Genomic DNA, 72,089 nt, shown 5'->3' on the forward strand with positions numbered 1-72,089 from the left:
CACGCACCTTCCTTCTTTCCTTCTTCCATCCTTCCTTCCTTTCTTTTCTTTTCCCTTCCCTTCCTTTTCCTTCCCTTCATTTTCTTTTCTTCCTTCCTCTTCTTTCTTTCTTTCTTTCTTTCTAGCAAGTTCCATAGCCAGTGAAGTTCAATGTAGGGCTTGAACTCACAGCCCTGAGACCAAGACCTGAGCTGAGATCAAGAGTCAGATGCCACCTGGCACCCTTGATACACACATTTCTTTTCTTTTTTTTTTTTTTTAAAGATTTTATTTATTTATTTGACAGACAGATCACAAGTAGGCAGAGAGGCAGGCAGAGAGAGAGAGAAGGAAGCAGGCTGTCCGCAGAGCAGACAGCCCAATGCGGGGCTCGATCCCAGGACCCTGGGATCATGACCTGAGCCGAAGGCAGAGGCTTTAACCCACTGAGCCACCCAGGCGCCCCGATACACACATTTCTAAGGAAACTATTGTCTTGTCTAGAGCGGTCCACTGAGACACAAGGTTTGCACATCAAGAATCTGTTTAAACATCACTGAAATCCAGTGCATGCTATTTTAAGACAATCTGTGTTTCTCTTTTTAAACATTATTTGAACACAACTATATCCAGCTTGAGTTTGGGAGCCTTGTTGACTCTGTAAACACTACTCATTTGTCCTTTGGCTGGTTTCCTCTTGGGGACCCACTTGAGTGGGGTCTCCCATTCCATAACGGAAATTGAAAAGTAAACGTCTTTTGGTTATCAGTTTAGTATGAGAAGAAGTATGTTCTCATCCAAGCAGAATTATAATAATTTGAAAAGGATGCTCTAAATCATTCTCTTCTCAATTCTGTCTACTTTGCTCTGTTAAGTACCGAAGGAAGCCATCACCCTTCTCGGCAGCGAAGGCAAAAGTCCTCTCCACCAAGGGCTACGGCAAGATCCTACATCCCCCTGCTCCAGGGAGGAGAACGCGTCTTCCCGATGTGCTCTAACAAGGCACATTCCTGTGCGGAGAGCAAGACCTTCTGGTCCGCATGTGTATCGGAAGCCCGGGGTGACACGCTCCCCACATTCCTCCTCCTGTGCACTTCCCTCGTCACAACTGATGACTGCCCCATAGGAGACCGTGGCTTCTCACCCCGGCATGCCTAAAGCCTCACCAGGGTGGTGCCCGATTCCCAGGTAACCTGCCTGCTTGTGCAGAGCCGACGAGTGTAGCCATCGCAGGAAAGAGGACTTCCTATGTTGGCGGAGGTTTGCTCTGGAAAGTGGAGGTGGGGCAAACCCCAGACGTGAATGAGTGGGTGACAGGTCCACATGCCGGCATGGTGACGTAGATGTGGCCGTGTGTGACAAGGGCATGCCCAGGGTCTGGAGGGGACTGACTGCCTAATGCGGACATAAGCTGGAGACCCCAAAAAGAGAGGAGTGATTCTCCCCTGCTACCTGGCGTTGGCCTCCAGCCGCGTCAGGGGGAGTGACTGAGGTCTGGACTGTGGGACTATATGGGACCATGGTTATGGAGACAGGACATCGAGGAACCTGGAAGAGCAGACCTCACTAGTGGTGCCCGCGTGCCCTGAGAGGAGGTGTGATTGTACCAGGACCTGAGAACGTAGAAGGCATTACCCAGGTGTGGGGTTCGGTCTGGGGAGAATGAGTCCAGGCTGTGTGTTGGTGTGGCACATTCACCTAAGTGAAATCATCCTCTCCCAGCCACTGGAGTTTTGGATAAAGACAGTCTCTTGCACTTAGGAGTCAGGGGCACTAGCCCTGGCCATGGCCTCACCCCCGGCCACGAGATGAGAAAAGGAGTCTCAGCATCAAGTTTGCGAACCGCATAGTCATATTCTGGCACGCCTGCAAAAAGCAAAAACATTCAACCTGTTCTAATAGCTGGTAGGAGTCCCAATCCCTCCCCTCAGGAGTTCCAAGACACACCCTGCTTGGACGTGGCCGCAGGGATGCGGGGACACGGACGTGGCTGCAGGGATGCAGGGATGCGGGGGTGCCTGGGCCACCTGTCCTTGGGGCAGCAGGGAGGGCAGTGGGCTGATGAGGAGAGGGACGCAGGGCCAGCCGAGCATCAGAGGATGACACGGGTGAAGAGTTTTTGAACTGTGCATGCAGAAGGTGTCCTCAGGGTACAGGCAGTAACCTAGAGCGAGTCCTGCCACGTCAGGGACGAGGCACTGGACAAAAGCCCAAGAGGAGCCTGGGCTGGTCATACCAGGGGCTCAGAGACCCCAGCCATGGTGCTGGAGGACAAGAAGCTGGACCCCAGCCACGGTGCTGGAGGACAAAAATCACAATCGTAGTCATCATACCATTAATGTAATCACATTTAAAACATATTTTACTTCTCCCTTTCCATTCCCGACCAGAGAAGGACCCAGAAAGCCTGATCCAAGAGTGGAGGCAGCAGGAGCCGAGCGCAAGTCAGACGGAGGCAGGAAGGACAGAGCCGTGACCACTGGCCTCCAGGACTCAGTGCATGAGGATAGGGCTGGGATCAAGCTTCGGGGTGTCCTTCTCACTCAGCTTGCATGGGTTCTGAGGCTTGCTTTCAGAACAGGACATATGGTACAAATGAGAAGGTTTGCTATGAATGAGAAAATAAATCACAACCAGTTATAGTTTAAATGGAAAAACATGGATGAACGAAGGGAGGAAAGAAGGAAGGAACTGCTACTCTTTCATTTTCCTGCAATTTTAGGGGCATCGTATATGATCATCTTTCTGGTATATTTTCTACCCAAGCAAAAAACAAACAGACAAAAATCCCAGTACCCCAGATAGATAAATTAGTCTTTTCCTCCATCTGCTGCTTAAGTTTTATTTTTATTACTGAACACAAAAATGCATAAAACATGCAACTTCCTGTATGAAACCTCTTGTCACTTGCAGTTTTGAGTGGGTGTGTGCCCTACAAACACAAGTACACATTCTATTTCACGATATTTCCATCTGAAATAAAAAGAGATTATGGATATATTTCTAAACATCACTGATGTTCCTGATGGGGATAACATCCACTCTGATGAGGGAAATGCTTACGACCCTACACATCTGGGGCCTGGAAGACATTCCCATAGACCACCTCCTAAAACCACATGTTCTAGATCTTTCTTCTCTGTTACTGCAGGCTTGGTGCCAACACCGGAAGGACAAATTCTTATCAGGGGACCTCCGGCCTGACTCTCAGCATGTGCCTTTGGGTTGATTGTAAGGACGGCTACCAGCAACTTCGTTGTACAAGGAAGGGATTGAGAACCCATGAATATTTCAGGTTAAATTAAAGCTTAAATACATCATAAAGAAAACTAAGGTGTGACTGGCTCTCAACATCCTCGGACATGAAGGGAAGGTGGGTGAGTCCGAGTAGAATGGATCCCCGTTCCAGTTCCATTCTTACTTAGGCAAATTGTATTAAAACATACGCCCACACCAGTGTGTTACCAGAGTCCATCCTAGGGGTCCACCGGCCAGGGGCAGGAGGGTCTGATGCTGGACCTTTGGAACAGCTCACAGTCCTGGTAGTGATTGCCAGGGCAGCTTGCAAATAGTCTCGGTCTGGATCTGTTTTACTCTGAAGTACACAGACTAACACAGATAAAAAGACTTTACAGGAAGACGATGCTCAGTTCAGGCCATGGTGTTCGGCATGTTGTGCTCAGTCCCGCTCCAGCCTGGGACGGGTGCCTCACTGCACCACAACTGGGAGCCAGGACAGTGGGCCCTGTGTCCCATGCTGTGTCCAAGCGGAAAGGCAGCAGGCAGGCAGGTCGGCAGGAGGATGGCTCCCCGGGACATTGCAAACCCCGTGTGCTGACCCTGGGGGGCAGATGCCCCCATTTTCCCCGCAAGTGAGACCGTAAGCAGTGCTGAGGGGAGAGGCCTGTGACACCAGATGTGGTCAGCGCCTTCTTGACCACCTGCTCTCCTGAAGACTGGGATACCAGGCACTGGACTGTGGATGAAAAGTTATCTTGAGAAATGCTGATGCCTCTTTGGTACATCATTCTTAAAAGTAGAGGCACCAAGGGGCTCCTGGGTGGCTCTGGCTAGGAAGCGTCTGCCTTCAGCTCAGGTCATGATCCCGGAGTCCTGGGATCGAGCCCCACGCCAGGCTCCCTGCTCAGCGGGAAGCCACCTGCTTGTCTCTTTCCCTCTGCACTGTCCCCGCTCATTCTCTCTTTCTCTCAGTCTCTCAAATAAATAAATAAATAGATACGTAAATAAATAAATAAAATCTTTAAAAAGAAGTTTCTTAGGGGGAAAAAAAGTAAAGGCATGGAAAGAATCATAAGTTCAGGAAAAAGGGGACTTTTAACAACCCTGAGTCTGGAGTAGGCAGCCATGCTACGTGTCCAGGAGACAGAGGGAGGCGCAGGGGACACGTCACGCTGAACATCCCCAGATGTGGGAGAAACGCACGTAAGACGCGCACGGTATTTTGTTGACTTGGATCTCTACGGACACTTCGTGGGAGAAGTCAAGTCTGCCTTGTGCTCCAGGCTCGCAGCCTGGGCCAGGTGTTGTGGGGCCCGAGGCCCTTCTGCTGCCGTTTCGCTCACAGACACCCTCTGGTTCTGTTTTGTTAATGCCTAGAGAGAAGAGTGCCTGTATTTTACCTTTTGCATTGCGGGCTGAAAAATCCTGGCCCGAAAGATGCGGTTGGAAGATGAAATTTCTCCCCAATAAAACCAGGTGCATATATACAACCCCGAGTATTTCCTCAGAGAGGAATGTCGACGTGCTCGCCAATAGCAGACTGTAAACTCAGCGGCAGGAGGCACCAGCTGGGACCTGGTCACTAGCAAATGGGGAGAGCCCCACATGTGCGACAGGCACGGCTTAATTGAAATAATCTGTGGTCAGTGATTGCATTTCCCAAGTAAGTTAATAACCACCCTCCTAGAGAGATATATGGGATCTCCAGGTCTAGACAATAGACGTGGGGCAGTTATATTCATTTGGGATGAACTAATCCTTTTCTGACAAGGAAGCTAAAGAAATTATTTTGAACGGATTTATAGGTCTCACGGGGACGTGCAGTGTACTTCTAAATGTACTGAATCCCATTTCTTCCAGCCTACACACCACCCCACAGACACTGCCGCATTCTTGGGAAACCCTTCCTCACGGGGGCACTCGGGACAAAGAGGCAACTTTGGGGAAGTCTGTAACAATACAGGCTCTGTAGAGTAGACTGTATTGAGTCAGAGGGCAGATCCTCTTTATTAGTTCCCTGGAGTGACTTAATTTAACAGAGATTATTTGAAAAAGACACACCTACAGGAGCCATCCGGCTGACAATGGTCAGTTATCTCTGGAACAGTCACAATTGTAGTCATCATACCATTAATGTAATCACATTTAAAAAATATTTTCCTTATTTATTTGACAGAGAGAGGGAGAGATCACAAGTAGGCAGAGAGAGAGGGGGAAGCGGGCTCCCCGCTGAGCAGAGAGCCCGATGCGGGGCTCTATCCCAGGACCCTGAGATCATGACCTGAGCCGAAGGCAGATGCTTAGCCCACTGAGCCACCCAGGTGCCTCAATAACCACGTTTTTAAAGGGGGCAGAAAGCCAAGAATGGTCAAATGAGAGCAGTGACAGTAATCGGCGGTCAGAGGTGGACCTGAGGAGGAAGGCTCGCTGAAGCAGGGTGCTGAGCTGGCTCCACATTGAGCGAGAACAAGAAACGAAAGAAATAACATAATAAAGAAGAAGCACTGGACATGAAAACGAGAAAAGACTTCAGGAACCGCATCCGAGGCCCCACTGATTGGCCAGTCGGAATCCCTGGGGCTAAGGTCCATAAATCTGTTTTTTAAAAATCTCCCCGTGGGTTCCTTTGTGGCCAAATGGAAGGCCATGAATCATTCCGTCCCCTCCTATTACAGAGGTGAGGTAGCTCGGGGAAGAGAAGCGGCACTCTGATTTCATGCTTAATTAGAGATTAGGGAACGCTACTCTGCAGATTCTGTAAGTCGATTCCAAACATCCCAAAGAGTCCTTTTCTTATCTTTTACAGGGCACCGTTTTAGGTATTTGGAGTGGCCGCTGATCAGAGAGACTGTGTGAGCCCATCCAACCAGCCCTGGTCAGAGAGATGAGCCAGGCCTGATGTTTTATTACAATCAGGAAGAATGTGTACTTTCATTTCCCTCTGGACTTGGATATGGGCTTTTATTGTTCTCTTCAGATACTTCTCAACTCAGCAAGAAGGGCCTCCCTTACACAAGACAGACTTCATTTAGCCGCCCCCGCACTGTTTTCCTCACCAAAGGGAGCTCTGGGGAAGCGCCCTGCTTTTGCATAATGCAGTGCTGGACACCGAGACCCCACAGGCAATTGCCGGGACGCTCAGTGTGTTTGCTGTGCTTCAGCGGACACGTGTTGAATTTTGAAACTGTGAACTGAACTGTTACATAATCATCGTTCTTGTCCTAATGCATATTGGTTTCAGTTGCTAACCTTGTGAAGATGCTGTCCGTCGGGCTCTGTGGGTTTAAAAGGTGGAAGGCCATGGGAAACATTTGGAAGTCATCCCGTTCACTCAAGTTGATAGTAACTGGATAAGAAACATGCACGCATTACCCTGCACTCCCAGGGAAATAAGACAACACAAAGGAAGCGGGAGAAACTGGCTCCGTTTGTACAAATGATGGTTCTATTAAAGAGAAGCACGACTACGTCCTCTTATTTATCAGCACGTTTTTACCCAAGCACTGTTCTTGCCTTTTGTCCTCTATCACCCACAGCCAGCCCCAAACCTGCTTCCAACCTATCTCTGCCACTCGCTAGCTGAGAAATAGCTCCCCTCACTGGTTCTTGGGTCTCTTAATTTCAAATGAGAATAATAATACCTACCTCATCAAGTAGCCATAGGAATTAAACGAGTCAAATGGGAAACTCTCAATGAATATTACAATTTTCCCAAGCATGGGGTGTCTTGAACCACGGGAGGACGGCGCATGACGTGTCCTCTTTGCTGGAGTGTGGAAGCCAACGTCCAGATCGCCAGTGTTCTTTGAGGATTTAAATAACAGATAAAATGTTGAGCCCTGAGCCCCAGTACTTCCTCTCTGCCATCTCCCTTACCCTGTCCTTACTCAGTGTTGAAATACTGGAGAAGAGTCAATGGGTCATGACAGTCAGAGTGGAAAGAAGACTGTTGAAACTGTCAGGGAGAAGTTTCTTTTGCCATCATGACCAAAACTCCAAAGTCACTGTGAAGCCAAGTGGAGCACAGCCTTCCTTCAGTTCCGTGGTTCTTCCGCTGCTGCTAGAATCCCTTGGACAGGACAGGGCCCAGGGGACGGAGAGTTAGTCTGAGGATCACCTGCCAGTGTCATAGTCCATGCTCCGGTGTTTAGGTGGGGTCCTGTCCCTCTGAGTGCCTTCTGGTTGGAACCCTCTGGCCGGTTCCTCTGTGACCTGCCCTGACGGCCACCTGCTCTCCTTCCGTTTGGATTTTCTCCACTGAAGGACATGCCTGCTCACATTTCTAAATCACCCTCTCATATTGCTGGTGTGGACAAGCTGTCTGCATGAATTTCCTAAGCACTAGATTCTACTAAATAATAGGGCAAGAGACAGGGTCAAAAACAAAACAAGACAAGACACACTGGGGCAGTTAGGAAAGGCTTTTGTAGATGGATGTGAGAGCCCAGGTGTGTTTGGAATGCACATGGGGCAAGATTTAGTCTCCTCCCTCCTTCATTAACACATTGGGAAAGAAAAGCTCCTTTGCTGACCAGTCAAACCCTCGCTTAGTCGGTTGGCATTTGGTTCCCACGGATTTGCTGGGTGCCCACTGTCCCAGTCCTGCCTTTCTCGTGCTCTCCGCTCTCTTCTGCAGCTGAAGACGAAGAGGTGGATGACAACTTACTTAGGTATCCAGTAAGAGCTTTCGCAATCCCATGCTGCATGTTGGAGAATAATGTTGTATGGTCCATCAACAATCGCGCAACTCGGGCAGCTAAATGCACAACCAAATGTGAAAACGTACAGAGACCACAAATCTTAGTTAATGAAAATAGCCTTCTCGGGGAGTTTGAGAAATACCTGTATAATTCCAGTGTATGCTTCGCAGTGAAGATATAGGTCGCTTGTGTGGACTTTTTAAAACGTGCCATCATAGCTAATTTCTCTGCTAACACACACAGTGGCTACCTGCCCAACTCAATGCCAAGCCATATTCACAGGAAGCTTGTAGATCTCTTTTTCAGTATTAATCTTACAAATTGTGTATTTTAATGTGTATGTTTACAGAGAATAAAAACAACAACAAAAACATTAAAAATGTGTATTAAAGCTTGCTATGTTGAGGGAGTTCTTTAGGTGACACTTTATCAGCCTTTACCAGAATTTTTCCGAGTTTAAAAATCCTTTAAAGGATCTTGACATTTGAGTAGAGTATCAGCTTTGCAATGAAACAGAACTGTCATGTTCGGGTCAAAGTGACGTGAGCAAACTCTTTTCCTAGGAACATAGCTCCAAAACCCCTGGCCAACAGAATGTGGGATGTGCGGGGTTGAACTCAGCCACCCCTCTGAGCTGCAACAGGCAACACCCAGGGGCGTGCAGCTGCCCGCTGGGAGCCATTTGCATTTGGCATCCCAACAAACAATGACCCTGCTCAATGTGGCGGCCAGAACTTTGCTCCCTATTACTACAGCATGATGAACATGGGACTCAGCCCTGGATATCTCTCTGAATTTCATGCATGACGCCCATATTGCGAAAACACAAGGATGCTTTTCCCTGCTTATCTTGATGGACTTCTTTACAGAGTGCATTTATTGCCCTTTCTTACGGAGCTCATTTCTTTCTTCTGGGGTGGCTTCTTTCCCGGTGCTCCTTGGACATCACTGCTTCTTTTGCCTCCTTAAAGAGTTCCATTCCTCTGAGCTCTCTCTTTCTCTCTTTGGACAGTGGTGGTCCTGCTGGTTCCATCCCTGAGCTCCTGCAGGTTCTCTAAAGAGAGTTTCTACCTGGGGAAGCCCATGCCTTCTCAAGATTCCGTCTCTTGTGTACCCAGCTCTCTCTCTCTCTCCCTCCCTCTCTCCCTCTCTCTCTCTCTGTCTCACACACACACACACACACACACACACACACACACACACACACACATCTTCATGCAGCAGACCCTCCCCAGAACCTCAGACACATGCTTGTCAGACACAACTGTCTTCTGGGTGCTGCAGTTCAAAGAACTCATCTTTCTCTTGGGTTTTCCTCTCAAGAGCCCCTTTAGAGAACACGTGTTCACCTCTCTCTGCCTTTTCCCACAATCCTGATTGGTGAGTTCGGGTGGAAATGATAGACAACATGGGGCCATGGTGTTTCTGGGCTCTCCCTTAGGCCTAACGTGTCTGCAGGGTTTCTGGATTCTCCCAGAACACTGTGCCTCTGGACCATGCAGAGGGACACTGAGAGCCCGCTGGTTCCTCACAGAGTGCTTGCCAATACTAAATCTCACACTTACGTCTCTGGTTAACTAAGCCTCTGTTAATCCCTCAACCATGCCCTCAAGCTGACATGATTTTTTTTTTTTTAATTATAGGGCAAAGCAGCAGTTTTTTTCCCTGTGGAGAAGTTGAGTGAGTGGCCTCTCTTCTTCCTGGTAGCTTCCAGCTGATTGTTCTGAGCCCCTGCTCCATCCCTGGAGACAAGGTTTCTCATACTCACTCCATGTCCAGAAACTATCAAATCTGGTCAATAAATAAAAGCAACACCCAGGAAAAAAAATGGATTCCCATTGTCCAACAATAACTTAACTCCCAACAATAAAGACCAGGCAGGTCCACCTTCTCCCAAGTCTCTTCCCTCTCTCCATTCCTCACCTACATCAAAATCCCTTGGTCGTACTCAACACCGTCCCTCTCCTGTGCCCTCCACCACTGGTCTGTCTTAAACTTTGCCTCTTCTTGTCCTAGGTACCACTCTAAGCCTTCTCTCTTCTGACTTCCATCACCTGTCCTGTTTGGAGCCTACTTCTCAACTGCGATGGTCACTATATGTCTTGAATCCTACGCTCCTCCCACCCCAAATCCTCCCACGGCAGCCAAACACGGCTCCCCGGGTGCAGGTGGTACCACACCACCACTCCCACCAAATGCGTCTGTGGCTTCCTATTTCTGTTTCTTGGATGGTTTTAATGCACATCACAGAAGACAACTCAAAATAGCTTAAGTCAACACAGGGACCTGCTGGCTTGTTGGGCTGAACAGTCCGAGGGTTGAGCCTGGCTTCTCACTTGGCCTGGTGTGTGTAATCCTGCCTCAGTTTCTCCTTCCTGCTGGACAAAAGCTCAGGCCACTTGAAGGTCTTCAGACAACCTTCTCGAAGACCCAGCTGGTCCTTCCTCCTCCATCCCCAGCACCACACCATGGTGGTGAATATATGGCAAACATGAGCATGCACTTCTGTTTGTCCATATACCTCCGCTCAGGTTGCATCTTTTTGTGTAAAAAATAACTATTGTTTCCTTTTTCTTGCCAACCTACCTTATCCTCACAACTCGGGTCTTCTTCAGTTATCCTTCTTCACAGAAAACTGGACACACCATTGTCTCGTCACTCGCCTTTCTATACTCAACTTTTGGCAAGTCAGAGCTCTTCCCTGAAACCTTTGGCTAGGAAAGCCACCTGCAGGACTTTCTGCAGAGAAAGGACCCCATTTATGGACCGCATGCAGCCATAAGCATGGTGGAAGTCCCAAAGCCATCAGAGCAGGTGCTCCGGAAAATGGTATGTTCAGTGACATTCACAACTCAGAACTGAAATGCTGATGCACAGGTGTTCAGGTTAAAGGAAGGGAAAGGTAGAGTCAAGCTGACTTATGGTAGCCACTCCTCCTTAAATGGGAACAAGGATTTTGAAAAGTCTGTTAATTGGGGGGGGGTTCTGTAGAAATCAATAAATACTTAAAGACCATCCTGAGAGTGTTTTGAGGAATTAAAAATGCAGAGATGAAAAGTTCTCATTTAAAAAAAAAAAGTATGAATCAAGGAAACAAAACAGTGTGACCCAGATGTCATGGAGAAACACAATGTGGGCACAGAGGGGACTAAGATCTGGAATGGGAGTCCTCTGAAGATGCTGACTGTCCCATCCAGTCCATGGGACCACAAACGTCAGAGCCCAGTCCTTCTCTGGTATTTTCGTGTTGTCTGTGGTTGGGGGGACATGGGATAGATTTCATGCACTTCTCCCTGCAAAGCGTGGGCTCAGATACTTTAGGGAACTGTGGTCTGTTCATCTATCCCTAAGTTAGTGAGAATGATGAGAAGGAGAGTAAGGATAACCATGAGAACGAGAATAAACCAGTTCAGAAATTGACACCTAGAGACATCTGGGGGATTCTACGAGGAAGGCAGTGGTCCAGGGTCTGGAAGGCTGACCCCAGGTTTAACAGATGGCTGGTTTTACCAGTGTCTTTTTTTTCGGCTATCCCACACATCATGGGCCACTGAAATCTCTTTCCCTCTGATTGTTTTATGACCATTTGCTTAAGAATAGAAATCATCCTGGCAGAATTTCTGGCTTTGTTAGACTAATGAGAAAAAAGAAATTCTTTTAAAAACTTACTTCTTCTTCCTTGGGTGTGACCCCCCCACTGCCTAGCAGGCCCGGCACCAAATCCTCTTTAGTGTTTTTTCTTTTTCTTTTTTTTTCTTAAAGATTTTATTTATTTATTTGACAGAGAAAGCAGAAAGGCAGGCAGAGAGAGAGAGAGATAAGAGGAAGCAGGCTCCCCACTGAGCAGAGAACCTGATGTGGGGCTTGATCCCAGGAATCTGAGACCATGACCTAGCAGGCCCGGCACCAAATCCTCTTTAGTGTTTTTTCTTTTTTTTAAGATTTTATTTATTTATTTGACAGAGAGAGATCACAAGTAAGCAGAAAGGCAGGCAGAGAGAGAGAGATAAGAGGAAGCAGGCTCCCCACTGAGCAGAGAGCCTGATGTGGGGCTCGATCCCAGGACTCTGAGACCATGACCTGAGCCGAAGGCAAAGGCTTTAATCTACTGAGCCACCCAGGTGCCCCTAGTATTTTTTAAATGGGATTGAAAATAACCCGTTAGATCTCTCTTCTGTTGCTTACTCTTTGGTAAGAGCGCTAATAATCAGAAAATCAGCCTTGCAGTGCCTAATTTCCATGTGGTATTTGAGTAATTTTGATTTTTAGCTCCAGTGAAGATCATTTGTACGTTTGCTTGTGTATTTTCCTGGGCTCACCGTCTTTCCTCACGGTATGGAAGTGTCCCCAGGCATACCCCTGGCCACGTTCATGGAGTCTGGAGGGTTACCTCTGGGACATGACAGCGGGGGTGACTAAGGAGGTACCCAAGCGACCCGCTGAGGAAGGGACACGCAAACGGCTAATGTAAGCGCGAGCATCTCCGTGGACACTGGGGAGAGGAGGGAGCCAGAGAACTGAACCTTCCAAGGGATGAGGGAGTGGGAGTGTGCAGCTGTAGCAAATCTGTGCGGCCTTGACACATGGGCTTATTGAATTAAAGTTATTGGCACAGAAACACGGGCAAATGTCATGCGTTGAATATGAATCAGGGATTCATAACCTGACTCACTCGTGCATCAATTCCTGCCTTTCCTGAGGTGACAGTTATATTACCCCCGTGAACCCTGGCTCTTTCGTGATATTAGCAGGATGCCCTTCAGCTTGGACTCTAGAGATTCATCTCGTTTACTGCACGGAGCGCCTCGTGACGTTGTTTTTCTTTGCCTGTGTCTCCATTTGTTTTAAAATATTTTCCAGATTGCAGTGGGTCACCCCCCCCAGAGCGGCTTTGATTTCGCAGGGGTTTTTACACGTCACCTCTACAGCTCGGTCAAGAGCGAGCCGAGGTGCTCTAGGATTCAGGCGCACATGGCGGGGCCCCCGAGAAGCTGGCGAGCAGCCGGTGACTGATGCCGTTCGTCTAAGAGCTTGAAGTCAGACACTCGGCAGGTTTCTACCCTGGGCCACCTCCTGGCCACAGACAGAGCCAGGCCACCCCTTCTACCGGCGCCTGGCAGAACAGACAGACAGACGGTCCTCTTCCCTGACCCTCCAGGAGCCGCTTGAACGCGTCCCGCCTCCGCAGCGTTCTTCAGCCTGTGTGCAGGTGTCCCACACGGGGTCCGCGGGCCAGCGCAGCCGGGGTCAGGGCTTGAGAGCTCCGGAACATGACGGCCGCGTCCCAACCTGCTTCCTCGTGTGTTCGTTGTCACGCCCACACAGTTGTCCCTGAGACCACATGCCCTTCCAGCCACCCTCCAGCCCGGAGTCTGTCAGGCACGGCTTCCTCCTGCTTCTGTGCTCATCTCGACTGGTAGCTCTTCCCAAAGTTCGCTCCAGGAGAGACGACCATCTCCGTCTTCCTTTTGCATCGGGTGCCTGCCTGCGGTCTCGTGTTTCTCACTGGTGTTGTCCTCTCCCGTGGGTGGATGTGTCCCTGGGGGCCCAGGGGTCTCTGTCGGACTCGGTGAGCTGTTTCCATCACCTCCTCTCAACCCCACTGCCGAGGGAGGGACTCCTGCCGCAGGCGTACCAGGACGGCCAGAGGCCTGCACGCAGCACCGACAGCTGACACGAACGGCGGTGCGTCGGTCACATGGACTGACCTCCCAGGGGACTGGCTCGCGTCACCCAGGGCCACATGGAGCTTGCACTCAGGAGCAGAGCCGGTCACCAGGAGCTGTGGGAGGCGGGCTTTGTGGTGATGAGAGGGTGGGGTGCCCACCAGTTCCCAAAGGACGGTGCCATGCGCTGGTGTGGACGAGTCCACGGGCTGGCAGGGAGCGGGAAGCCCCGAGTCAAGGACAAGCAGGCACCGTGCCTGGTCTCGTGGTCAGGGGACCGTTGGCCGAGCCTTACCCACGAGCAGGGAGAGGAGGGGACTTGTGGTTGGGCCATTGGAGGCCTTCAGCTATCAGGGCGGCGCGGAATATGAGGTCAGTTTTAGGTCTCCCGCCAGACTAGACCACACGTCACTGCCCGCGGGGTAGTGAGGCTTGCGAGGCCACGGTCACCCACGCTGCCGGTGAACATCCTCCTTGGGAAACCTGTGAGGACCCACATTTTCTGTCATTCGTTTTGTCCTCCCTCGTTCCCCTCCCAGTCATAGCACGGAAGGTTAGGAAGACCTCATCTTTGGCACGGGGAGGGATCTAAGATTAGTGAGAACTCCCTCTGGCCTGTGACAGGCCAAGAATGCTACAGAGCGGGACGGACATCTGAGTGTCAGCAGCTGCTTCTATTTTCCCGTGTTCGCTTTCCGGGCTGCCCACTTGCGAGCAGTCACAGGAAGGAAATTTCTGTTAGTTTTAATGGTTTGTGGATGGGGGTGGGGGGCACCATCGGGGCAGGTGCGTCTGGACTCAGAAAGGAAAAGCCACCTGGCCTGACCACTTTCAGCTTGGCAACCTTGGATGAGTGGCATAGATCTTCTCGGTTTTTCTACCTGAAAAATGGGAATGCTAAGACCAGTACCTTCTTGCTGGGGAGAGCTGAGGGCCTAAGGTGAGCACGGGGATGAACCAGTCCCTGATGGTCCCGCTAAGCTGCACTCCCCACCCCCGATGCTGTCATCGTGGTGTGCTCAGTATTCTGAGCAGTGCGCTCCCAAAACTCATGTCATCGGGTAGCTCAGAAGGCGACCTTATTTGGAAATACTCTTTGCAGATAGAATTAATGGAGAGGTCGAAATGAAATCATAAGTCATCGGGGCCCCAGGTGCAAAGACACTGTCCTTGTAGGGAACAGATTCAGACACAGAGACGTGGGATAGAGAAGAAGCCCTGTGACCACCCTTCGGGATGGGAGCCATGCGCCCACCAGCGAGGAATGCCAAGGGCGGCAGGCAGCACCAGGGGCTGGGAGAGTCAAGGATGACTCCCCTGGAGCCGCTGGAGGGAGCGTGGGCCTGCAGACACTTCAATTCTGGACTTCTGGCCCCCAGAACTTGGAGAGACTGCATTTCTGTCGTTTTGTGCCCTGCACACTGTGACCGTCTGTTACAGCAGTCCTCGGATGCTGGCGGAGTACGATGCCCTGTGAGATGCTCGGGAAACAGAGGGATGCGAACTCTGAGCCATTTGGCGGAGTGTGTTCTTGAGAACCAGTGTTGGGACCTTCGTTCAGCGAATGAAGGTTTGTGGAAGGCCTCCCTGTGCCGGGCACTACGCGGACGGTGAGTGCAATCAGCCAAATGCCAGTTTTGAGGCTCACCGACAGCACCCCAGGGGCCCGCAGGCCTGTTCTGCTCGCAGGTGCCGGGAGGCAGGCTCGCCTGCAGCTCACTCCCCTGCGCGCGGGCCCGGTCTGTGGAATCAGGTACCGCAGGTGTGTGCTACACGAGGGCGACACGTCCTCGAAGACCCAGGCCTGTCGCCCGATCCCGTGGGGCCACTGCTGACCCACCTGTGGACGTTTCTATCAGGTCCCTTTGTCCACGGAGGTGCTGCGGGCACCTGCCACACCTTGGGCTCAGGGCAAGGGGGGAGGATCTCTGTCAGTGTGTGGGAGAAAACCAAGACTCAGCGCTCCTGAGGAAGGCTGCTGTCCCACCAAGGCTCCCCTTCCGCTGGAGGGGAAATCTCCACACCAGAGCGCACAGGCGAACTGAACCCCTCCCAACTTCTCCCAGGAGCAGCACGATCCTGGGCTTCTACGGGCCTCCCTGTCTCCACATACCAGCGGGAGACATGTAGTGTGTTTTCATGTTTTCCACAATTGCAGGTTGTCGTTTCCATTACACAAGAAGGCTTCATCGTTACCTCTATGAAAACAAATGATTTTGATGTAGACGTTACTCAGAATAATATCAGAATATCGGGAGGTCAGACGCTGCTGACCTGTCATAAACCCAGGGACGGACAAAGGCCTCATTCTTTTTACTTTTTTCCATCATCGCCGTGTTTACTGATGGATACGGGGCGGTCAAGTCAGGGTGTGGACTCGACGTGGTGAATTCAGGAGACTTCATTCCCAGTTTGCAATAAGGGGGCCACACTCAAATTCTCCCCATGGGTCTGTCACCTGCAAAAACCACTTCAGGGGCATTGACTGTCCCTCAGAATGGGTTCTGTGGACAGTTCTGTGCAAGAACACCATTCTTCTCTGAAGAAAGACTTGTGCCCTTTCCCAAGATCAAGGACATTTGAGTCCAGCAGAGGAAGCCCATTACTAGAGGCTGACATGCAGGCAGGACGCTCTGGGGGCGACAGCCAGCAGTGACAGGGAAGCATCTTCCTGTGGCATCTGGAGGTGGTCGGATCCTGCAACACGACGAGCGTCCCCGAGCCAAGTTCACTTCTGCGGCACGCAGGGAGGCCGTCTAGGGTTGGGACTTGACGCGCCTGTGAAAAGAAAGCAGAGAGAACTGCTTCTGCCTGAGAACCAACGCTGGTCAACTAGGAGTGAGACATTCCGCCACCAGAAAGTATAGACACATCCATGATCCCCCGCACCATAACGGGGGTCAGGGGTCCAAGAGGCAGGGTCAGGCTGCCTTGGGGGTTCTCGTCCAGGACGGGGACGATCCTTTGCTTCCCTCTCGTGGCCAAATCTGGAACAGGCATGAACAAATTCCCTGTGTGCTCGAGCCCAAGCGCTTCTGTAGGGCTGGTTTGGAGCCCCTGGCCCTCTCGTTCAGCGTGGGTAGATCGTAACCTTTGCTTCGAAGTTAGGGTGGCCGTGGTCCTAGCCTGGCAGGGACTGGAGGGGGACGTCCCGGAACTGGGGACTTTCAGGACTAAGTCCCGACCCACTAGGAGGGGCCGTCGTTGCGAGGATAGCAGGGCCAAGGCAGGGGAGCAAAGCGCCTCCTAGACAGTGATCCCTCCCCTTTCTGGTTTCATCCTAACTCAGTGAGCCGCTTGGTTCACCAGTGGCTTGACGACGGCAGAGCTCACGGGAGCCTGAAGAAGACGGAGACAGGCCGTGGGGTGCATGTCTCTGTGTGGCCCCTGCCCCTTCATCTGTCAACAGCCACAGATGTTGGCTCTGGGTGGGGTTTTCTGCCCTGTATTTTAGTTACTTTAGGGCACACCCATAGGTCAGGCATCGCCAGGGTTCTACCCCTTGAGGTCTCCATTCTTGTGGAATCTCAGGAAAGGTGCCTTCTCAGGGCCAACAGGGTAATCAGTGTCTTTGGCTGCCCAGTGTCCAACAGACCGCTTCCCATCAGAGGGAAGTCTCCAAATTCCCACACCCGCCCTGCCTGTGCACCAGAGTCCTCCCCCGTCCTACCCTACCTGTGCACCAGAGTCCTCCTCCCATCTCACCCTGCCTTGTACCAAAGTCCTCCCCACACCCTACCCTGCCTTGGACCAGAGTCCTCCCCCAACCCCACACTCCTGTTGGTCTGGGGCCTTCTGTCTCTACCTGCCGGTTACCATGCTCAGCCCACTAGGAGATCCACGGCTGTGGAAAGAAGCAGGGTAGGTAGATAGAACTTTCAACCCTTGCAAAAAATAGTTCTCTCTCTCTTTTTAAAGATTTTATTTATTTATTTGCGAGAGAGAGAGAGAGAGAGATCACAATAGACAGAGAGGCAGGATGAGAGAGAGGAGGAAGCAGGCTCCCTGCTAAGCAGAGAGCCTGATGCGGGGCTTGATCCCAGGGCTCTGAGACCATGACCTGAGCCGAAGGCAGAGGCTTAACCAACTGAGCCACTCAGGCATCCCCAAAAATAGTTCTTTTAATAGAAATATTGAAGTGCTCCTGGGTGGTTCAGATGGTTAAGCGTCTGCCTTCAGCTCAGGTCATGATCTTCACTGCCTCCCGGCCATGCGGATCGGATGCAGAGCCACAAAACGTCACCCCCGACCCCATGGGGGTGCTTACCCGAGGACGGCTCAGGTCTAGGATGGAAATGCTGCCGTCTGAGCGAGCCCCTGGGTTACTGCTCAGAGATTCAGAGACAAACGTGATCCTCCCCACCCCCAGGGCAGGAACTGAGGGTCCTCAAACGTATCCATTCACATGACGATCAATCCCAGGGACACTCTCCAGGCTCAGCTACTGGGCTCCTGTTGTGGTCACTTCTGGCCCTTTTCCTTCCAGAGTCACAGCTGTGGAGTCGGAGTCCTTTAAAATTCCAGCGCGCCTCGAGCCAGAGCAAAGGCACTCTGCTCTCACAGACTGAGCCAGCGTCCCAGCAGGAAGGGCAGGACAGGACGGAGCCTCCAGGGACCATCCTTACATCTCGTGGAGACACGTGGAAGGCCCCTACCCTGACTTCCACAGACTCCCTCCTCTGCAGGACACACACACACTGGGGACCCTGTGCACCTGGGGGACGTGCCCGTGTGGTGGGTGTCAGGGGTGTGGGTGGCCATGACCCCACATTCTCCCAGGACTCCTTGGGCAGCAGTGATGAGAGGCGTGGAGGGCCCAGCACCGTGGCTGGTGGGGAAGAAGCAGGACAGGGGCCGCACGAGGTGCCATCGACCTGCTGGAGAGGCTGGAGGTGCCGCCGGTGACCAGGGCGGGCCCAGACCGAGCCTCCTGCCAGGGTCTCCTCAGGCTCCTGTGGGTTGTCGTTCTGGGAGCTGGGCGAGGCTGGCCAACTCGGAGAGCTCTAGACACGGTGGCTGTGGGCCTCGGCCAGTGGGCAAGTAACTCTGAGACATGTGAGCACGGGCGGCACACCCACCTCCCCGTGCCGAGGACAGGGGCAGGCTAGATCGGCTGTGGGTCGGCAGGCAGGAGGGGCGAGGAGGGCACTGGACTGCAAATGGTTGTATCGGTGTGACGGTGGGACCCCGGACTTGGTAAAGCAGTGGCTGGAAACAGGACAGGAAGCTGGGAGGTAGGAAACTAAGAGAAAGCCCAGCTCCTTCTGGCCTGTGCCAACAGCGGTCAGCTGTGTGAGTACATGTGTGTGTGTGCCTGAGCACGCGTCTGGGCATGGAACTGTGTCTGTGAGTGTGCATGCATGCCCGTGAGAGCATCTCGGTGTGAGTGTGACTCTGTGTGTCTGTGTGTGCACAGATGCCTGAGAGCATCTCTGTGTAAGTGTGATTCTGTGTGCGTGTGTCTGTGAGTGTGCACGCACACCCGTGAGAGCATCTTGGTGTGAGTGTGACTGTGTGTGCACACGTGTGTGTCCAGGCAAGGAGTTTTGCAAGTCAGGGCTGTGCCCAGCTCCCAGGTGCTCCCCAGGACAGGTCTGTTTGGGACTCGAGGGGACCAGAAGCAAGGTCTGCATCGGTGCTGACCCACATCCTGCGACTGTGACTTCACGTCACTCTCTGTCCCACGGGGCTGAGGTGGCTGGTTGTGGGCATCCTGCACAATTGGGCGGCCTGAGTGACCAGGGCATGTGAGAGCCCACGGTCACGGCTGAGCTTGGATGACCCCAGCTGGGCCTTGAAGCGACCAGGTGACTGTAGCGTGGGAGAGGCCAGAGTCACGGGGTCTGGCTACATCACGTTGTTGTTTCAGTTGCTCGGATTTGAGGACGTTTGTCACACAAGAGTCGACAACTAACACGTTTCCGCGCCTGCAGAGAGCTCTTATGGGGACACGTTCAGAAGGACCCGGATCATGTCAATAAAGCAAAACAGACAAACAAAAGATGGTGCTGGGGAAGTCACAGACTAATTTTAATGAGGTCGATAAAGAGAAAAAAGAAACTGTCTTAGACAAATATCAAACAGTACAAATCCACACTATAGAATGTAGAATATCTTCTCTAGTGAAAACACAACATTTACAGAACATGGTCTTGTGTGAGTGGACGTGGGAACACACACTCTGTCAGTTATAAATGTTATAAATGGGCAGTACTTGCCGATCAGAACAGTGTAACCTAAAAATCACTACCCCCAGAATAAAGGTTATTTCCCCTAGAAATGAAAAGAATTTTAATGAAATTATTCTTGGCCAAAAGGCACAACAGATACTTCAGAATTCCTGAAACATAATAGAAAAGCATGCGTTTGTACTCTATGGAATACTTTTAAAACAAAGATAGAGAGAGATTCATGGCACTATCATGCATATTAATAAGAAATGAAAGAATAAAGTAACTGAATTAAATCTCCAAATCAGAAAACCAGAAAAAATCATAACAAGGTAAAATGAAAGAAAGCACAGGCAGAAAACAGCAAAGATAAAGTCAGAAATCAATGATGTAGAGATGAGTCAAATAGTAAAGGAGTGGATAAAATTAATAAATCAAATGTATGATTCTTTGAAAGAAAAACAAGGTTGACAAGACACCAAGTATAATAATTAGAACAATTAGGAGGATCCCCAAATATTCACAATAAGAAAGCCCAGAGGGACAGTGATGTGGAGCCAATTGCAAGTCCTAAGGTGCTACTTTCATCGTATTAGGCAACCCAGTGAACATCTAGGATAATGGGCAATTTTGTAGGAAAATAGTTTATGTCATTTGATGTCCGCAGTCATAGAAAGCCTACAGTGGTTGACTTCCATAGAGGAAATAAAGAAAGTCCACATGAAAGTGGAAGTGACCGGAACCTGGTCATCTCAGGGAGGGGCGTATCCACACCCTAGAGATGAGACCGTAGGCTCCGTGATCAAACCTCCTTTCAGAGCACAAGAAACAAAGGGAAACTTGCGAGTTTGCAAGTAAGTGTAACTTGCAAGTAAGTGTAACACTGAACTCTACGCCTGTAATGACCAAGTGTGCAGACACACACATGCACGCGCATGTGCACACACACGAAAACCACACACTCGTGACCCTTACAGATGGTCAGCAGGAGCCCATGCCACAGGAAGAAATAGTCGCACTTCACATACGAGCCTCGTGCAGGACGTCAGGGGTAGGAGGAAGCTCTGGAACCACATTCCCCGTTGGCGGAGGGCTAGGCTGGAGCCTCCCCATGCATGCAGACCCCCAGGGGCTTGGAAGGAGGAAAGCTCAGTCCCATGCAAAGAGAGAAGTGATAACCCAGCCAGGACCGCTGGTTTGTGTCCCAAAGCCCAGTGGGTACTGCACACCGCGCCCCCCCCCCCCCCCCAGCCAGGGATCCCGTGGTTCTGGCAGGGACCTCCTCTCAGGAAGTTGAGATGCCACTCAGAACGGGCTGGTTCTGATTCCTGGGTTCAAACCAGGCTGTCCCCACCTACCTGAGGGCTAGTGAATCCATGTCCTCTGGGTGGAGCCGGTGGAAGTTCCGGCTCAAGGCAGCTGAAGGGATGCTCATTAGAAGACAGCTGTGGGTTGTTCTCCGGATCTGCCTGCATTGGACTCAGGAGAGCAGCACGAAGCAGATCGACCCTAGAAAACCACTACCCTGGGCTGGGGCGGTGGGGCTCAGACTTGCCTCCATCCTCCTGAGTCCAGAGCGATGGGGCAGGACTGGGGTACCAGGTGTGTGGTGCGGTCTCAGGGCTGCAGCAGGTATGGGGGAAGGCCCTGGAGCCCTCGTCCCTCTGTCTGTGTATCTCTCACCTGTCCTGACCTCTGTCTTCCTCTGCCTGCCTTCCCTAATGTGTCCTCTGCCGCTGGAAAGAGGACAACCACAGGCCTAAGGTGGCATCTCTCAGTCTATGTCCCCACACTGAAGCTTACACATACTCTAACTGCCAGGTCAACCTCCCCCAGAAATGTGGTCTTAACTGCTAGGTTGGGAATGTTTCCACCAGCACCCGCGAGTCTGCCCCTGGACCCTCTTCATCCCCCAGAGGAAGATGAGGCCTTTGCAGGAGGGGACCCCTGGCTTTCCCCCAAGGGAAGTCAGCCTTGCCAGGAGCAAACCTTTCCTGGGTTTGTCACTTTCCTGCCCACTCTCTTCTCTAAAAACCTTCTGAGCTCTCCTCTAACGCTCAGTAGATGCCGCCAGATCCGCAAATCATTTAACGAAGGCAGTTCAATCTTCAGAACGTACTGGGTTGAATTTTGTTTTCCGACGGGGCTGACCCCTTGACTCCCTCTTATCCCCCTGGAAACACAGCAAGGACCGGTGATGGCCCGGAGTACAGGGCAGGGACTCCATACACTCATTCCCCCGCTCTGTTCTCAGGCAGCCTCCAGCACCTTGCAGGACAAACCAGGTAATAAAATCGTCCTGCGGGCAGAGTGTGCAGCCCCCTGGGAGGCAGAGAACCCGGGAGGTACCGTCTTAGAGCCTGAATGAAAAGCTCAGGGCATGCCTGCTGGCTGGATTCTAGTGTTCCCTGAAGCCCAGCCGTATCGACGTGCAAATTCCAGGTCATTTGAGGGTGAGCAGGTAGAACCCGACAGTCAGGAGAGAAGACCACCAGGGAAGGCCCCGGCCACTCCCAAGACCCACATCCACTCTACTGCTCCTGTGGGGATGACATCAGTGACCAGAGTGTGACCGGTTCACAGGAAAGCTCTGGGTCTCCCCTTCTGGGTCGCGTCCCTGACCAGGCTTCTGGGAAGCACCTCTCCGGGACCCCAGACCCCATAGCTGTCATGGGCCCGGGAACTTCTGCTCTACCCAGAGCCCTTCGCCCAGAAACGGAGTCGAGCCTGGGGAAGCCACTGCAGGTGTCGGGATGAGACCATGTGTTCCAGCCAAAGCAGAAGATAGACTTTGTCTCCATAAAAAGTAATTAACTAGGGAGTGGAAGGGAGTTACTCTCTCCGAGATGACGGCGAACAGAGAAGGAAGAATAAAATCATCGCAAGTAAAAATTGTCCCAAAGTCTTGCTTTAAAAACAAACAAACAAACAAACAAACAAACAAACAAAAAACACTGTTGAAATGGCTTTAATAAAACCTCTACCTGACTCCAAAGATCTGAATAAGGTCCTGACCAAATCCCTTGCCTGGCCATGCCCTCTCCCCCGGAGGCTGAGGGAACAGACACTAGGACCAGGGCGTCCTTCTTAGCTCCGCGGCGTCCCCTGGTGGCCCATGAAGTAGAAGCAACATGGAGGACCCCCCACCTCCCCCGCCCAATATTGCGTTAAGCTTAGTGAGATCCGCTCACTTCCTGAGGCTCTCATGCTTTGCTACAGACTTTGTTGAAATTCCTTTTTCCATTTTTATTGCCTCACATTTTTATGTGTGCCTTAATATAATGAAATACCATAACTAGTAACACATAAGGAAAAAGCATATTCCTTTATTTGGACAAATGTCTAAATTCATAAGCTTGTTTTCAGCTTTAAACGAGGTCCTGCGTGGAAGGCAGTTACCACGTGTCTGGGATAGAGTGAGCTCGGAAACACAGCTGCTAGGATTCATTGAGAAATGATCTGTTTTTGTTGTTGTTGTTGTTGTTTTTAATTTTTTTTTATAAACATGTAATGTATTTTTATCCCCAGGGGTACAGGTCTGTGAATCGCCAGGTTTACACACTTCACAGCACTCACCATAGCACATACCCTCCCCAATGTCCATAACCCCAACCACCCTCTCCCAACCCCCTGACCCCCCGCAACCCTCAGTTTGTTTTGTGAGATTAAGACTCTCTTATGGTTTGTCTCCCTCCCAATCCCATCTTGTTTCACTTATTCTTTTCCTAACCCCCCAAAGTCCCCACGTTGCCTCTCAACTTCCTCATATCAGGGAGATCATATGATAGTTGTCTTTCTCCGATTGACTTATTTCACTAAGCATGATACCCTCTAGTTCCATCCACGTTGTTGCAAATGGCAAGATTTCATTCCTTTTGATGGCTGCGTAGTATTCCATTGTGTATATACACCACATCTTCTTTATCCATTCATCTGTTGATGGACATCTAGGTTCTTTCCATAGTTTGGCTATTGTAGACATTGCTGCTATAAACATTCGGGTGCACGTGCCCCTTCAGATCACTACGTTTGTATCTTTAGGGTAAATACCCAGTAGTGCAATTGCTGGGTCATAGGGTAGCTCTATTTTCAACATTTTGAGGAACCTCCATGCTGTTTTCCAGAGTGGCCGCACCAGCTTGCATTCCCACCAACAGTGTAGGAGGGTTCCCCTTTCTCCGCATCCTCGCCAGCATCTGTCATTTCCTGACTTGTTAATTTTAGCCATTCTGACTGGTGTGAGGTGGTATCTCAGTGTGGTTTTGATTTGTATTTCCCTGATGCTGAGTAATGTGGAGCACTTTTTCATGTGTCTGTTGGCCATCTGGATGTCTTCTTTGCAGAAATGTCTGTTCATGTCCTCTGCCCAGAAATGGTCTGGTTTTTGTTGCTTATCTGACTGTCTGTTCAATGTATATCCTCAGCGGGAGGGAATGAAGAGAAATAGGACAGTTCATGCTATAATTCAGCTTCATGGTCATGCCTCCCCCCTTGTCATCCCGGGGCGGGGCTCCTGACGCATGGCTCTTTGGCTTGGGCTATGATTAGCTTATCCAACTGCTTCAGTTTGTACACACTCATGAGCACAGGCGTCCTGCACCTCGACATTCCCCAAAGCACATGTACACTGATTGGCCGGCTCAGTCCTGGGTGGTCCTGTGGCCAGCCCTATGCGTGGTGGGATCATGACATTCTTCTTTGGACCAACTGGTGTGCGTTTGTGAAGTGACCCAAGTGCAAGCCTTCCCAGTCCAAGATCGGGCCTCACATGGGCCCAGGTCCAAGGAAAGGAGTGGCTGAGTGGGGGATTCTGGCTGTACCGGGAATCTGCAGGGGGCCTAGAGCTGCATGGGGGCCTGGCTGAGATCCTTGGGGAGGACGCTTCCAGCTGCCCTTCAGGTTCTCAGGTGGAGGCTCAGCCTCTAGGGCCCTGCCAAATGGCTGAATTTTGTCCACATGTATGCCCTCTGACCCTGCCCAGACAGGATTAAGGGGCTGACTTCATATCCTGCAATGGTGGAAGGAGGCACAGGGATTGTGTCTCTGCCATGCGCAGCATCACAGGACGAGAGGAAGCCCTGGAGAGGGGCTGGGCTGGGTGACCAGCCGCCCACAAGACAGCTGTCCACAAAAGCGTCAGGGTCCCGCTCCTGGTAAAGCCGGAGGCTGTTGGACTAACTTGTCCACACAGTTCCTGAAAGCCTACGCTTCTCACTGTTCAGTGAATGCAGGCAGGGAAGGACTTTGTCATCTCTGCAGACAGCCAGAACCTGGCCTTGCCAATGTCAGGGCTGTACCTACTCCCTGCCTGATGACAGGTGGTTCCTCCATATCTTTCCAACAAAAGAAGGCAGATTCAAAACAAGAGCGTGCTCCTCTAGTATATACATATGTCTGCGAGGACACGCGTGTGTGTGTTGTGCTGGTATGTGCACGTGTGTGCATGTGTGTATGCACATGGGCGGTCGACTTGGTCAGAGCTAATGGGCAGCACAACCCGGGGGACAAGGCAGAGTTTGAAATTTAGGGAGTTGAAAGAGCTGAGTTTGAGTCCAAACTCTGCCCCTCCACTCTGTCGGCCTTGGTCTCCATCACCCGTCTAACCTGGGCCGGTGGCGGTGGTGACGCACGGGCACCTGGGAGAATCCCAGCAGGTAGCAATCCGGGCTCCCATCCACTCCCGCCACCAGCAGGTAGCACTTGTTACACTGTGCTTCCTAACTTCTCAACCGTGATGTCCTGGGAAGTTTGCGTCTTTATATGTGTGTCGGTTCCTCCGTCACACCGCAGGTAGCTTAGAACAACAGAAATGTGTTCCATCTTGTAATTCTGGAGGCTAGGAACCTGGCGGCAAGCTGTAAGCAGGGCCGATTCCCCTAGGGGCTGTTATGCCTCTTTCCTGGTGTCTGTGATTTTGTTGGCAATATCTGGTGTTCCTTGGCATGTACAAGCATCCCTCCAGCGTTTCTGTCGGTCTACTGTCTCTCTGTCTGTCTGTCTATCTATCTATTATCTATCTATCATCTATCATCATCTTTTCATCTGCCTATTTACCCATCATCTATCTGAGAACAGTTTTTAAATTACACACCTTATTCATTCAGTAAGCAATCATTTTTTAAAAATATTTTATTGATTTGACAGACAGAAATCACAAGCAGGCAGAGAGGCAAGCAGAGAGAGAGGAGGAAGCAGGCTTCCCGCTGAGCAGAGAGCCCGATGCGGGGCTCGATCCCAGGACCCTGAGATCATGACCTGAGCTGAAGGCAGAGGCTTTAACCCACTGAGCCACCCAGGTGCCCCAGTAAGCAATCACTTTTAAGAGGCGATGATAAAAAACATCTATTCCTGATTATGTGATTGCAATTATGAGGGCGTCAGTAACTGGTGTGGTCCAAACAGTAAGAAACAAGAACAATTTCAACCTGTGTGAGGAGCAAGGCATAGGGTCTTATACGTAGTTTTAATGGTCTGACCAGCGGAGGGCACTCCAAGCTTAACTTTGGAAGGGATTTTGTTTTGTTTTGTGTTTTTAAATAAGTCTTCAAACAAGAATAAGTGCAAATCGATTAGAATCTATCTGTGCGTATTAGGTGCATCTATGGTATCTTCCAAGGGAAAAATAAAGAAACTTCATCACTGTTGACACATACACAAATTAAAGGCTTGGTTTGTGTTGATTATCTCCAGGGTCCTTTTTGGGGGGAATGATTCCGTATTTGACAGCTCTCTTTAAGCCGAAGTTGCCTGGAATTTCAGCGAGACAGAATATCCCATCTATAGTAGATTGTGGGTGAACTTTTTGAAGCAGGTTTACTCCACTAGGAGAACAGACATTTTAAGGGACTGGTATTAATTCTAAGTAGTTGATTTAATTCATTTTTTATTGCATTTGTACTGCTGAAAAGGAAATGTCAGAAGAGATCGTATGATTGCCTTCATGTTGCCACTATGGCATGGGCTCAGTTACTTATTTGAGAAAAGATGCCTAAAACAGCTCCTTTAAATACTTCTTGTTTGTTTATCCATAAGATAGCCACAGTTTCCTAAAGCACAAAATGAGAATATATTATCCCAGAGAATATATTAACTCAGAGACTTCCCAGAAGTTTGTATTGTATTTACAGTGTTTCTGACAAGGCTATTACTATCTGGAAGCATTACTTGGGACTGGATAAGGGGATTTTATTTGGTAGTTATCCTCTCATTTAGGTCATCTACTGAATATGAATTGACCAGCTGACAGCTATCTAGAAAAGAGATAAACTTATCTAATACTGTTTTGAATAGATTCATGAATTTAAATTACCTGCCTCCTAGAAGTAGCTAAAATGGTCCGGGAGAGAACATTCTTCTAAACTTGGTAAATCATTCATAAATTGAATTTTATTCAAAATGGCTGATAACTTCCCATTCCTAAAACTCAATTCTCCAAACTACTGAGTGAAAATCATGGTGCATTTTTAATTGTATTCAGGGGGCAATGGAAGCTCTCTTTTAGGGAGCAAAGCTTCAAGAATCTTGGGTCTGCAATTTCGGCTCCATGGGAGTCCCCGGCTCCTTTAACACTGTTTGGAGAGAAACCTGAGTCTGCTCTTCCAGATTTAATTTAAAAAATATATGATATAATAAAAATGTTTTAAAATAGTAATTTTTAAATAAAAATAAATAATCAGAGTTATCTTATAAAGAAGAAAGAAGAAATGCTATCACTGATAGAGGGAAACCGGCAGTGGCTAGTGGTGATAAGAAATGGCAGTGGGACACAGTCCTCTGTTCTGGACCTCTAGTTCAGTCAACTACTGACTAGTCATGGCTGTTGAGCTGTTGAGGGAGGATTGTGAAGTAGACATGAACTCACATGTGTTGTGTCTCCCTTTAGGGGCTTACCTTCCTCACCTTCCAACAAAGCAAGTGTGGCCAAGCCAGTCACCGTGCCATTTGCCCATGGTCCCTGTTGGTGGAGAAGACCTGGACTGCAATGTTGCATGCTGAGCCCTTGGATGATTGCAATAGACATTGACCTGAGGACACCTCCATGGGTCTGCCCACGTCCAATAAGGGTCTGGAAAAGAAAGCAAGATGCACTATATATTTTGAGAAATTGGCCAAGAAAATATTTAGACAAGGCAGAGGATGAAAATACACATCCAATGCAACCCAAGAGAGCTCTGGGTCAAAAGGAGTCATTACAAACTCAGGTTGTCACATTACTTAAGCAGGTAGAAGGTACAAATCTGTAAAACATCATGAAACAGTACCAGTCTGACAACATGGTCAGATGGAGAAATGGTTACGTGTAAAGTGCCCACAGCAGTGCCTGGTACGCGGCAATCTCTGTGCACATATCGACTGGTCTCTGCACCACCATCAGCATTTCTGTTCTGGGCATTTCCTTCTTAGCCCCTCTGAAGAAGGTGCAGTCTTGTGAACCAACTCTATGAGGCTCGTGTTGGACAGACACAGGTACCACTCAACTGCAGCTGACCAAGGAGGATATCAGAGGCTCCCTGTGGCTGCTTCTTCCCAGAATCTCAGTGGGAAGTGAGGATCTTCTGCTCTAAGATCTCCAGAACTATCTGGGCTTTCCCACCACTCAGCACCTCTCAAGGTTTCTGTGCTGGCTATGGGCCAGTCAGGAATCCCTCCAGCTCTCATTCCTAACTCTTTCTCTTTCTTCTCTCTGGTGTTTCTGTTTCCTGAGGATGAACTGGTGTGAACTCAGGTCTGTTGAAATCGGACTTGCTCTGTCTTCATGTTCCCTGCTCTTTCCAACACCATGGTTTGACTTAGAGTTCCCGCACACTAACCCTCCAGGCTCTGGATCTAGTCAGGTCAAGTTGATAGATAACTACAAAATATTGCATGATAGGGAATGCATCTCTCAATTTTTCAATATCAGTCTATATATCAACCTATACATTTTCATGTTTTAGGAAATATTTGTATGTTCACTTAAGAGTATTTTTATTTAATTAAAAATTAATGTTAAATAACTATTCCATGAGCATCGATCACTATCATTGATTTATATTTCTTAATGTAGGGTTGATTTGTTAAGAAATAGTATATTATTGGGGTGCCTGGGTGACTCAGTGGGTTAAAGCCTCTGCCTTTGGCTCAGGTCATGATCCCAGGGTCCTGGGATTGAGCCCCACATCGGGCTCTCTGCTCAGCAGGGAGCCTGCTTCCCCCCCCTCTCTGCCTGCTTCTCTGCCTATTTGTGATCTCTGTCTGTCAAATAAATAAATAAAATCTTAAAAAAAGAAATATCATATTATTGAATTTTCCATATATCCCTGAACCTAATTGATTATGTTTAATATTGTTTAAAGCTTGGCTTAATTTTCTTTGTTGTTTTATTTAGGATTTTTATGTTTGTTATTTGAAGTGAGGTTTGTTTTTGTTTTTTTTGTTTTTTTTGTTTTTTTTTTTTTTGGTTCTTATTGTTTTGTGTGTATGTATGTCCCTGACAAGTTTTGGTGCCTATTATGTTGACTTCAGAAACAAACAAGCAAAAACCATCCTGCTTTTTCTCTGTAATAGGGTCCAATTTAACTGGAATTTCAATTATATGATTTGTGATTCTCACACAAACATCCATTCCTTCCACACATCCACCATTCTTCCCACCACTCCTGTGACTGTTATTTTACACCTTTTAGAGCTTCTAATAATTCCTTGTATAAAATGTAAATCATAGTGCAGAAACAACACATGTTGATTTTTTTATATCTACGTAATAGAGGCTGAATCTCTTTTGACTCTACTAGAATGTAATTTTCACTCTACTCCTGGTTTTTAATGCTTCCTTTCCCCCTTGTTTTCCCAAATATTGGTGAGTTTGTGCAGTGTGTCTCTGCTCAAACATTGGCCAAGATCATAAATATTCCCTTTGGCTCTTCTTTTCCTGTTTCTACTGTGACTTCCTATCCAGAAATGGCTTTCTGTTTCCCTTCTAATTCTCTTCAGCTATGCTGAATTTTCACTTTTTAAAAGTAACTTTGCAAGAATATCCAGATATATTCTGAATATTTTCTCTAAGGGAAAGAGAGTCAGACCTGACCTGGGCCAGTGTAAGTTTAACTCAGCTGTGTTGACTCAGAATGATTTTCAGGGGCTTGCTGCCTTCCCTGGTCTGGGATCTCCACTTACTGCTCCATGTCACAAACTACTTGGTGAATCAGAGATAGACTTGTAACTTACAAAGAGGTGGGTTCCTACAGGGTCACTTGGCATCTCTTTCTTTTACTGCTTTTGGTCAAGACAATGGCCATGTTTACTTCTTTGACTATTATTTATTCTATTGGCTTAAAAAAAAAAGATAGGGCATATATGGGGTGCCTGCGTGCTTCAGTTGGTTGAACGTCTGCCTTGGTCTCGATTCTAGGTCTCAGGGTCCTGGAATCAAGCCCTGTGTCAGGCTCTCCGCTCCATGGAGAGTCTGCTTCTCCGATTCCCTCTTCCTCTTCCCCTCCCCCATGCTCATGCTCTCTCTTTCTCTTTCTCTCTCTCATGTTCTCTCTCTCTCAAATAAGTAAATCTTATAAGTAATCTTTAAAATAAAATAAAATAAAATAAAATAAAATAAAAATATGCGTGTGTTTGCTTCGTCCTCACCCCGTTTCACCTGCTAGTCAGAAGTGTGATATGGCATTAGTGTTTTTCCTGAAGCCCATCTTTGTTGTCCCAAGCAAAGAGCATGAAACTTTCTGGGTCCAACTACTTGGATAACTCCCCATTCTGCTTGACACTGTTAGAGATCGGTGTCTATGGTTAGCACCTTTGTATTTTATTTTATTTTACTTAATTTGATTCGATTTGATTTGATTTTCATTTGCCATTCAGGTATGTAGAGCTATTTAACCTTTCCATCTTAATTCTGAAGCTCTGAAATTTCTATCCTCTGTGTGAGAAGACATGACTCTCTTAAACTAATGGGGGAAGATAACCAGGTGTAGAGTTTTATGAAAAAAGAGAAGTTTTGCATTAGCCATTGTGAATAGGACTTATTTAGGGAAATATACAAACGTCAACAGGTAGTTTGAAGTGCTCTATTTAAATTGGAGTTCAAGAGTTTTAGATTTACCAATCTGACGGTTGTGTGATTCTCTTAGAAGTCTTGGTGCTGGCACAAAGGAAATAAGAACACAGAATAATCAAGAGTTGGTATTTGATGGATAGGTAAGATGGGATGGTAGCGCGGCAAGAGAGTTGCCTTTCTTCTCAGCTGACCAGTTAACAAGACACAGTGTTGTTTGCTGGAGGAGCGTTGACAGGGGCAGTGACTTGAAAATAGACTTTTATGTGAAAGGTGACACAGCGTCAGTGAGGTCCAACAAGCGTCACAGAAGAGAGAAGATCTGAGGATGACCAGACAGGAGGCTGCAGTGAATGAGTGGATAGTTCGGGGGTGGGGGGGTTGAAGTGGTTGCAGCTTTCTAAGTGATGAGAGGAAACTGCTGGATGTGGCTTGACTCCCTGTGTTTGGCTAGGAATGTGCAGGGTGGGGACAGTCCAGGTGAACTCTGATACTTCCTGGGGCAAGAGAAAACAGTGTTGTGAACAGGGAGGCCAGGAGCAGAAACACCCCATGAAGTGACTGGGACGAGGTTTATGGGTCATGGTGCCTCAGCTCCATCCAGGCAGTCCGTGGTGACTGGGGTGTGGGCTGGGATACTCAGGGTGCGCTGCTGGGGTCACACCAGCCTGAATTCATTTTACCTGTGAGGGACTCATGTCCTCGCTGAACAGAATCTGACAGATTTCACTGGTTTCCAGAACTGTGTCCATGGATTGAAAAATTGGCAGCCTGGGGTGGGATGTAGGCATTTCTTCTGTTTCTTCCTCCTACCAGTGTGTCTGACTTTTGACACTTTTCTGTATCATTGGGTTTTTATGCCAGAGACAGAAGAACTAAAATGGATTTTCATAGAAAAAAAAAATCATAGATCACGGGATTTAACCCTATAATTTCAGATTTTCCACCTTTCAAGTCTACTCATCAGACCAGCAGTGGGTGGTTATCGCTCATGGAGGAACGTGTCATATTTGGACTGTATCACTTAGAAAGTCATGACGAGTTAGCGTTGTCCGTCATTTTAATTAGTAGTTTCATCCGACCCTTCTACCATATAGAGCCCTGATTGTGTTCCTTTATTAGAGAGATTTAACTTAAAAACGTATTCCAACTGGAAAAATGCTCTTTTATTATTACAATTATTTATCTGTATTGATTTAAATTTCCAAAAGAGAAAAACACCAAGATGCAGGACACTCATTCCAAGTGTCGATAATCAGATTTCACAGTGTAAGTATTAGCGGGAACATGGCTGTGTTCTCCATATCGAATGGCCCCATAAGCACTAATCTGGGTGTAACTTCCCTTGACACTGGTTTCCCAGCTTGTGTGGGGAGGCTTCCTGCCTTCTTATTCTTCTATAAGTGAAAGTCCCCAAATCTAGTTTGAGCTGAGAACTAGGGAAGGAGGATTTGCCTTTACCCTCAGCTTCTGTAGGAAACGGAACCTGTTTTAAGTGGTTTTCCCCCCCTCCAGGCTCATACCTAACACACACAACTCTGTTTCACACGATCAGATAGAAAGTGAGCTGCAGGTAAGCTTGCTAAATGGCAAAGAGATCAAAGTGTTTAGCTATTTATGAACTCATGCAAATTACTCCTCCTATCCTCGTTCAGGTGGTTTGCGTGGCCAATCGGCCTACCACCCAAACCTGTTTTTGAAGTTGATGAATCATGTGGTCATAGAACCCGTCAAGTCAGTTTACGAAGTCACCCAGCGTAATGAGATGTGACCCACTGGAGTTCATCAATTATTAGAAAGGTTTATTGTGGCAGACACTGGTCGACGGTGTGGTTTTCCCATTAGACATCTCTAATTAGTACTGAGGGGGTAAGGCTCCATGTCTACACAGACAGATTCAAGCTGCAGTAATGACAAAATAGGAAAAAATGAAATTAAAAGCCATACCAGATAAAAATGAAATATAATAATACATTTAATATCAAGCACACTCTTTTCCATCTCTCTCTGATGGTTAGGATGTAGACAGACAGTCTGGTAAGCCACCTTTGTACCCCAGCAGGGCAGATGACCCCACACAGGGGAAAGAATCCCGTCTTCCTCCTTATGCCACATGCATCCTGCAAATGCACTGCGCCTCATTTTGAGACACCCCAAACCCTTCCAGGAGATGAATTTTCAGCAGATAAACTGCAGACAGAAGTGGAGATGCAAATGTTCACACTGACTGTGTGTAGGCACCTAGAGCATCCCAAGGGTCAGGAGATCATTGATCTTTTCTGGCTTGGGTGCTCCTGAATCAAAAAAATATATATTTCATGAGACAGGAAGCTGATTCTCTGGTCCTCTAGCCTACCTTTATCCTTTGTAAGCTCAGAGCCTCTTTAGTCAACAACAGAAACTCTCAGCATAGCCTGGGTGTTTCTAGAAAATCTGTGGTTCATAACTGATGATGAGTTGCAAGAGGTTATAAAAATTGGGGGGAAAAGACTGAAGCTGTTTTTGAGGGTGACCCAGGAAAAACCTCCTCAAAGCCTGCAACATTCCTGTATCCTGCTCCCTAACCCAAAGTAGCCTCCCCACACCGCCACTACTGCATTGCCTCCGTGCCTGGATTACCCTCCACCATGACCTTTTGTTATCAAGGCCGAGTAAGAACGGCAGATTTTTGTGTCCAAATAGTAGAGTTTGGATATGGGTTTCAACTCCTTTTGGCTGAGTGACTTGGGTCAAGGTAATTTATCTGAGTCTCAGTCTCTTCCTTTGTAAAATGAACATTATGAAAAATAAACAAAATAATACGCTTAGGAATGAATCTAAACATGTATAAAGTGTCAGATGCTAAAAATTAGGAAACACTGATGAGTAAAGCTAAAACCTAAATAAATGCAGAGACACACTGTTCTCATGAGTTGGAAGAGTCGGCTTCTCCCAGATGTCAGTCTCCCTGAATGTCTTTGTGGGTTCAACACAATTCTTATCAAGCCAAGCAAGGATTCTTTGTAAAACAGATCAGTAAGCTTATTCTAAAAATTTATACGGAAACCAAAAGATCTAAAATAGCTGGGAAATTTTTGAAAAAAAACTTTTCAAAGTTTTGAAAAGTGAGAAGAACCAGTCTCCCCAGTGTTGCGTGTTCTGTGGCTATGCTAAGCAAGACAGAGCGTGCACAGAGCGATGGATCGAAATAGAAAACCCAGAAACATGGGTTTCCGTTTGGGGCTGTTATGGGCAGGAGCCACGCCCAGCTGATTTTTACGGGGGCACAAAAGCAAGTGCTTAGAGGAAGGACTGTTTCCTCAACAAATGTTACTGAAGGAATTGGGTGATAAAAAATAATTGAAAAAAATGAAATAAAGAAGTAAAAAGGAACTTTGACTTAAACTTCACACCCTGTACAACATAATTCAAAATGGATCATGGATTTACATGTAAAGTGTAAAACAGTAACAACTTTTAGAAGGAAATAGAAGAGAATCCTTGGGACCCAAGATTAGGGAAGAATTCTTAGCCACAATACTAAGAGCGTGATCCATAAAGAAATATGTGATGAATTGAACTTCATCAAAACTTAAAACAAAACAAAACAAAACAACTTTGCTATTCAAATGACCCTGATAACGAGGGGGTGAAATGAGAAGTTACAGGCTTGAAGAAAATGCTTGCAAACGCACGTCTGACTAATAACTTGTATTTAGAATTTCTTAAGAAATTGCAAAACTCAGCACTAAAAAACAGTAATGATAAACAAGTTAGAAAGTTGGCAGCAGATATGAACAGCCATTCCACTAATGAGGAGCCATGGACGGCAAATCTGTGTGTGAAGAGATGCTCAACGTCATTAACTCTTAAGAAAATACAAATTCAAATCCCAGTGAGCCTCCACCGCACACCAACCTGAGGGCTGACAGGTCCAGTGCTGGTGAGGAAGCAGAGACTATGGGTCACTCAGAAATGGAAACTGGTAGAGCCATGCTGGAAAACAGCCTGGAGAACTTTTGAAAACCTAAATATAGCTCGTGGGTGGTTGTCCTGCAGAAATGAAATGAATGTTCACACAGAAGTCTGTTCATGAGGCTTCACAGCAGCTTTGTTCAGGACAGCCCCAAACTGGAAAACACCCAGGTGTCTCTCAGTGAATGGTTAGTTCAACAAAGTGTGTATAGTGGCACCCTGGGATTCCACTCAGAAATAAAAAGGTACAAACCACTGATAAACATAACCTGGATGGATATCCAGCAGGTTATGCTGTGGGACAAAGTCAACTCAACAGGTTACATCTTGTGGGGCCCAGATTATAGAACCTTGTTTAGATGACAAAAGCCTGCAGGTTAGGAATGCATCAATCTTTGCTACGGAATAGGGATGGGGCCATCAAGGGGTAGCCTTGAAGGGATGAAACAGTTCTGGGTATTGACAGTGTTGGTTGTTACACATGGAGTCAAGTTGCATAAAACCATATGCGCGCATGTGCGCACGCATGGACACACACACACACACACGAGTGCATGTAATAACTAGTCTGTAGTCCAGATAACTACATTGTACTAATGTTGAGTTCCTGGTTCTGATACTGTATTAGGTCTATATAAGATGCCACCATTAAAAAAAAAAAGATGCCACCATTAGTGAAAAGTGAAAAGAGAGTGAAGGGTTCCATGGGATCCACAGACTACTTTTGAGACTTCCTGCGAGCTTGTGGTTTATTTTGATATAAGACATTAAAAAAACAAAGACAGCAAAGAGCATTAAGAAGCATTTTAAGAATTTCCTATTATAATACATTAGACTAAAAATATCTACTTCAGCTTTTTTTTTCTCCCCCACGAAGGCACTGAATGCATAATGGGGAAAGTAAGAAGCAAGTGTGAGAACTCAGTCTTCTAAGGGAGGAGATATCTGGAGTCCTCTAATATACGTGCACGATGTCTGCCGGTTGCATTGAAATTGGTTGAGCAATTTTCCAGGGGCCCTGGAAAAGTGCACTATTGTAGTGGCCTCATTACATCTACGCACAAGGAGGTGCCTAAATTAGGAGACCTGTTCTGAGGAGCAAATCCAGGGTCTGCTGGTTTGGAATGACTCAGGGCAGAACAGGGCCTGAGTGTGGGCAGCAGCCATGCTCTAGTTAATCTTTTATCACTTGAGGGGAGGGAGAAGCTAACCACTGGGAGCCACACCGGGTGATGCTCAGAATATCTCATGGCATAGGGGATGTTCTCACATCTGCAGACCTGCTCTTACGTGGACATTCAACTTGTCAACAGATGGCCTATCAAGAGTTCACTTCATACTAAGTTTAAAAAAAAATGAAAAGAGGGGCGCCTGGGTGGCTCAGTGGGTTAAAGCCTCTGCCTTCAGCTCAGGTCATGGTCCCAGGGTCCTGGGATCGAGCCCCGCATTGGGCTCTCTGCTTGGCGGGGAGCCTGCTTCCTCCTCTCTCTCTGCCTGCCTCTCTGCCTAGTTGTGATTTCTCTCTGTCAAAGAAATAAAAAATTAAAAAAAAAAATGAAAAGAAGAAAATAGTTTTTCTAAATACTGTGAACAGAGAAAGAGAAAATAGACACACACACACACACACACACACACACACACAATAACAAAAGATGGAGAAGATAATTTTTTTGCCAAAAGATGTAGAAATTTTATTTATGATTTACCCAAGAAATAAAATGTCTTGAAAATATCTGGTTTCTGTGAAATAAAATTTCAAATCCATGATGCAAGAGCTCACAAAAGAAATGATGAGGGAAGGTATAGACTGAGAACTTGAAGTCAAGGAACAAAATGCAAGCAATAAATGAGAGAACTCCAAAAAGGAAGCATGCCTTGGAGATATCTCAGAGGAAGATGGAAGCTATTGGACTTACATCATGGAAACAGGGTTTGAGAAATACATACAAAAAAATGGAATGAAGATTTTTAAAAGGCTAGAGAGAAAATGATGCATAGGAAAGACAAAGAAAAATCAACATAAGTGTAACTGATGTTCTCAATGAAGAGAATTAGAAGGGAAACAGAAAGAAGCGTCCAAGGTACAATTTAGGAACACTGTCTTAAAATTAAATGTGTGCTCATGGATTGGAAGAATAGTATGATCTTGACTCTTCAGAACTCAGAGATTGTAGGGAAGATGGTAGGCTAGATAATCAAAAGAACCAAATTACCTAAGCCACCTCTAGGGGGAAGTCAATCTGATTTCATGCTTCATCACCATAGTTTTCAGTTGAAGAAGACAGTGTAATGGTACTAAGTAATTCCACAGGAAAACATAAATTATTTTGAGAGTAACACATGGTTAAATGGTTACACAAATACATGGAGAACAGATGTATAGTGTAACATTTGAGAACTCAGGGAGTATAGTTTGCAAGGACCCTTTTAAATCAAGGACATATTGGAAAGCCAATTTCCGCCAGCCAATAAATAAATGGAAAATTTGAAGCAAAAAGGTAAATTTACTTAAACATAGAATGTAGGGAAGAATACAATAGAAATTATGAATAGAGAACACAAAGGGTTTTTATTAAATATGACAATAGAGAAATATGAGTATACATAATAAAGCTTTAGAAATGAGGTGTGCAGAGAGAGTTCTGTTAATGATAATAAGAAGGTTCTGGTTATTTAATATTTGAATCAAATAAGTTATGGATTAATTACAAATAAATTTAATATCAATCTTTCCAAAGGGTGCTTCTAAAATTAGCAAAAATATGTACATATGACTTAATAATATATGCATTTCCATCTTTTAAAGTAAACGTTCCCTAAAAAGACTGTGTGTATTTTTTTCTCCCAGACACTAATTGTATGAAAGAAGTTGATACTAGCTTATGTGATTGCCATTGAAGGACTATGTGAGAACCTTTAAAAGACTTAGACCTTAGGATACTTTCTACTTCACATTTTACTGCCCTCCCCTACCACGCTGAGAAGTCTTGGCTTTGCTGTTATCTTTATGACTAATTCACACCTATTGCAGGCATATATCTTGTTGTCTGGAATGGAATTTAGGCTTAACAGTAAGCACTGGCATGAATCTCCCACTGGTCTGTGGGAGGAGCAAATGTGGCCTCTATGCTATCTATTTGCCCACATAGAGCAAGCCAGATTCTCAGATAATTATAAGGAGGATGCCAGAGTCATTTGGCTAAGTGATGGAGAGTGTATGCTGGAGCTCAAACCCTTGACTCCAAGAGTAATGCTACTCTCACATTTTGACATTTCAGAATATCTCATTTTTCTATTGGTTTATTTCAATGTCATCATATGTCGACTTTGCAAAACTCATCAGCATCATCACTTTAATCCTCACCATCATCATCTCCTCCACGATCACCATCATCACCATTACATGACAATCACCACCACCTCCATCACCATCACCATCGTCACCGCCACCACCAGCTCCACCAAAACCACCACCATCTACGATGATCACGTCCACCATCGCCATTACTGTCAACGCTGCCGTCACCACCATCACAACTACCATCACCCGCACCCCCACTATCACCACACCATATCATCATCATCTTCACCATCACCACCTCCACCATCACCGCCACCATTGTCACAGTAGTATCATCACCGCCATCTCCAACATCACCATGTCACTACCACTGCTATAGTCTTCACTGTCATCATCTGTCAGCACGTCTCAAAATCATGTCATCCAATGTCTCTTCTCCACTAAAAATAATCCCACTCCAACATCTCCAACAACTCTCACCAAAAATGTATAATTCCCTCCAAATCTCCCTGTAAAAATATTCCTCCAGGAAAATAAGGAATGGCATGGCAAGAAGGAAGATCAGCCATGGTGTGTATCCGGTTGCCAGAGTCATGTCCACAAGGAAGACACTCTGGTAAATTGAGTCAAGCCTAAAAATGGAGAGAGTGAAACAGACAAAATATGTCATTATATCTTCATTATTTGTCTATTGACACAAAAATTAGGGGGTAAAAGAATCCCCATATTTGAAACTGAGCTACTATCTCTTAAAATCTGGTGCTTCTGGTGATTTCTCCCATTTAAAAATCATCTTTTATTTTGTTGTCCATTTTTGTCCATAAGCCCTACTGATGGTCTTATTAAAAAGTCAGCTTTCATCAATTTTCTTTGCTTTGTTCATAGCTGACATGATCGTGTCTGCGTGATGTATCCTTGCCTGTCTTTCTAGTAAAGCAAGGCCTGACAAAAGGGGTTTACGTTACTCATGCTGACCTTACAAAGACGCATGACAGACACCAGATGCAGTCTTCTCGTCACTTCTGCTATTGTGTTCTATCTTCCACCATTAAACAAGAGCAACAACTTTTACCTCAAAGCCTCCCCTTGGGGTACAGCCCAAGGAAAAAGAGGCAGACCCCCAGTCCAAGACACAAAATGATGAACCACTGAGGGTCTGGAAAGGTGTCTGAAGCATCTTTATCAAACAATGATGCTTTCTGAAGTCACTTCTAGTTCCACAGTGAAGCCATATGAAATAGATTCAGAATAAAATAACACAGCTAACGTGGAATGATATCTGAAATAATTCACCAGAGAACATTTTTATTCAGTGCTTGGACACATCCATCGTTCGACAAGACCCACTGCTAGGACATAAAATGTGAGTTTCTTGGTCATCAGTGTGACCTTTCTCAGTACGCTGTTCTTTCCTAGTTAGTGAAAAATTTCTCCAGAGAGATTGGAAGTCTCCCATTCATAATTTTCACAGAAATGTTGAAAATGAAAACATCCAGAACAGATCATTCGAGGAAAAGTGATAAACCAAACTATTCATTCTGTCATTTACATCTTGGCCATAAGTGTTTTGTAACAAAACACGAACCTTTAAACATTAATTGAGCAAACTTTAGGGCAATTTACCATAAATGTGACCTAAAACAAAAACTTTCTCAAACCCAAAATTTTGTCGCAGAATCTCTCTGGAGGTAGTGTGCATTTCAGTAAGAGGGAAAGCTTTGCAAGAGACTTTGGTGAGAGTTCGTGGTGAACATCCAGATGAAGATCGATTGATTTTACTCTTTAATAGGATATAAAGATTTCAAGTGTAACATTAAAAGGAAACAAGTCCACCAGACTGTGGATATCTAATGTGGTGAATTCTCTATTTAGTTTTCTTAAAAATGTCTTATTTTCAAAGATGTTCAGAAGTGTTCCTCAAGCACCTCAAGCAACCGATAATGATGGGTGGGGAACTAGAGACAGTTAACATAGCTTTGTGAGTTTTGATACACAGCCTAACGGATAATTTCACATTCTCTTTAATAAATCTATAAGATTTAGAATTTATATTTTATCTTGAGGGTTTATGCTTTAATCTGCCTCAAGACCCAGATGAGGTGCTTTTATCCCGTGGATAAAAATCAAGTAAGTAGTGACACTTTTTGTTCAGAATGGGGCTGGCTTAGAAGGATGGGCTGGATCCCGCCACCTGGAAGAGAGTTGGCGTTTCACGCAGGTGTGCAGTTTTGGGAAGGACGGCCCTCTACCATGTTCAGTGACAGGTTTCCATGGCTTTAAAATGAGGAACAAATCATGGTAAAGGAGAACATGAAGACGAGGTTCAGGTCACAATGGCAATTTCATGCAGAGGGTGATAAACTCAAAGGCGTGTCAGAAGTCCCTCATTTATCAGGTGTTATGTCATTTAAATTAAAGTTGTAGCTAATTCATTAGGTGTCCTCCGAGTCCCCTGGTAGACTGTCCTAGTAAACCCACACAAGACTTCTGCCACAAGGTCATTAAAAAGATGCATGGGCCCCTGAGTTCTCTGCTAACTTTCCACCTCAAAGCCCAGTGACTTACAACTTCCATTCTTGTGGGTGGTGGGGATGTTTGTCAACGATTATGAGTGGGCTTCCAGAGGTACTCAATTTACAGTATCTAGAGTGGGGTGGAAATGAATGAACATCTGTACGTTTGCTCAGATACTATGTCAGGCGATATGAAATTAGCTGTCATAACAAGTCCATAAAGCCTTAGCACACTATTTGTCTTGCTCAGTTTATAAAGTACATAAACTAGGGAAAGCTGATCGAAGCTGGCTCTCTCTGGAGGACAGCTTGATCCAGCGGTAATGAGAATCTCCTACAGATTTGACCCTGCTGAGAATTTCCTTCTCTTATGTGCTCTTCTTCTATTTGCATGCTTAATTGTAGACACCAGCCCTTCAGGGCAGTTTTTCTCTTGGTTCTTTCATCCCTCTTTTTCTTTATACCTCAAATCCGGTAATAAGAACTTGTAGTTCAGTTTCAGGAATGTTTTAGTGGGAAAATGTAAGAATAAGTAGAACCTGGTTCTCCAAAGTAGTTTACAAAGAAAGAAAGGCTGACAGATCAATAATTAAAAAGGTCACTTCTTTGATGGGACTTTAGAATTCACAAAACACTTGAAAAGTGCCCCAATCTTCTTCAAGTTGTATGCCTCCCATGTTTGGGTTACTTAATATTAGATACTTAATATTAGAATATGCCCCTGTTGATTTCTGTTGATTCCAGAATTCCTAGTCAGACCTCATGGATATAGGTTTTTAATGGTGAGAATTAAAAACCTAAGACTTTGGGTTTAATATGGAAAGCTTTAGATCGACGCTTTCAAAGTAAGATATGAACATCCCTGAGACCAAATAATCCACAAGGATGCTAGAAGAAACTACTAGAACTTCTATCCATGTTTATTTTAATCAAGAAGATGGATACAATTTTAGCCTTACTGATGATATTTATTGCATGGACTGATACTTGAGTCCATCCTTCATCAAGGTTAGATGATGACGTGTGATCAGGTACTTTAGTTCTCAGTTTCTGGTATGGGACTGAGGGCAGCCCAGTTAGGATCAAAAATGGTTTTCATTAGTCCTGCAAAAATTGAAATTAAGGATATTTCTTATAGAATATTTATGGGAAAACCACACACACACAAATGTCCTTTGTCTACCACATTACTACAAAATGGTCACCTAATTATACTGCCAGGAAAGCGACCTCAAAAGGACATGAGATTATCAAATAGATTATTTGAAATATGGTTATTAAGGCCAGTGCTTTTGTAAAGATTTTATTTATTCATTTGAGACAGAGAGATACAGAGAGACAGAGAGCAAGAGCAAGGCCAGATGTAGAGGGAGAGGGAGGAGCAGACTCCCCGCTGAGCAGGAGCCCAATGTGGGGCTCGATACCAGGATGCTGGGGTCATACCTGAGCGGGAAGCGGGAAGATGCTTAACCATTTGAAACACTGAGGCACCCCTATAACCAGTATTTTTAACAATACTTCTTACCCTCTATAAATATTATGCCATGGGAAGTAAGCTACGGGCCACTGGAAACTATAAAAGTATCAAGACAATTCAAAATTAAGCATCCAGAACATGAAGGCTCCCTTCTCCGAATCTTCAGCCATGTTTATCGGTGTGTATTACTTCACCAAGCACGTGACAAAGGGTTATCAACCTGGGGGGTGCAGGTTGTGTGCACAGGACAAAAGGACAGACAGGCCTAGGTACTGTATCATTGTCTTTGCAGCAACAATGAATTATAAACTGTGGGATAATTTCTCTTGTATTGGAGGAGAACGTATGTATCTTAAATATATTTTAGATTGCCATATTTCATGTTTCAATGATGGGATACTTAAAGACTTTTTTTCAGGTGTGTCTGCTTGTGTGTATACTTCAAAAAACTCAAAACCTGATACTCAATAGCAAAGGTGTTCTTTCACCCAAACATGACATTGAGTGAAAAACACACAAATGCAGTCAGTAATGAAATGGCTCTCTTGCCTGAAGTTAGGAAAAAAAAGACATAAGAAGGAAAGAGGAGAAAAGTTAATTTTCCAGGTCAATATTATCAAGATAACACCAGACACAGGATTCAGCTGCTGGGTCACTTGTAAACCAGCTCAGACCAACAAAGAAATTGAAACCAGAAGAGCCTCAAATGCACTTGGGTGTCGTCAAATTGTAGTTATTATTATTAGTTTTAATACCATGAACTCTATAAAACTTTCAGTGAGAGGAAACATCAGAGTGAAAATTTTCTCTGGCACAGAGAAATTATGCTTAAAAAATGCAAGTTTCTGAACAGAGGTTTTAAATTCATAGATGAGTGACAGAGTGTTCTTCTACAGAAAGACAACTGTTAAACTTTGCTAATAGTTTCTGAATGTCAGGACCCTGTTGATGTGGAGATATCTAGGCAGATATTTTTAAGTATGCTCAATGCCTCCTTTTAAAACAAAATTTTAGTGATCAAGGCTGTGGCTAATTTTAAGAAGTTTTTCCAGTGAAGATATAAAAATGCTGAAACAATAGATATCATGTTAGTCTTCATTATTGTATAATTTTGTTACAATAAATAACATAAATGTGTGACCTTTCAAAACGTATACAACCAGACAGTTCAATTTGATAAAAAATATCAAATCTTGTTTGAACATGACTTGGGAAAATTGGGGATCTTTTGGTAATACTTAATTTTATAAGGATTTCTATTTCTTTGCATTAATAACAATGAGGTAGGAAAATAAGAAAAATTACTCACCAAATTCAGCAAGACCCAGAATAATTAGTAAGTGGGATTGAACAAATTTGTTTTTGTTTGCTTTTAGCAAATGTAACCATAAGTAGGCCTTTTTTCATGTAAACCTACTCAGCTCTAAAAGTAATATTTACCAACAACAAGGAGACATTGCTGTCAAAGATCCAAATAAAGTGATCCTGGAAACCAACTTCCAAGTTATTTGAGAGCAAGATGCCATGTTGAGTTAAAACCAAAAACAAACAAACAAACAAACAAACAAAAAAACTAAGTGCCATTGCTCATCTGAAAATGAGACCAGCATGTAGTATTTGTAGTGAGAATAGAATTATTTCTGCTGCTGACAAACAAAAAAAGCAAATACGCCACTTGCTTCATTTTTATGAAATGCATGTAATGCAAATGTTTTTACAATACTACATGTTTATGTCAGAGGCCATTTTTATGTATAAGAAAGATCTAGATCATCAATGTGAATTTTATTAGTTCCTCTAGGTAAGAACCTAGTTAAGTCCTATCTTCTTACAGGTTCAATGTATAAAGAGTGGGTCTGTACAGTCAGAGTGCATTTGTACAGATGCTCAAGTTTCATATTTTTCTTCTCAGCCAAAATAGTCATTCAATGGAGATGATTGGTTTAATTGATTTGGTCTTTGAATTTTCATTTTGTGATTCTAAATATACACACCATCACATAACAGTTTTACTTCTTACAGAACTTGGGACATTAACTCATGTCCTCTGTGTGGTTGAGGGCTGTCTCTCTTTCCCCTGACTTCCCTCGTTATTACACCACAGTGTGTTCCTAGGAAATACCATTTTATCCAAAACCAATTATAAAAACAATTATTTCGAAGAAAGAAGTTCTAGGAAAGAGAGTTTGGAAGAGTTGAGTTTCAGTGTAACTAACAGATTATTATTTTTGTGGGATGTGGGTACTAGTACTTCATCCTCCTCTTAGGACCTTGGTTTCCTCTGCTGGAAACTGAACCTGGTGGAATGTAAGGGAAGTAAGACCCGTAAAGCGTCCAGCACAGTGCCTGACATCTAGCGCACGTGCAGTGCAGACTAGCTTGTATTACATTGCCATTTCAAATTACATGAGGAATAGTCTTCTGTGTAATGTGTCATTAAACTTGCTAATTAATTAAGGAGAAGTGTGTGTGCGTGCAACACACGTGCATACATCTATGGGTGTTTTGTGTGTGTGCCTACATGCATACATGGACATTGTGTGTGCGTGTGTGCACATGTATGAGCATGCACGGGCATTGCGGAAAGTGTCTCTTGAATTTTCTCAGCAAACAGCTGAGAGTGGGGTTAATATGTCCATTTTATGTTTGGGTAAAGTGTGTGCAGAGAGGAGTAACTCAGGCAACGCAGGCAAGGCCACAGGCTCGGGAGGAGGAGCCCTGGGATTTAAACCCAGCTCTGTGGCCTGGAGCGGCTCTAAGCACTGACTCATCAGCCTGTGGCATCCAGGCAAGGTGGGGACAACGGGGCCCATCTGAAACCAGTGAGCCTGCTCTCATGCTCCTGGACATACCTTAAAAGCTGCAGAGGAAAGTGTCGGTCTTCATCGTGTTCTGAAATACCGCTCCCTCCTTGGAAACCAGGAGACATGCTGGAGATGGCCGGGTCTGTGCCTAGACGCTTCAGTTTGTCCTTCTAAGCTTGATTTAGTCGTGTTATGCAGATTCTCATAGGGAAGGAGCAGTAAATCAACAAGAAAACACCCAGCAATCACCAAGTAATCAATGCATCTTTGAGGGACAGGTGACTGTGTTCACTCGGATTCCTCCCTGGCTTTGGTTTTGTCTTAGTGGGGCTGAGTTTCTAAATCGCCTTCAAAATAAACCTGAAGATGCAGTTGGAACAACCTGAGCTGACCGTATGCATCACCCACTTGACGTTTTGAGGGATTTCTTCCAGGTCTTTTTTTCTACCCACATTTTTATGTATTTTTTTTAAGATTTTATTAATTTATTTGACAGAGATCACAAGTAGGCAGAGAGGCAGGCAGGTTGGGTGGTGGGGTGGGGAAGCAGGCTCCCTGCTGAGCAGACAGCCTGATGCAAGGCTCAATCCAGGACCCTGGGATCATGACCTGAGCCGAAGGCAGAGGCTTTAACTCACTGAGCCACCCAGGCACCCCTATATTTTTTATATATATTGAGATCGTATTACATGTGATTTTCTTCCATTATTTATAAGAATTATTAAAGAAATATTTTATTTATTTGTTTAAGAGAAAGAGAGAGAGAAAGCATAAGCGCGGGAAGGGGCAGAGGGAGAAGCCCGCTCCTGCTGAGCAGAAAGCCCTATATGATTCGGGGAGTGAGCAGGACTCCAAGATCATGATTTGAGCCAAAGGCAAATGCTTAATCAACGGACCCACCCAGATGTCCCTTCCATTAATTTTACCTTAAAATTGTAACATGATGGGGCGCCTGGGTGGCTCAGTGGTTTAAGCTGCTGCCTTCGGCTCAGGTCATGATCTCAGGGTCCTGGGATCGAGTCCCACATCGGGCTCTCTGCTTGGCAGGGAGCCTGCTTCCCTCTCACTCTCTCTGCCTGCCTCTCTGCCTACTTATGATCTCTCTCTGTCAAATAAATAAAAATAAAAATCTTTAAAAAAAATTGTTACATGATGCTCTTTCATTTTATTGCTGGTTTTAATCACAGGGGTCCAACCCAAGAGTCTGTCTCTAAATGCCCACCTTGAAAGCATACGCTCTGCCCGACGAAAACAAGGCTTCTAGAAACATTATTGTGCCTACCACTGTGCTTAGCTGGTATATTTCTGACTATTTCTGATTACTTATTTTTTTTAAGATTTTCTTTATCTGAGAAAGTGAGAGAGAGCATGAGAGGGGAGAAGGTCAGAGGGAGAAGCAGACTCCCCATGGAGCTGGGAGCCTGATGCGGAACTCGATCCAGGGACTCTGGGATCACGACCTGAGCTGAAGGCCATCGCTTAACCAACTGAGCTATCCAGGTGCCCTCTGATGACTCCTGAGAGCAATAAACAGAAGAAAAGAAGGCTGACAACGCACGGCTTCAAAAGACCTGAGCCAGTTAGAATGTGTTTAATGCACCTGAGAGAATTACTTCTTACAGGAACGTTGTCCCCTTCCCCTGAACCTGCTCTCCTTTTAAATCTTTCCTGACTTTGATAGGAATTCAGACATTTAGTCATTGATTTGGTTTTATTTGATTTGAGATCGGAGGCTAGCACATCCAGGGCCGGCCAATATTTAGAGGCTTTGGTCTTAAAGCAAACATTCAAGTAAACGATTAAAAACAGACCCAGGTCTCATCTTCCACCACCCATATGTGCTGCACATGAGAATTCCGGGGCCTCTCACCCTGGCCTGTTTACAGATGTACAAAATGTACCACAACCAACCACCTTCCACTGACCCCCAGAAGGGCGCTTTCGCCAAACCTGGTCTTGCTCAGCTGACATTTCTGTCCCCCAGGAAAGAGTTTTAATTTTACTAATTTTCTCTTTTGTTTTTCTGTCATCAATTTTTTGATTCTTACATTTATCATTATTTTCTCATTATTTGAGCTTGTTTGGGATTTAACTTGCTCTTCTTTTTCTACTTTCTAAGATAAATGTGTACATAATTGATTGGTAATACTTACTGTTTTTGATGTAAGAATTTGAACACTATAAATTTTCCTCTTAATACTGCTTTAGCTCTGTGCCACACATTTTTTAAAAAAAAATATTTGGTTATTTTCAGCATAACAGTGTTCATTGTTTTTGCACCACACCCAGTGCTCCACGCAGTACGTGCCCTCCCTATTACCCACCACCTGGTTCCTCAACCTCCCACCCCCCACCCCTTCAAAACCCTCTGGTTGATTTCAGAGTCCATAGTCTCTCATGGTTCATCTCCCCTTCCAGTTTCCCTCAACTCCCTCTCCTCTCCATCTCCCCATGTCCTCCATGTTCTTTGTTATGCTCCACAAATAAGTGAGACCATATGATACTTGACTCTCTCTGCTTGACTTATTTCGCTCAGCATCATCTCTTCCAGTCCCGTCCATGTTGCTACAAAAGTTGGGTATTCATCCTTTCTGATGGAGGCATAATACTCCATCGTGTATATGGACCACATCTTCCTTATCCATTCATCCGTTGAAGGGCATCTTGGTTCTTTCCACAGTTTGGCGACCGTGGCCATTGCTGCAATAAACATTGGGGTACAGATGGCCCTTCTTTTCACTACATCTGTATCTTTGGGGTAAATACCCAGCAGTGCAATTGTGCCACACATTTTGATACATGAGTTCTTTTTTTTTAAACACTGTCATTCAATCAAAAATATTTCCTAATTTCACTTGTGTTTGATCCTTTGATCAGTGAGATGGAAAGAAGTGTGGCTTATTTAATTTCCAAGTATTTGGAGATTTTACATGCATCATTCTGCAACTTAGTCCAAATTTAATTCCATTATGATCCAAGTTACTTTGATATCAATTCTTTTCAGTTTTTTGGGATTTGCCTTATCACCTGGGACACAGTCTAAAGTTTCACAGCTGGTTGAGCAGACTGTGTTTTTTGCTATTGTGATGGAGAATCCTTAGTTTCCTGTAAATACCAGCTAGGTCAAGTTGTTGTGTTTACTGTGTCTCTGTATCCTAACAACTTCCTGTCTACTTGAGGTCTGCATTAGTAAGGAAGAATACTGAAGTCTGCAACTATGATTATAGAGTTTTCTACTTCCTTCAGGTCTATCCATTTTTCTTTTATCATTTTGAAGCTCTGATACTCCTACATATTTAGGATTGTTCTTCTGTCTTTATAAATATACTCTCCTATAATTATAAAATGCCATCCTTTATCTTTAGCAATAATCCTTGTTTTGAGGTATACTTTGTTCGATACAAGAGACATGCTGGCTGTCTTTTCTTAGCATTTGTGGGTTGTAGATTATCTCATCTCCTTTTAGCTATCTTTTTTTTTTCCTTTTATTTAAAGTGGGTTCCTGTTTACACCTATCTCTGACTTCTATTTGTCATTTAGATCATTTACATTTAATGTGCTTAAAATTAGTTCTATTTAACTGGGTGATGGACATTAAGGAGGGTGTGTAATGTAATGAGCCCTGGGTATAGTGTAAGACCGATGAATCACTGAACTTTACCTCTAAAGCCAATAATATTATATGTTAATTAATTTAATTTAAATAAAATTTTAAAAAAGAAAAAAACACTACTTTTATTTAAATATAAAATTTTGCAATTTGTTTTTTATTGGTCCTTTTCTTTTCTTTTCCTTTCTTTCCACCTTTTTGTTGGAATAATTGAGTGGTCTTGTTTTAATCTCCACTCTCCACTTGTTAGTTACACCCCCAATGGGCTGCTGTCCCTAATATCCTTATTTCTGGGTCATTCTACTTGCACCATTCCCCTATCCACCCAGCCCGTCCCCAGCCATAGCTGTCTTAATCCTTATATTCCCAGGGGCCCTGTTTGTAATCTCTCAAAGAAGAGGTTTCATGCTCACCTCTGAGAGGAGGAGGTGGGCTTCCTCAGGTGTGCTCTCAGCCTCTCTGGGTAAGTAGACTCTGTCAGGTTCTAGCAACACTATCCAACACATGATTTAGTCAGAAAAAGGGACCTGGAATGAAAAAAAGGATAAGACCTAAAGAGAGATCATTTCTGTGAATTAAATTTTAGTTGACCATTTACTTTGTATTTTGAAAAATTGGGGCCAAACATGGAAATCTTTCTGAGGTAAGGATCTTAAGTTTCAGTTCAATATAAATGACGGCTATGCTTGCGGAGAGCATAACTGAGTTGTCCAGTCACTGTGTTGTGCTAAAACTCATGTAGCATTTTGTGTCAACTATACTTCAATTAAAAATATAAATGTATTAACAAATTTCCATTCAACTTAATTTTCTTTGGTCTTGATAATTCTACATTTACTAGATATAAACTTAAATTCATACTGGTTTAATGATATTAAGTTTGTGATTATTGTTTGTGGGTTGGCTGTTTTTTGTTTTGTTTTTTAAATGAAAACATCCGTTTTGGCCACCAGAATCACGTTTTGTTACTTCTGCAAAGATGCGCTGGACTTTTGTCCAGCTGTGGGTCAGGATAGCATTCTGCCAATCTCTCAAGTATTAATTCACAGTCTTGTGTTTGAGATATGCAGGAGTCTGGCCAACATGGACAGACACAGAAGTATTTAATGTTCTTTAAAAATGAGAATTCCTCTTTAAGTGTATTCTGCTGAAGGTTGAATTTTTATTCCTTCAATTTACTGATATGTATAATACTTTAATTTTCCTTGACAATGTTTCTGGCCGTAAATATATGTCAGAAGCCCATGGTTCTGGATCCTGGTTCCAGAATGATAAGGTGCAGGACATCCAAATATTATTTATGTTTCACGTGGAAATGATTCTTTTTTACCCTTCCAACCCCAAAAGGAAACCAATCAATTAAATAAATAACAAAATAAGTGTATCTCCAACTTCACATTGTTCCTAATGACCTCAGTTGATATGGACAAATTGTCAAAAATGTGATTTGCATCATTTTTAAAAAGATTTATTCATTTATTTTAGAGAAAGAGAGTACCTGAGCAAGAGGGGGGCTGGGAGCAGAGGAAGGGGGAGAGACAAAGAAGCTGAAGCAGACTCCCCACTGAGTGCTGAGCCCCACGTGGGTTTGGTCTCCAACTCTGAGATCATGACCTGAGCCAAAACCAAGAGTGGAATGCTTAACTGACTGAGCCACCCAGGTGTCCCTGCATCGTGTTTTAAAACGATAAATATTGTAAGTGTCTTGGCTTGGCCTGCTCTAGAAAAATACCCTAAACCAAATGGCTTGAGTAGAAGTTTGTTTTCTCACAGGACTGGAGCCTGGAAAGAGAAGACCACAGTGCTGAGTGACTTGGGCTTGGTGAAGACTCTCTTCCTGGCTTGTAGATGGGTGCCATCTTGCTGTGTCCTTATTTTGGGATCTCCTGTTTGTGTTTATGTGGAGAGAGATAATTTGATGTCCTCTTTTTATAAGGACACTAATCCAATTACAGAGCCCCAAGCCTCATTACCCCATGTAGGCCTAATTACTTCCCAAAGGGCCATCTCCCAGTATGATTGCTTTGGGGATTGGGAGTTTAATATCCTGCCCATAACAATATGTAAGAATCATTCATTCTTGGAAATTTGCAAGAGTGGGTTTCAAATTAAAATAAGGTGTGAAAAGTTATTCCTTATGCAAAATTACTTAGTTTCATTTTCATTGGTATGTTATTGTTTCAGAAACAAAAAATGATTGCATCTAGAACCAAAACTGAACTAAAATATATCTCCGAGAAATGTAACTGAAACTCCATGAGGGAAAACTTGCAGTTTAAAAAACACTGTCTTTCTCTCTCTCTCTCAAATAAATAGATAAAATATTCTAAAAACATTTAAAAAGACACTGCTACTATTACCAAAAAACAAACAAAAACAAACAAACAAACAAACAAATATGGGAAAATCTCCAGCATCAGCATGAAGGGCAGGCGGGAGGCTCTAAGTCACCCCGGTTAAAAGTCATAAAGACACGTTAGCTCGGTGATTGGCCAATGGTGCGTTCTCATCAGACCTGGAGAAACAGAGTGATTCCTGGGACACTGGGGAGCTGGAGAACCTTAGAGCACCCACCGTCTACCTGCTCTCTCTCACGGCCTCCTTCCTTGGGCCAGTTTGTGCCCAGAGCATCATGAAAGGAAGCTGTTAGTCTTCTGGGTGTACCTAGCCCTATTCCTGGGGAGAATGGCTTCTCCCATTAGCCATGCTTTGCTCAGAGCCTGAGGGCTGGGTTCCTTAGAGGGAGGCTGTTGTATTAACTAAAGGGACCAGCAATCAAGGAGGAGGGACAGGTCTGGGCAGAGGAGCCTCTGCCGTACTGACCTCACTGCCTGGCACAATAAGACCCCCACTTTCCCCATCATGGGCTTTGCACCATTGTTCCCATGTTTCAGCATCACGTCTATAGTGGTGATACCCCAAGAACAAATGGGAACTCCATCCTGCTTGAGACCCTGGAAAGGAACCATGTGGAGATAAGTGGATGACAAGCAGAAACGTTCAGACTCTTTTCTGTCTGATACTATCACTGGAAACATTTCTTACATCTCACTAACATCAAAGTTTCCCATGAGGCATCTTAGGGCTCACAGGTCTGAGCCAGAGCTGTTCCCTTCCTTTCCACTGGGAGAGATTAACGTTTCTCCTATCTCTGCTCTCTGAGGGCTGTGGGATCTTGATCATTTTGTTAGGACAAAAAGAGGGATCTTTCTCCTGCGGGACTGAGATCCAGGGCAAGGGGCTACCGTAGTCAGAGTGATTTTGGTTGCGAGTCAGAAAATCAACTCAAACCGGTGGAAGCATAAAAGTCATGGTATTGCGTCATGATGCCCATCCAGGACCCGGACACCATGGAGACTCTTCTCTCTTTGCATCTGGGCTGCTGACTCCCAAGCAACGTCTTCACCCTCAGAGGCAAATGGTGGATCCCATTGTCCTGGTCTTACCTGTCATCCTCCGGGCCACCCCACGTAGAAGAGTACACCCCTTTCCTGAAGGAAATTCCACCGATCCAGTGCTCCTAAGCACTCCATCTGGCAGTCACGTGACCAGGTGAGGGAATGACGCCATTGCCTAATACTCAGGCTTGGGCCCTGCCCAGAGGTGCTGGCTGGCTTCACCATTCCCAAATCAGAGCCTGAGAGGAAGGCAGTGTATTTCAAGGAGACTGGACACAACCATGAAACAAAACCACAAGAATCCACTAGAGGGTCCCCTCTCATCTAGCCCCCTCTGACCTTCCTTGGCTGGGGACCTTTCCCTCATGAGCCAGTCCTCTTTGTTGGCCACATGGTGACGTCTTAGTGGCCCTGGCTGGCATTCTGTAAAAGAATGAGGAAACTGTAAAATAGTTACTTCATCAACGCCGGGCACGCTGTAGTTCCACAACGTGGCCGACAACACGGAAAGCACTGTTGTCCCAACACTGAGCTAGGTTTTCTGAATCCCGTGCTAAGCACTATGCCGCCAGACCAGAGCACCCCTGGAGTTTTAAAGGACTCTTAATCACTAACCCAGCAAACATATGTGTGCAGGTCTGGATAGCGTTTCATGTCTTCAGAAAACGATTCATGCAAAATATCTCAAATGACAAGAAATCACCGAAGGCCGACGCCCTAATTTTAGGTGTACTGATAGGAGATATCATTTAAAGTAAAACGCTAAGTTTCCGATGTCATGGGCCCCAATCATTGTGTTATTTGCAGTTAAATAAGGGGGACTAAGCACAGATGATAACATGCCAAGCGACAGTTTCGTTTGGTGAAACCTTGATTATAAATTGGCCATCGGTAGGTACCCTTCCTCACACTTCACGTTCATTTACTGTGACAGATCAGCGTCTTTCCCCAACGCAAAGTGGCCAGTATGTTATGTGAGACCATCTCTAGCAGGGAAAGGAGGGGAGGGGAAAAAAAAAACAAAACCTGATAAGTCGGGGCGTTAAAGTTACGGCGGAGCAGATCTACACCAACCACTTAAGCACACTCATTATTATGGCTACTGCTCCCCCAGGCCACTGGAGACTGGATAATTTAGTCAGCATTATGCAGTCTGAAGTGTTTCATGTTCTGCATGGGAGCCGGCTGCAATTCAAGTATCAGCAGCCATGAAAAATATGCACATACGTTTAGTAAGGAATCTCCAAGGGGACAACAGAGGGGATGGGCATATGTCCTCGCTGTGTGATGGCGAGCTTCCGTGAATGAATCATCTGGACATAGTTTATCACCGTTTTTCATTTAGCCGGAAACATCGCCCCTTCATTTGTGGGAGAAGCTTTGTTTCACGTGCCCATCCTGGCAAGATAATAAGACCAAGGCCTCTGATGCTTCAGTACAACAGGGTTTTGTGGGTTCTGTCGGGCGCCGACGGCTGCCCCACTGACGGAGATCTTTGATAGAAAGCGTGATTGCTTACTTCGTCTAGTTTAGGGCCCTGGCTCTCCTTCGAGCTGCGACTTTATTACATCAATTACCGCAAACCATTGCCTTGTATAATTTATGGGGAAGAATCCAATTGCATTCAGGTCGTCTTTTAAATGTAAGACATCCTTTGTTCACTTGCTGCCGAATATTAAAATTTTTGTCACATGTCCTAGGAACCAGCCGTGTTTCCTTTTCCGTGTGGATTTAAACATCTGGCTAGACATGTCATCTGTGCAATTTGTTTGTTTAATTCGCGGGTTGGAGTGGGGGTTGTTTCGCCTCCCAGATAAGATATTTCTGAGCGAAATACCTAATCTTTAAAGTGCAGTTAACATAAATGGCAATTTTTAGAAATGAATCCCTAATGCCTTTAAAGCTGGGGGTGAACGTGCCTGTCAGAATTCTGGCCCGCAGTTACGCCATTTGCTTGTTGTTTTGCTTTAGAAGTCCCGGAATGTGCTGCTATGGTTAGCAGTGTGAGTGTAAACCACAGCAATTGCTTTTGACACTTAAAAAGGATTTTATTGACAGTTGGAAACACGTTGGGGATTTGAAAAGAGTACTTTTCCATCTGTAATACTTGGTGTGATCAAAGATCACTCAGCAGCCCCAGATTAGTGGAAATGAGGCTGCGTGAGTGTTTGCCACTCCACACGGGATGAGGGCTTGGGTTTTGATTCACACTAATCCCCATCACGATCTAAGTGGAATTTACGGTAACGTGGATATACTACTCAGGGCTCCTGCCAACGTAATTTTAAAGAGCCCTAAAGTAGATAATAATATAGCCAGATTTAAATTTCCTTTTAAAGTTAAATCTTACTTTCCCACTCTCCATTCATACACTGGTTTAATGTTTCTAACATATTATACTTAACTCTCTGCGTTTCCTATATGCATTTACAAATGTGTGCCGGATAGGCGGTGGTACTTTAGATAACAGGGACCAATCGGCCTCAATTCTCATGGAGCAGTGGCTAGCAAGGTGGATAGGGGGTCATTTGGCTACAGAACAACTGAACAACAGTAGATACTGGTCCGGAAGACCCGGTGTCATTTATAATCCTTTCTTCCCCCCTTCCTTCCTTTCTTCATTCCTTCTGACTGTAAAGTATATACAAGTATGTATATATGTACATATTTATTTATAAAACAGCAGCAGAGTTCCCTCTACCTACTCTAAGACCCTGGCTTATAGAAGCCACAGTTTTTACTTCTGTTAAGGGAGGAAAATAATCACAACTCACTCACAGTATTGAAGCAAGAATCAAATAGGGCGCCTGGGTGGCTCAGTGGGTTAAAGCCTCTGCCTTCGGCCCAGGTCATGATCTCAGGGTCCTGGGATCGAGTCCCATATCGGGCTCTCTGCTTGGCGGGGAGCCTGCTTCCTCCTCTCTCTCTGCCTGCCTCTCTGCCTACTTGTGATTTCTCTCTGTCAAATAAATAAATTAAAAAAAAAATAAAAAAGAATCAAATAGTACACGATGGGCCAAATCACAAAGCCAATGCCCTTGTTACCATGGGTAAAGTAGAAACTACAAAGAGACATGGAACAAGTTGGATCCTTCTATGAGCATGCGATATGGTGACCACACAGAAGTCTGGGGAAAGGGACTTTTTTTTTTAATAGCAGAAAAAGAGCCACATGAGCCACCAGACAGAACCAACTGCCTGATCTGAGGAGTCCTTGGCACCGTCTAGGGAATTCACAAGAGAGGGGCATTTTGAGGAAGTTGGGAAGGAAACAGTATAACCCCACTCCCATACCCCAACTCCAGATTGAAACCTTCTTACCACTTTACCTATGAACTCTGGTCCCAACAACATCCTATGTCCTACCACATAGATAACACCATCAAACATCAGCATTATTCAAGACCATATATATGTCTTTTTTTTCTTTAAGGAATATATCCATGAATATATATATATACACATATATAACATTTATTTTGATTTATATATATTTATTATATACATAGATATGAAGATTGTCTATTTATATTTATGTTGTTAGCTTTGTTAGAAAGAATAATTCCTTAAAATGTTTCTGAAAACCTAGGAGGAAAAAGAATAGAAAAAAAAGTGATTTGAAAACAAACAAAACCAGAAATGGAGTCATGCTCATACATGGTTTCCTACTGTACTTCTTCCAAACAGACTTGCTCAGGAGAGCTACGGTATCCAGGGGAATGCAGCCAGGCCCTCCCACTTCCTCAGTCTAACATGTGGTCCCCTTGTTCAATAGGGCAGGTGCCCACAAGACTACCAGCTACAGCAGAGATTTTGGAAATCCCAACATAGCTCCTGAGTCAAAAGATCCTTGAGAATGTTAAGAACAGTGAGCAGTTGCCAGGCATGGATTTCAGAACCAAGGCCCCTGGGCACAGCTCGGCCTGCTAGGGATGTTTTTGTTTTTTGTTTTGTTTTTGTATTTTTGCTTTTTGTTTTTTTTTCCAGAGATGACATTCTGCAAAAGACATAGAAAGGTGCAAGACTCTTTGATGTGACCATCAATTCACATAAGATAAGATCCCTTGGCTGACCCTGGGATCCTAGAAACAGGCTTCAATCGTTGTATTATGTGTACAGTGATAGAGATCCTGGTGATCTGGTCCCAAGGTACACCACTTTGGGCACATTCCAGGTCACAACTTGGGGCTATGATAGGTGGAATCACTCATTTGTGAAGATAAGTTCAGGCTAACAGAGCGGGGGGGATGGCATAAAAGGCTGTGTAAGCACTTGGCAGACTCCAATTCCTAGGTGGCCAGTGGCCCTGGCTGTAGATCTCAGATGTCTCCAAGAACACATGGACAGTTACTGGACCAAGGCACGATATCCATCAGGTCAGGGGACCCAGAGAATTTTTCACAGAAGAAGCTATTCTTTTTTTTTTTTTTTAAGATTTTATTTATTTATTTGACAGAGATCACTAGCAGGCAGAGAGGCAGGCAGAGAGAGGAGGAAGCAGGCTCTCTGCTGAGCAGAGAACCTGATGCGGGGCTCGATCCCAGGACCCTGGGATCATGACCCGAGCTGAAGGCAGAGGCTTAATCCACCGAGCCACCCAGGCACCCCAGAGAAGCCATTCTTATTTCAAAGCAACATCACGGTTTCTGAGGTGATAAAAGATTGCTAGGAAGATGATGCTGGGTTGTTAGGGAAAGTAGGGAATGGTTGATTTTGGGGGGTGCTGATGCTCCATATTAATACTGCAATATGATTGGCATTGTCATGGTATCAAAAATATTCTAGCATTTCTCACGGCTAATGTCATATGTGGCTCTTCCTTTGAGATGTAAAAAGGAATTCCTCAGTATATTTTACTGTATTTGCCAAGTATGTTTTGTGACAGTTTTCTATCATAAAGGAAACAACTCAGGTTTCATAATAGTTTCACTACACCAATGCTGGACCTACACAAAGCTGTTCTTGTGTGAGTTTTTAAAATTCAGTTTCTCCTTTCAAAAAAATACACAAGATAAGGGATCTCTGGAATGGCAATGAGAGAAACTCAGTGGACCCTCTTATCAGGTGAAACACCCATTCAACCAGTGACAAGTATGAAAACAAAAATTAAAGAAGGGAAGGGAGTGGAGAGATGGGTTACCCCAGTGATGGGTATTAAGGAGGGCAGGGATTGCATGGAGCACTGGGTGTTACACACAAACAATGAATCATGGAACACTACATCCAAAACTGATGATGTACTCTATGGTGAATAACATAATTAAAAAAAAAAAAGAAATATATAAAGTATCTGGAAATTGTCCTGAGGATATATAGCGAATGGAGAAACATATATTTAAGAAAATCTACTATGTCCCAGTAAGAACAATGAGGGTCTGTGGCATGCAAGTCATGGCCCCCTTCCAGTATCCTTTCTCAGTTTGGTGTCATGAGAGATGTACACCAGCTGCTTATGACCAAGAAACCGGGTCTGATTTCTTGCCCTGCATCCCTGGTTGGAGCTATAGTTTCATTCTGAAAGGGAAAGACCACTGTCCTGTCTCATTCTGTGGGGCATCATTATGCAGAAGCTGTATTTCAGGAAAGTGCTGGCAGTTGGATTGGAGAGTCTTCCCTCCAACCAGCCTCACCTTGTAGGACAGGAGCTCTAACTTGGATGTGGTATACCAAGTGTTCAGGAACCTGATAACCACAAGCCTGGGGTTACGATTCATGCCCAGCCCTCAAGTTGTAGAGCTGGGTGCTTGCTTCAGAAGATACCCCATCCCCAAGGCAGTGATGCAGAGATTCTGTGCAGGGGGTGATGAAGCCATGATAAAAGAGAAGTGTTTATGGTTTCCTCAAGTCGAATGACCATTTGGAACAGGTTGTGGGGAGTTTCATGCTTAAAGGTTTTGTTGAAAACAATGGAGATTTTGGTGCTGTGGTATTACCACTGCTGGTACTACTACTGGTACACCAGTAGCAACAGTAGAAACAGTAGACTGGCTAGAAGTTTGACAGAGAGAACAAGAAAAGCGATGGCGAATAAAAGCCCTCTGAGGGGCTAAGAAAGTATTGAGAGGTCTGCATTTTAGCAGTCTCGGATTTAATTGGTCTGATTTGTGGAGAAATGTATGTTGTGAAGCATTGTTGAAAACAGCTAGCAGGTGTGTAGCAAATTGTGGAAGCTTGTGGTTTAGTGTGGTACACATAAAGGCCGATGAGCCTGAAGCTTAATGAGAAAATCACAGAAAGAGACACTCCAAAGACTTTGGCTAAATAGTTACCCACAGTTATCCTTGGTGGTAAGAAAGACCCCGCATTTGCTCAGGATGCGCACTCTGAGGAGCAATTTCAGAGGCTGAAGACTGTGGGAGAGAGAGAGAGTACTGAACTGGGTGGTGTTTTGTTGTTTTGTTTTGTTTTGTTTTTGTTTTTTGTTTGTTTGGTTCGTATTCTTTTTCTACCAGACAAGTAAATAAGAAAGCAAACAACCAGCAACAGCAAGAAGTCGCAGGGAGGAACCCTTCCCAGAGTTGCTGTAAGAGATTATATCAGATGTCCAGTTTTCAACAAAAGAAATAATAAGATATGCAAAGATAGGTGAACATGTGATCTATAAACGAGGATAAGAAGAACAAACAGAGACTGCCTCTGAGAGGGCTCTGATGTTGGACTTTGCAGACAAAGACTTCAATGAAGCCATCATAAATATGTACAAAAAATTAAAGGAAAAATATTTAAATAATGTAAGACAGTCCTGTTGACATGTCTCATTAAATAGAGCCATACAAAACAAAACCACACTGAAGTACCATTCACACTCACTTTCATGGATGTAGTGAGAAAGCAAGTACCATATGTTGGTGAGGGCATGGGGAAACATTAGTCCTTGTAATTTGACTGTGGCAACACAAAATAGTGAAGCCATTTATCAAAACATCAATCTGAGAGTTAACACATGACCCAGAAATTCTGCTTCTAAGTGTTTATTCCTAAGGGATGAAAACCTATGTATAAAACAAAACAAAACAAAACACCTGTACTCAAATGTCCATAGAAGCATTAATTATAGTGTTCAAAAAGTAGAAACAACCTGAGTGTCTATCAACTGGTGAGTGGATAAAAACAAGGGTATAGGTGCACCTGGGTGGCTCAGTGGGTTAAAGCCTCTGCTTTCGGCTCAGGTCATGATCCCAGAGTCCTGAGATCGAGCCCCACATCTGGCTTTCTGCTCAGCAGGAAGCCTGCTTCCTCCTCTCTCTCTGCCTGTATCTCTGCCTCCTTGTGATCTCTGTCTGTCAAATAAATAAATACTTTTTAAAAAAAGAATGAGGGTATAAACATTTCATCTGACTTTGGCATGTATGCTACAAAATGAAGTATATGAAAATATAATCAGGTGGAGGAAGTCAGATTCTGGTGATGGTTACACAACTCTGTGAACACACTAAAAAACATTGGACTGTACACTTTATGGGAATGATTTGTACGGTATGTGACTTGTATCTCAATGCAGCTATTCTAAAAAAGTCCTGGGATTTTGGGAGACGTGGAGAGAATCAGGCCAGGGCACAGCTAGGGTGCAAAATTCCTGCCTGTGCCCTGTGACTGAGTGTTTTAATGATGTGGGTTCATGTCCACCCTGCATGGTTCAGTTCCTTCAACTTCTCATGGGTACTTTGCTCCTTATATATTCCAGTGGCTCTGGAGTCAATCTCCACAGAAACCTTTTGGATGTGAATTGTGTCAACATTGTTCCAGCCACTTCCATTTCCCTGGCCATGGTGCTGAAGTGTGGCCTATTAACAAACTCGACAAAGATTGATGCACCTGGTCCCGATTTTTTCCTTTGGGCTGTGAGTCATCTCAACATAGACATGGTGTCTGTGGACCAGTTGCTACTCTGTCCATTTATGTATAAGCTCCATGAGTCTAAGATGCTTCCTGCCCAGAGATAAGTTTGTCTCATTGACTGCCATACCTGGGGATTTTCTGGTGGCTGTCTCTGTTGTTTTATGATAGTGCTATTTGTCAACAGGTTGGATTAACACCTCCCTGTGCCACAGACTCCAGCCAACCGTTGCTCTTCATACTGACCAAGCGTAGTGCTCAATTCACATTGCATCTCATCTTTCATAGTTTCTGACTAGACACCTTGATGATGTAATCTGTGAATCAGTGTGTCTTGGTCCAAAGATGCATTTCAGGGGCAGGGGTCTGGGGTACAAAGTGTTGAGTTTCCAATACCCCATTTCTCTAGAAATCCAGAACCAATATCAATGGATATAGTAGGTAAGGTGTTGGGCAAACTGGGTGCCAAGATGTTGCCAAGCCCTGCAATGTAAAAACCATTGTCTCCATTATTCTCCTCAGTCTGGGAACATTGAGTATCAAAGACTTCATCTGATTTTAAAATTTTTCAGGTCAGTCTCATGATTTTTTTCTAGAGTTATGTTATTACCAGTGGTTATTTTTCTATTTTTTAATTTAAATCCTAACACTGACCTAAGCATATTTTTCTTGATTTTCTCACTGAAAAAATTCACTGCTGTCAAAATGACATCACTCACAGCCCCTATTGACCACCCGGTCTTTGTACCCATCAGTCTTATTATCTATTATAATTTATATAAAAATCACACTACTATTACATAAGTAATTTACATAATTTTATAATTATTCATTTTATTTTATGAATAACTCCTTCAGCATGTATCCCTGTAATCCTTCACTAAACCAGGTTTCCCCCACACCACTCTTCAGAACTTGTATGAACTCACAAAGGCTGCAGAGACAGATTTCCATGTCGCTGACAGAGTTGTAATAACCACTGATGAAATCCTGAAGAATGTTGATGTATTGAAATGTGTTTTGAGAACCACATTTTAGATTTTGAATATTATTGAGGATCTTTTCAGACGCCGGGTTATCTATAAAATTGGTGACAGTATGACGGATGGTATGCCCTTATACGAGTTTCTTTATGGAGTTGTCAGAAACCCCCTCCTCTCCATCCCTCTTGAGTGAGTGTGGCTCCTAGTCTTACGCAAAGATTTGAGAGTGCGAGCAACTTCATGACCACGTTAGGACCAAGTAGGAGCTACATATCAATCAGTAGCTGTGAAAGTACAAATTTGTTCCTTGCTACTGTAAGTACTAGCTCAGGAGCTGAACAACTGCCTGCCTTTGTGATCTCACTTTTGGCAGGTTTGGGGGGAACATGAGCTACTTTTGAGGGGAGCAATCAATGTTTTCCACACTGAATGTTAAGTTCCTGGTTTCTGCTCACTCTACCTTTCCCCCTCAAGCTTGAATAGGGAAGTGAGGCCCTGTGACAACTGCCACATGTCCCTATAGAATTATAAATCTCCTCCAAGGAATTCTGCATGTCTCTTAACTGTGGGAGCTTAGCAAGGCATAGAGAAGGAAAAATAACAAGAAAAAGTGTTAGAAGCTACACATCTCCCACCATGCTGGCCAGCTTGTGGTTCCTCCAACATGACCAACATGGGCCTGTCTTGCTGCCTTTTCATTTACTCTCCTTTGTGCATAGAACAGTCTTTCTCACATAACTTTTCATGCACATTTCTGCTGAAATGCCACCTTCTTGGGTAAATTAATGTAATGACTTACTTGACTTAAACTGTATTGTTAAACCTACTATCCAGTGCCTCTATTGCTCTTTGCTGAGGTTATGCAGAAAGGGGACCACCTGAGCTATAGTTATGTGCACTTAGCTGGGTTGAGGGGTTAACCTGACTTTTCTCCAGCAAGGATGTGTGGATGTTTTCCAGAGAAGCCCCCTGCTTGCTGGAGTATTTTGCATCCAGTCCTTCTTGAACATACTTGCAGGATTGCTCTGCTCGTCAGGCTGAAAGTTATGTCCAACCAACTTTCCATATCCTGTGACCGGGAGGGTGACGGTATCAGAATGGCAGGCTGGCCATCTAGAGATGCCACTCCCTCCAATAACAAATACACCTGGGATTTTTCCCTGAAGGAAGAGTTAGGAGCATTCAGACCTCTCTGTGCTAAAGTCCTTTCCCCTGCCCTCCCCACCCAGGCCAAGGCATCGGCACTAGATGCCTCGGAGGTCAGAGAACTTTATCATGGCTCTGGACAATGGCCAAAGAAGCTGTGCATTAGGGGAGAAGTTCAAGACTTGCTTCAGTTCCTAGACAAATACAAAAATTCCATAGAGTTGATCAGTTGCCTAAGTTGGATATAGTGATTCATGCATTCATTCAGCAAACATTTATGTTGAGGCAGTTTGTTTAGGACAAGAGACACAATGCCAGATGTACACATTACTCCTGGTTCCAAGAAGCCTGCCATCAACTGGGGAGATAGTCCACAAACAATAGCAAAATAATGTTGTAATAACAGGTATGGTAAGTGCTACAGAGGAATATACACTGTATTGTGAAGTTCTTTAACAATGTGTCTGAGAGATTATGGAGGCTCAAGATGGCCTATTTGAAGAAATGCCCTTGTGAGGAGATCTGAGAGCTATGCTAAGCCTCCCTTACTTTTTGATTATAACTAAGTGGACTGACACTTTATTATTATTATTTTATTATTATTACTATCATTATTTTACATCTGTCACCTGCCATTGACACTGACTCCTATATTGGGTGCCATACGTGGATAATATCCCTTTCCCAATATCAGCCATAACTACTGTTTAAATCTGTGAGGCAGACACACAATTTTCTAGAAATAACCAAATTAAGATTTTGTGGTAGTAAACAGAAAATATTTATCAGTGAAAAAAAGCAAACACGAAAAAGAATTAGAATCACTAATATGAAGTTGAAATATTGGTGGGGAAACTGATGAAAATTTAAAATATACTTGGAGTTCTAGAGAAAGAAAGAGAAAAAACAAACAGAGGAAGGATAATAATATAAAATGCTTGATTTGACAAAAAATTTTTGTTCTTTGGTCAATAACTCATTCTGCTTACAGTGAAATATGAATGAAGAAATACAATAGTCATAATACTCTAGAGATATTCCTACACTCCAGTGAGGAGGATATAGTATCAAAGTTTTTCTTATTGTTATTTTTAAATAAATAATTTATTTTCAAAACAAAGGTAATCCAAATATTGTAGACATTTCATGTGCTATGATGGAAGCTTGAGATGTTTGGATTGTATACAGTTTTTGTGAGGAAATGAATGTTTTTCACCAATATTTTATTTTATTTTAAAGATTTTTATTTATTTATTTATTTGACAGAGAGAGACCACAAGTACACAGAGAGGCAGGCAGAGAGAGAGAGAGGGAAGCAGGCTCGCTGCCGAGCGGAGAGCCCGATTCGGGACTCGATCCCAGGACCCTGAGATCATGACCTGAGCCAAAGGCAGTGGCTTAACCCACTGAGCCACCCAGGTGCCCCATTCACCAATATTTTAATAAATGATGGCATCATTCAGTCTTATGATCAGAATCAAAATAATTTTTGACATTTTAACATGTGCAAAGATTCAGAAAGTAGTAAGCTCATGTCCTCTATATGAACGATTCTTGTCCAGGAAATATCCAAAAGGGTTGAGCCAGGAAAAAATGAAAACAGGGCAAGATTAGATTGGAAAGATACAATAATGAGAAAACCTGTGCACTGTAAAAATAGAAATCTTCAAGATCAAAATCTTCTGCACAGCAAAAGAAACAGTCAACAAAACAAAGAGGCAACTCACAGAATGGGAGAAGATATTTGCAAATGACAACACAGATAAAGGGCTGATATCCAAGATCTATAAAGAGCTCCTCAGGGCGCCTGGGTGGCTCAGTGGTTTAAGCCGCTGCCTTCGGCTCAGGTCATGATCTCAGGGTCCTGGGATCGAGTCCCACATCGGGCTCTCTGCTCAGCAGGGAGCCTGCTTCCCTCTCACTCTCTCTGACTACCTCTCTGCCTACTTATGATCTCTCTCTGTCAAATAAATAAATAAAATATTTAAAAAAAAAAAAAAAAAGCTCCTCAAACTCAACACTCAAAAAACAGACAGTCACATCAGAAAATGGGCAGAAGATATGAACAGACACTTCTCCAATGAAGACATACAAATGGCTAACAGACACATGAAAAAATGTTCATCATCACTAGCCATCAGGGAGACTCAAATCAAAACCACCATTTCATACCACCTTACACCAGTTAGAATGGCCAAAACTAACAATACAGTAAATGACATGTGTTGGAGAGAGTCTGGAGAAAGGGGAACCCTCTTACACTGTCAGTAGGAATGCTAGTTGGTACAGCCACTTTGGAAAACAGTGCGGAGATTCCTGAAGTAATTAAAAATAAAGCTACCCTATGAGCCTGTAATTGAACTACTGGGTATTTACCCTAAAGATTCAGATGTAGTGAAAAGAAGGACCATTTGTACCCCAATGTTCATGGCAGCAATGGCCACAATCACTAAACTGTGGAAAGAGCCAAGATGCCCTTCAACAGATGAATGGATAAAGAAGATATGGTCCATATATACAATGGAATATTATGCCTCCATCAGAAAGGATGAATACCCAACTTTTGTACCAACATGGACAGGACTGGAGGAGATTATGCTGAGTGAAATAAGCCAAGCAGAGAGAGTCAACTATCACATGGATTCGCTTATTTGTGGAACATAAGGACTAACACGGAGGACATTAGGAGGAGAAATGGAAAAGTGAATTGGGGGAAATCAGAGGGAGAGATGAATCATGAAAGACTGTGGATTCTGAGAAACAAACTGAGGGTTTTGGAAGGGGGGGGCGGGTGTTGGGTGAGCCTGGGGTGGGTATTAAGGAGAGCACATATTTCATGGAGCACTGGGTATAGGGCCTAAACAATCTTGGAACACTGAAAAAATTAAATTAAATTAAAAAATAGAAATCTTAATTAATTATGAGAATACAATTGGGAATGGTAATTTCAGTAATCAGTAAATTTTCCTAAAAACAAAGGATACAGAACTCTGATTTCTAAACCATCAGAAAACCAAAGGTGTTGGGTCCATGACTCTGGAAGGAGAGTCATTGTGGATACTCTAAATGTTCCACCTCAGAATAAAGAGTACAGATGAGAGAAACATCTCAGTGCAAAGGCACAATTATGATTGTGTATACTTTATGAAGGAAATATCACTTGAATGATTTATCTTAGAGAAGCATAAAGGAGAAAAACATAACTGGATTTCCCAATTAATGTAGGGGAAGGAGAAGTGGGAAATGGAGGAGAACCTAAAATATACTAGAATAAAAGGGAAAGGAAAGATGGGGAACATTTTAAGGAGACAGAGGTAGTATTTATAAAGTAGGTGTTATAAATTAAACTAAGTAAACCATAAGCATGCAGATGATACATCCTTATACAATTATATAGAATGTCATCTTGGATCTTAAAAATCAAGGCAAATTAGCAGAAATAAGCAGAACCATAGCTCCCAGAAAGGAAGGAGAGGAAGATAAAAAAAACCCAAAGCTTAGAATAAGTTGACACCCTAGAAATGTGAAACAGAAGGAAGTATAGTATTAATAACAATTAAATCACATTTCAAAGCCCAAATTTTTAAATGAGAAAAAATGGTTATGCAACTAAAAATATATAATAAAACATAATATATAATCCTGTACACACTATCATTATCACATACAAAAAGACAATTGCAAGAAATGCAACTATGAATTAATGAAAATAAAATTCTTTGAAGAATTTAATAGACATATCTAGTAATCAAAAATAAAAACTTATATATATTTATTTGGTTTAATAGTAATTATATTAATTACATACATATGTGTATAATTAGGTAGGTACAATTTAACAATAGATATAATTTAACAATAATAAGAATGTATAAAAATTTAACAAACATTCTTATAGTACAAGATAATATTAATAATTCACTGATGAATGGAAAGCTCACTGAACTCAGTAAGAACAGATAAGTATACTTTGAGACAGTTCAATAGAAAAGATTCAAATCAAATCATAGAGATTAAACTGAATTTAAAAAGTAGAGAACATGAAAGAAATGTGGGATACGATCATCAGACTTGGCAAATGTGTAGTCATGTTCCCAGAACGAGAGAAGAACGAGAATGGAAAAACAAGAAACATTTGAAAACAAAGGCAACTAATGTATAAGCTTGTCAAATCACTAATCTGTACCATCAAAACTAACTCTACTCAAAAAAAAAGAAAGAAAGAAAGAAAAAAAGAACAAAGGAAAAGAGAACAAAGACAGCTAAAACATTTTTGAGTTGTCTTACAGGTGTCAACCCAGAGTCCAGCAGCTCAGGGAACACCACTCTGAATGAATAGAAAGGAAGTGCCACATAGAACTCATAGCTAGAGATAGGCACCTGGGGGGTCTCCGTTGGTTAAGCAACTACCTCAGCTCAGGTCAGGAACCCGGAACCCAGGATTTAGTCCTGCCTCAGGCTCCCTGGTCAGTGAGGAGTCTGCTTCTCCCTCTGACATTAGTCCCTCTTGTGCATTCTCTCTCCCTCTCTCAAATAAATAAAATCTTAAGAAACAACAACAACAAAAACTTGTAGCTAGAGAGACAGCTTGAAAGCAGGCAGAAAAGTGTTAAACAGTGATTCCACACCCACCAGATTTCCTTCATGACGGAACGTGAGGCAAATGTCTCAGACAGGTCTGCCTACACTCCTGCTATATTTGACACTCAAGAGCAAGTTCTCAGACTGAAGGCAAATGATCCCAGACCGAAGGGCAGAGGGGGCAGGGGTGTCACCAAGTAGGACATGGATCACTGGCCCAGAGGATCCTGACTCGGATGGCGGATAGCAGGGCAGGAGTGGAGAAGAGCATAGCATTGTTTCCTGTGGTTTATACAGTGTTTCCACCTGTAGCCCAACTCCTTTGTCTCTCATTAAAACCAATGACATTTTGGGGCTCCTGGGTGGTTCAGTTGGTTAAGCATCTGCCTTCGGCTCAGGTCATGAGTTCGAGATGCCGGGATTGACTCCCATACCACGTTCCCTGCTCAGAAGCCTGCTTCTCTTTCTGCCTGCTGCTCTCCCTGCTTGTGCTCTCTCTCTGACAAATAAATAAATAAAATCTTTTAGAAAAATAAAATAAAAAATACAACCAATGATTTTTATTTTATTCTATTTTACTTTACTTTTTCAGTGTTCCAAGATTCATTGTTTATGCACCACACCCAGTGCTCCATTCGATATGTGCCCTCCTGAATACCCACCACCCACAACCAATGATATTTTAAAAGTTAAGGGTTCTTTAAAAATGTCCAGTGAACAAATATGAAAATAATGACAGAATTTAAAAATATTTTAGATGTACTCATTTAACTACTGATTGGAGACAATCATTATGAATTGCTAATTCTTAATAATTGTTAATAAAATGTTTAAGTGAATGGATGATGGTAACTTGGTGTTATGGACTGAATTATGTCTCCCCACCCCACACACACAAAAATAAATCCATGTGTTGGAACCCTAAGCTCCAGTGTAGATCTACCTGGAGCTAGGTCCTTCAAGGAAGTCATTGAGGTCAAGTGAGGTCATAAGGATGAGGCCCTGACCTGATAAGATTTCTCTCCTGGTAAGAAGAGACATTGGTCAGAAGTTTGATCCTGGACTCCCAATCTCCAGAACTATGACAAGGTAAATTTATGCCTAGGCTACCAGTCTGTAGTATTTTGCTATGGCTGCCCAAGTGGACTAAGACACTGGGCATTTGTGCAGTGCCCCACCCCCGCCCCGCAAAGGAAGAACAAAGGTTGTCCCCACCTTAATGTGGTGGCTAACATGAGTAGTGTGTGTCTCCTGAGGTGATTTGACATCAGCAATTCAATATCGCCTATGTTTTTTCCTACAAAAACAATATTTAACATGAAACATTTAAACTGAATTTTCTGTTCATGAAAATATGGGAATGAACAACAAATTAAATGATCCCAGGAGGAAGCGGAAACAAATTAAAATAGTGGCTCTCGGGGCGCCTGGGTGGCTCAGTGGGTTAAGCCGCTGCCTTCGGCTCAGGTCATGATCTCAGGGTCCTGGGATCGAGTCCCGCATCAGGCTCTCTGCTCAGCAGGGAGCCTGCTTCCCTCTCTCTCTCTGTCTGCCTCTCTGCCTACTTGTGATCTCTCTCTGTCAAATAAATAAATAATAAAAAAAATCTTAAAAAAAATAAAATAAAAAAAATTAAAATAGTGACTCTTTCTACAGAACACTGGGCTAAGTTTCTTTAACAATCAGAATATTTATGTTATTTAAATATATATATGCATATATATGTGAAATAATAATGCAAAGCAAGTACTAGATTCTGACAGATTGAAGGACTATTTAAAACTCAATTAGGAAAATTCATATAAAAGTCTAGCTTTGAGAAAATATACCAGAAATTTAACAAGAGTATGCACTGTTAGCTGTAAGATCCCATTTTGATCCAGACACCTGTGTGTGTGTGGGTGGGTGTGTGCGTGCACCCCTGTGTGTCTAGGGAAGGCCAAGATGGAAGAAAGTGTCAAAGGTTACTGGTGACCTCTGGATGGTCTGGGAATAAAATTTTTTTTAAGGTTTTATTTATTTGAGAGAGAGAGTGTGCATGAGTGGGTTAGGGGAGGAGGGAGAAGCAGGCTCTCCACTGAGCAGAAAGCCCTCCATCCCAGGACCCCTCAGGTCACAACCAGAGCCAAAGTAAGTTGCTTAACGAACTGAGCCACCCAGACACCTGGGAATTGTTTTATAATGTGTTTAACTCTTTTTTTTTTGGTCTGTACTTTTTTTTAGTTTTCTGAGGACACACATATACAATTGCTATAATAATAAGTGTTTTTAGAAAATCCACTCCTGTAAGGAACAAGTTCTTTCATGGGCTGCCAATAATGGACCTCCCTTCATTTTGTTAATGAGTGCAGTTCCTACATTGAGAAGCTGTTTCTCTTGACCCTTGCATCCTACCTACTCCTCCAGGAACTCCATGAATGCCCACAGAGACCAGGCCTCCACGCTGGGTCATGTCTTCTTTCCAAAGATTCCACCTTAGCCACGCCTCTCAGGGCTGCATTCATGTCTTTGCCATCCTGGCAACGATGACATTCTGAAATGTTGATTCCCATCTTCCATGTTGATCTAGATGGCTTCCCATGCAAGTTGCTGCCCAAAATTCTTGCCTGTGATGGATGCCCTTTCCTTGAGTAAACTGCTGCTCACCTCTCCCCCAGCACATCCTCAACTCTCTTCATTTTTTTACATACCTTATGATTTCATTATCACATCTTCTTAAAAAGACCTTTATTGCTTGCTACCTTGTGATTTCAGTCATCTGTAGAATACTTAAGCTTGGAAAACCCAAGTGGTAGCCCACTGTCCATGTTCTCCCTGTTCCAAGAAAAACATTTAACCCTGCTGACAGGGATTACCTTCCACAGTTCTCGCATTGACCCTCAAAGCTCTTCCAGTCTTGAGTATGCATTAGCATGTTTCTCCCCAGCTCTCCTGAAACACCACCTTTCATTCCTCAGCATCATCAAACACCTCACTCTGGGGCTGATGACCTTTTCTCATCTGTGTTTAAGAACACTGTTTCAACCAGACTGACTTGTCTTGGTATTCTGCCATCAAATATGTAAGCCAACCTGCATCTGGTCACTGACCTTCCAACACTTTCTGTGATGGAGGAAGTGTCTCTGTGCCCATTCAAGTCCGGTCTCTTCACAGGCTTCTCCTCGCCTTTAGAATGAAGTCCAAATCCCTCACCATGACTTCCATATCCTTCTGGCACCCGCATGCCTTTCATATCTTTCTGTATAAATCTTGCCCAAGAAGGTCTCATCACATTCCGTTTTTCTCACTCCTGCCACAGGGCCTTTGTGTTTGCTGTTACTCCAACTGGAAAGCTCTAGCACAGGTCCTTGCAAGGTTGCTTCCTTTCACAGTCAGGTAGGACATAGCTCATGTCACCACTTCAGACAGAGCTTCTCTAACAGCCCAGTGTAAGTACCTGCCCCTGGGTTTTCTCTCATGCTAGGTGTTCTCCCCTCCTCCCTCCCTTTTCTCCTTCCTCATTTCCTCCTCCTACTTCTCTTTCTTCTTTGTTTCATAGCAGTTAACAAAATGAGAAATAATTTATTGTTTATTCCTTTATTGTCTTTTCTCCCCTTTATAATATAAACCCCATGACTCTTCTGTTCATTGGTATGTCTTCCTCACCTACAGCTTTGCCTGCCTGATACATACTATCCTCTCAATGAGATTGAGTGCATACTTGAATACAGCTGTACTGAATCTGAGGTGGACCCCATGTTCTTTACCTCCTGGTATTTCTTCCTTTGTGTAATTCCCTTCCCTTGAGTCTGGGCAGAGCCTGGGAATTACAGAATAATGGCAAAGATGTGGAGATATGCATGGCTCCGGGCACATAATTACATGATGAGATCACCCAGTATATTGGGGCCTCCCTGCTTGAGTCTGACTGTGTCTCTCCCTTGCTCCCTCAGAAGAAGACAGCTGCCACAGAGGAGGCACCTGGCAAGGAACTGTGGGTGGCCTAGAAGAACTCAGGTTGACCTCCAGGCAGCAAATAGCATTTAGCTCTTTGTTTTACAGATGCCAAGAAACCATACACTAAAGTAATCTGAAGGATCTCGGATGTGGTTCCTTCCCCAGTTGAGTCTTTGATGAGATCTAAACATGGCCTGCACCTGGACTGCAGGTCCTTGAGACCCTGAGGTGGGACTCCCAGCTCATCTGCACCCAGACTCCAGATCCACAGAACGTGTAAGGCGAGAAAGCAATGTTTCTGTGCTCGATGGCACTTCTGTATGCAGCAGTAGGTGGTTAACACACTGACTTACTGCAGACTATTCAGTGATGTCTGTAGCACCCTCTGGAGGCCATGAGTGGCTGTTCCTGGCTAACAATGCTGCTTGCTTCTAGCTTAATCCTCTAGACCCTTCAGAGCTTCGATGGGGGTTGACTTTATAACGCACTAACAGAGCCCAGGTAGCTTTATAAGAACTAAGTGTGATGGCTGTGGAAGATGGGAGGGAGAATTTGATGTATGTCTCCATACTTGCTCTCCCAAAGACTACATCCTAACAACGGTGTGAGGAAGTTTGGTTCCTGTACTTTCTCTGGAAAAGAAAACCAATTTTGACCTCCTTTGACAATTTTTTTTTTTGAGGAACAACTTTTGCTATTAAAGTACCATTTATGTACTTTTATTAGTGTTGAAAAACAAATTAAAAACATAAATAAAAAGTACATATTTAAAATTAAATTATAAATTCTGTCTTAAAAGCTTTGTGAAAAAACAAAATGTACGCTGACTGTATTCATGGACTCTATGTCTCCATGACTCTGAGAGTGATAGGAAGGTTTCTTAGCCATTCACTTCTCTGCTTCCTCCTTCGGGTCAGGAGTCTGCGTTCAGTACATGTTGTAGTCCATGTCTCAGAACAAACATGGTGGCTTTGAGCTTGCGGTTGCTATTGATGGGAAGTGTGGCATTGGCTGGTGGTGGAATGTCAATGCTGCTCCTTGATGTTCCCCAAGTACAAGAACCCACAGAGCCCACAGCTGCTGTGGTGACTTCTGCTCTAGTCTCTTCCGGTGCTTTCCAGAAGATGAAAGCAGGGAGAAAGGATGGGATTAGCACAGCACAGACCAACCAATGATAACCAGTCAGGCACAGAATCACATGTGAGAACACACACATCTTTGAAAACTTGAAGGAAAATAGCCCATTCATAGAACTCAGATTGACAGCTACATTTTTTAAACTTTGATCTCAAGGAGCTGGTTTAACCTCCTGATAATGAGAACATTTTTTTAAAGCAAAGCTTTTTTTCTTTTCCTTTTTTTTTTCAACTATATTTGCTTAGTCACTCCCTATTACAAGATTCTTATATTCAGAGACTCTGTCTTATTCATTTTTTGTAAACTTCCCAGGATCCAAATTGTGATGGACATAGATAGATAGGGTAGATGTTCAAAAATATAATGAGTGCTCAGAAATGTGAAAAGAGAAAACAAAAAGGAAGGAAAAAGAAAGGAGAGCAGATAGGCAGGTAAAGGAAGCGTGAGAGGAAGAGAGAAAAAGAAAAATGTGTCTATTCCATAATTACCAAGAGGATTTTCTGGAATATTCTTAATACTTACAAATCTCAACTACTGCTTATTATATGATATCTTTTAATACATTTAACCACAAGAGAGACTAAGTACAATAGAGCCTTTCAAAATGTATGAAGAAA

Source organism: Meles meles, chromosome 3, assembly GCF_922984935.1.
Source record: "Meles meles chromosome 3, mMelMel3.1 paternal haplotype, whole genome shotgun sequence".
In the NCBI taxonomy this organism is placed as follows: Eukaryota; Metazoa; Chordata; class Mammalia; order Carnivora; family Mustelidae; genus Meles; species Meles meles.